The sequence below is a fragment of the Nannobrachium achirus genome, assembly GCF_963921795.1.
Source record: "Nannobrachium achirus genome assembly, chromosome: 17".
Classification (NCBI taxonomy): Eukaryota; Metazoa; Chordata; class Actinopteri; order Myctophiformes; family Myctophidae; genus Nannobrachium; species Nannobrachium achirus.
The window spans coordinates 25,817,123-25,889,211 of NC_137824.1; the positions used below are offsets into that span (position 1 = coordinate 25,817,123).

The following is a 72,089-nucleotide window of genomic DNA, read 5'->3' on the forward strand; positions in this document are numbered from 1 at the left end:
TCACATCAGCCTTTTATAGACTTTTGTAAAACACAATTCTTCCTATTATAACTTGAGATTTTATCCAAAATCATGCAAATCGGTACACAGTATCTCTATAGTCATGTGATCAAGTCTGATCCGTCTGATATTTCATATTCCATCCTAATTGGCTAATATTGGCTTCCAAAGTTTGCAGGATTGCTCCATTTTTGAACAAAATGCCTCAAATCATCAACGCAGCTTGCAATCCACCGTTTGTCAGCCTTCTGATTGGTCCCTGAGACTCCCTGACTGGCCAACCAGAAAAAATCATTCACTTTTTGCTATCGGGGGTGGAGTTTGTGCAGTGGAGAATGTTGCTCTAGGCTTTCAACAACGGTCCGCTCTGCGCGACACGGCGAGCGTGCAGTACGGCCCCGCGAGGTGATAGCGATTTCGCTCATTATAATGAATAAGCTTCAACAAACTAGTTCACATGGACCTTATCAATGTAACTAAGAGTTACGATTGGTGTCAAAAGACTCACAGGGAAATGCCACCAATCACCCCCAATCAGCCCTGATTGGATTGCAGCTTGCCTGTCAGCAGCAGCAGCAGCAGCAGCAGGAAGTTTATTTAAGCAGCCACTCACAGCCACGTCACTCTCTGTCTGAACCCCAAACTGCTCACCTGTGCTCCTCGGATTCCTCTGACCACAAACCCTCCTGAATCCATTCTTCACCAACAATCCATCCAAACCGTGTGCGTCAACGAACAAACGTGAGTTTCATGGCGGCTAACAATGCTAAAGACCTGAAGCTAACAGCATGCATCTTCAATTGTTTGTTCCAGTTGCCAGCCCTAGTCCAGTTGCCAGCCCTAGTCATGGGCCATGGGCACTTTCATTGACTGAATAAATTGAACTGTTTATTTGATTATTTGCATTTATAAGCAATGTATTTAAGTTTTATGATTTATGGTTTATGATTGATTGATTGATTGATGAAATAATGATTTACCCTGCTTATATAATAATGTTGTATTCCCATTTGAGTTCATTAATTGATTGCCAAGTTTATTATTATGAATTACTTAATACTTAATTGAATTATGAATTGATTATATCCTAAAGATGATTTATTATTTTATTAGATGATTGATGATGAATTATTATTGCCATTTAAAGGTGCTTTTGAGTTTAAATACTATTATGATTTATTGAACATTATTATTGATAAAAATACTGTATTTTGTTTCTTGTACAGCACACGCCCACCATTGCCTCACTAAATATGCCATTCAAAGGCTGAAAAAGTAGCTCTCTGTGTCCTGCCTCATTCATTCCTCTCATTACCTGGTCAGCCTGATACGTGACTCTTACCTGCTCACCCCCCTGTCAGTCACTAAACCTGAACTTTACAAAGACAATCTTTCAATGGTCCTTCGAGCCGGAATCAAGAGAGGCGGCTGGTGGTTCAGGAGAGCCAGCGGCCTCTGGCTCCTCTGGCTCCGGACTCTGCAACCTCTGCTCTGGTTGGGGAGGCGTCGTCACGGCGGTCTGGCAGTGGAGAGGTGGCATCACGGACAGCTCTGCAGAGCGCCCGTGGAGAGGTGGCATCACAGACAGCTCTGCAGAGCGCCCGTGGAGAGGTGGCATCACAGAGACCTCTGCGGAGCGCCGGTCGGCAGCAGAGATCCTCACAGAGGCTTGGGGCCACCTGCGGGCGCTGGGGGCGGGGTGCAGTTGGTCGTCTCCTTCGTCGTCTGTCTCTGGGCAGACGCCCGCTTTCAACAGGGACCTTATGGAGGTCCTGGAGGTTATAGAGGTTATGGAGGTCCTCGGACCGGCCAAAGAGGGCCACAGCTTCAGAGGGACGATGTGTCGACTGATCCTTTCCCTTTCCTCCACCGCTGTCTCCGTGTCCGCTGGGGTCGCCGTGTCCGGCGGGGTCTCTGTGGCCGCCGGGGTGTCGGATGGTGCCCCTGTGTCTGTGGTCGCCCGTGTCTCTGTGGTGGCAGCGCGGTCACTCTGACGTGATGACGGCGCGTGCCTGGTGGCCTCGGCGGTGATTTCCACCACCGCTTTGGGCAGCGGTATTATTTCCACCACCGCTTTGGGCAGCGGTATTATTGCCATTTAAAGGTGCTTTTGAGTTTAAATACTATTATGATTTATTGAACATTATTATTGATACAAATACTGTATTTTGTTTCTTGTACAGCACACGCCCACCATTGCCTCACTAAATATGCCATTCAAAGGCTGAAAAAGTAGCTCTCTGTGTCCTGCCTCATTCATTCCTCTCATTACCTGGTCAGCCTGATACGTGACTCTTACCTGCTCACCCCCCTGTCAGTCACTAAACCTGAACTTTACAAAGACAATCTTTCAATTGGGCACATATATTTTAAATGGGCAGAATTACGAAAGCCAGCCTATTATGTGAGTAGAACTATAATCTGGCTGTCATCTTCCTACCCAAGATTCTATTTATCTCCTTTGCCTGATCCAGAGGATTAAACTAATTACAACATATATTTTCGGGGGAAAACTACTGTTTTGCTATGTAACTACTGTACTTTTTTCTTCCCTTTTTATTAATATCACATAGATGTGTTTTTTTTGGTACTTTATATAGCTGTAATGAGGCTATGAAAAATCTTTTTCCCCCATCGACTTCCACTATAAAAGAATCTGCAATGGTGATTCTGTCCCACTGGGATTAAACAATTAAAACATATATTTTCGGGGGAAACCCCCTGTTTTGCAATGTAACTACTGTACCTTTGTCTTCCCTTTTTATTAATATCACCTAGATGTTTTTCCTTTGGTACTTTAAATTGAGGCAATGAAAATACCCTCTCCCCCCATTCACTGCCACTATAAAAACAATCTGCCCAGGGTCATTTGTACCACCATAGTAACAGGGCAGAATGGGGCGGGATTTGCAAATGGGAGAATTACCGTGAAATTTGCCACACATATTCCCACTATGTCAAGGAAAAAATGCTACCCTTTTCACTTTGGCCTGTTATAGCGCCACCAGCAGGTAGACTTTAGCAAAATACATTTTTGGAACACAATGCTTCAAATCATGCATGCAGCGTCCGATTGCCATGAAAGGTCTAAGGTGAAGAACATATGCCACCCTTTTTACATTGGCCCATTATACAGTAGCACCACCAGGACGCAAGGCCTGGTGGAGACCTGTGCTCGGAAGAGCACTGCTTCTAGTTATTATTATTTTTATTACATTTTATTATATTCAGTTGGCTAAAAATGCTCCCTTAAAAAAAAGGAGAAAACAAATCTATATAGCCGATCTACAAGCTCACAACACTTTGCGATGCGACACGTTCTGAGCTTGTAGATCTGATATTTTCTAACATTTTGTACTTTTACTTTTGATGCCAATACTTTTGTACTTTTACTCCACTGGCTGACTTCCAGTTTGGTTTCGGACACATAGCTTCAGGGGACCTTTTTATAAGTCCGGACATGATACAGGTGTGTACCAACTTTCATACAGTACTGAGTTCAAATCGACTTTAGATTAATTGTTAACATCCCTACCCGCAGTGTGGTGTGCCTGCAGCACCGCCTTGCACTTGTGGTGGCTCGTCGTCCCATCCTCAGCCAGTGTATTGAGGCGTACCTTGAGATTGCCGTGTCTGTGGGCGCCCGCGGGCGCCGCCGGAGCGTCCGCGGCACAGCGCCTCTAGTGGACAGAGAGGGGACAGAGAGGTGTCAGCGCCTCTAGTGGACAGGAGAGGGAAAGTAAAGTTAAATAAATATATATTACTTTCAGGTTGCCCGACATCCTAGACCAGGGGTTCCCAAACTGTTTTGGCTCTGGGCACCCCTATAAATATTCTTTTCATCCGAGGCACCCCTACATTATTATATTCCTAATTTTCACTCCCAGCACCTTATATTTATAGCATATTTTAGGGATTACGTTGCAAGGAAAACAAGATAACAGCCATTTTGGTTAGAACTGACTGAAAATAACTTCAAGTTTAAAATGATACTAAATATTACTAAATATGTCCAAAAAATAAATTCAAATATTATCAAATTATCTCGCGGCACCCCTGGACTGCCGTCGCGGCACCCCAGGGTGCCCCGTCACCCACTTTGAAAACCCTGGGCCTGTCCTAGACACACACACACACACACACACACACACACACACACACACACACACACACACACACACAGGGGCGGCCTTAGTAATCTGGAGGCCTGTTTCAAGAGCTATTGATGAGGCCCCCCCACGCCACCGCCAGCACACCCAGGCCACAGTAGCCATGCAACAATTGCACACAGAAGTTGACTTATAGTCAATTACTGCCTGCTATTTATATATTATTATTATATCACTACATAATGTTATAGCATTGACCTAAATGACGTTATATTAACAAGGTTATATGATTATTAAAAAGTGTTATACGTGTGTTGCAAGTTGAACAAGGCTTACACACACACACACACACACACACACACACACACACACACACACACACACACACACACACACACACACACACACACACACACACACACACACACAGCCTTGAAATGAATGGACACCACCGCTCAGTTCACACTTGATAAATAGGTTTCTGTTTAAACAAATGTATGTATTTTGATTTATATTAATATGAACTGTGAAACTATTTTGGACATTCAGTCTGCTAAAAGTAGGGCTACAGCAGCAGCTGTGGCCAGCTGTTCCATCGGGAGGTGTCATAGGCCTATCCTTTGATTCACAATGAATGTTGAGGTGTCATATATGTCTGTCTTGACGTTGATTGTATCTGATCACACCTACAGTATCTTTGCCTAAACTTCTTTGATCTATTGTTGTCCTTTGATCAATGTCTTGCCTCCGGTTCAAACCATCTGTCTGTCTGAGCAGACCATGATTTGTGTATTCCTAATGTATTTAACCTGACACTAAATTGACATGAGGAACTCAGTTGAGCCTGGCCGCCGTGAGGCGAGGTCAGTGCTTTTAGGACCCTGTGTCCTTTTCTACTTGATTCTATGCCGTTATCCTGGACTTTGTTTTTGATGCTTCTTTGAATAAAGCTGCAAGAAACATACTACCTCATCACCTCCTGGATTCCTATTCTTTTCTATTTTTAGTGAAAGTTCTATCTTTCTTTTATGTGTATTTCTTATTTATCAACACTGGTGTGATTTTTCATATTCCATCCTAATTGGCAAATTCCGAACATTGCTGGCTCAGAATAACCTACCTGACCTGGCGGAGATGGAAGACCATGATGTGCTCCAAGGAGCACTTTTTCTAGCTCAGGTAGGCCTATGTGATGCTATATAGCCTAGCCTACAGTAGCCTATAGGCCCTGCACTACACTGAATTAAAAAAAAGTAGCCTACTGCTGTAGAGTGCTTGTTCAGTAGTCTTAACAGTTCTCCCTCTCTTAAGTAAACAAGATATAAACGTGAAATTCTAAGTGATGGGGAAAAACATGGAGACTTAAGGCCCATTCCCACTGGGCTAGATTTATATCATGGAGAAAATAGTCTACGAACAGATTGCAAGATATCTCGATGAGAATAATCTGATTTACGAGTTCCAATCTGGATTCAGAAAATCTCATTCCACCGACACATGCCTTCTCTATTTGACCGACAAAATCAAACGCGAAGCGGATGACGGCAAATATAGCGGGAAAAACGGAGTCCATCCTCTTTGGATCGAATCATAACCTCAAAAAAGTCGAAAACTTCACAATCAAAGTGGGTGACAAGGTCATAACACGAAAAAACAAAATCTCTTACTTAGGATGCATCCTTGAAGCTAATCTTTCTAGTGAAAAGATGACTTCTAAAGTAATAAATAAAATCAACCAACGAACTCGTTTCCTACAGAGGATCGCCCCAATGGTCAATTTCAACACACTGAAGACCATAGCTGGTGCAATAATCCAGCCCCTCTTTGACTACGGAGTCCACGTATGGTATCGCGACGCACCACAAGCCCTGAAAACTAAACTCCAAACAGCCCAAAATAAACTAATTAGGGTCCTGCTTATTCTTCCCTATCAGACTCACCTCACCGCTACTCACCAGTTAAGAGTGGGGTGGCTCAGAGTAGATGACAGAGTACAGCAACTTGCAATGGGCCTGGTGTACAAGATACACTACACCACTATGATACCCAAGTACCTTTCAAAATACTTTATAAACATTAAGGATGTCCATAATTACAACACCAGAGGCAGCGCCACAGATCACTTTCAACCCAGAGTCAAAACCAACAAAGGGTCAAACTCTTTTTTCTGCTATACCACCAAAATGTGGAAAGCCTTACCGAAGGCCATAAAGGAGTGTGGATCACTAGCATCCTTTAAAATTGCCCTGAAAAACCACTTACAGGCAGCAGCCGTTCGCAACTGGTAAAAAATGAACCTAGCCCAACCCTACCCTCCCCTGCCCCTTCTTTGTATACTGTTTGTTTTAGACTTACTGTCTTTTTTTTGTTTTTCTTTACATACACACTAAAAACTCATGGGTCATTTCTTGACCCAAATTATGGGTCATTTGTGTTAGGTCAAATTTCTGGGTCATTTCTCAGAGCCACAACCCTTCCTTGAGTTATTGGGATATTATTTTGACCCAATTCCAGGGTTGTTCGAGTTAGGTAATATTTATCTGGGGGTGACCCGTTTTTGGGGTTAGTGGTAACCCATATACTTGGGTCAGTGGTCTAGCTTTGGGCCAATCAGGGGACAGGCACCATAAACCTGTTTGCAAAGCATGCTGGGAAAAGCATTTGTCTAGGTTTCCAGAGACATTTTCTAAGCTGTTGGGAGCTAAAAATGCGAAATATGTCATATCCATGTGTCTGTCTCGGCAAGCTGACTGTCATATGTCTGAATTTGATTTGTCAGTATTTGAGCCTAAACCCTAACCGTAAGTGCTTGGCTGCTAGCTTAGGGTTGAGCTACCTCCCCCAGCTGGTCTGAAAGAGAAGAACTCATGGTAATTCTGAGATTACTTTGTTTTTAACTTCTCTAAACTATTCTGATTAGTATTATCAACATTGTTGCATATATTTAATTATGCACTTTTATGTTGATATAACTAAACTTTGAACAAATCATCTGTGAAGAAACCCTGAAACATTTCTGATTTTATGTTAATGTCAAATAATATAGGCATTGTCATTCTCCAGACCATGCATTTATGTAGGTTGTATTCATTTAGCCCACTCAACCCAAAACTTGGGTTGTATTGACTACAATCTTGGGTCATTTTAAACAAATAATTTGGTTATTTATTTGACCCAAATTATGGGTCAATATTCATAACCAAATTTCTTGCGTTAAAATAACCAAACTGGGCATCGGTCCCTATTTGACCCGTGAGTTGGATCAAAAATAACCCAAGTTGAGTTGTTTTTGACCCAGCAGTTTTTAGAGTGTATCTACTGCATAGTACTGTGTTCTATTTGTCTGTCATTCAATGTTTTAGTAGACCTTGTACCAGTGAACTGTACCGTCATGAAACTGTACCTTTTCCTATGCAAACTTCTAATAAAGTCTTCAATCAATCAATCAATCAATCAATCAATCAGATAAACAGATATCTGTCTCCTCCATTCAAGTGGATGGTGATTTATCTGTATCTTACCATCCACTTAAATGGAGACAGATTTTATTTTTGTATCTGTTTATCTGGCCCAGTGAATATGTGGGCCTTAATAATTATAAATGTGAAGCTGATCCTTATTGGATGAAATTGGTGACCCACCCCATGAAAATGTATTCAGAAGAGCAGGAGAGATGGGACCCTAGAGCTGAACAAAGAACAAACCATACTTTTTTGTGTAAACCAAATGTATGATCCTTAGTACAACACACTAGGCAGGCATATTACATAACATGTATTTGTATATTTTGAAAATTGACACGTTATACCTGCTCCTACTGTGCAGACAGCCTCCCATGTCATCCAGTACATTAGGCTGCCTGAGGCAATGTTGCGCAACCTGCGCATGCCGACGAGCGTTTCATACGCGTCAGCAGAACAGAGACCCAAAGCGGAGAAGGGGGGGTGAAAACAGACGAAAGGACCTCTCGGTAAGTGATAATAACAGCTTCACAGTTGTCATAGTTTTACTATTATGTTGATTGTACGTTCTGTCGCAAAAAAATAAAAATAAAATAGCGATGCCTGCTATGTCTGGTTCAATACGAATGATATTCTCTCTCTCTCTCTCTCTCTCTCTCTCTCTCTCTCTCTCTCTCTCTCTCTCTCTCTCTCTCTATGCGATTTTATATTTGATAACGTACAGATCAGATCTTGGAAGGCAATCGCGCAGTTCAAAGGCCTGTGATAAGGTGAGGGAAATCCCATGCTAACGTTGCCTTGCTTGGACCCTTTCGCCCACAATGATTAGCCTATTATTCACATGTGTTCGTGCTCCCTCCCCTCCCCTCGATTTCCACGCGTCCCAGTGGTCAATCCTCCACCTGACGACCTCCTCCACGCGCCTCACTTCATCACTCCTTATTTAAACACGGACCACAAGTTGCAGTCAGTGTATCCAAAGAGTGTCTGTTCAAAAGCTAAAGTGAACATAGGCAATGCTGAAGCATTTCTGAACATTTGATTTACTCAAATCAACCAAAGAGAGAGAGAAATGGAGAAAGGTATGAGCAAGCTAATATGGACTGTTACTTCAGGTCTATTAGCGATTTAGCGTTAGATCAGTCATTTACAGTAACAGTAGTAATGTGTAAATGTGTGCCTGATGGATGGTGTCAATGCTTGACACAGAGGTTTGGACATTGTTGAGTCCGGTGGACCTGCCATGTGCTGTTCTATCCAAATGGTTCATTCTGGTGGAAGTAATCCTTTTACTGCTGCTGCATGCTATGCTGTGTAATGTGTCAATGATGTCAAGTTGTCAGCTGTCAAACATAACCCGGGTTGGTTGCTGCTTAGCATCCCTTATTCCCTTGCTGCTTTCACGAGCTGTTAATGTTGACAGCTTAAAGGTTACTGAATGGTTGCATCCCTATGACTGATTGCATCATCTTTTGGTAACAAATCAGTGGATTGCTGGTTTGGTGGCTTGAGTTGTTGATTGACACCTTATTGCTTTTAGAAGTCAAATCCATCTGATTGGTCAATGGTTTTGTTTGATTGTCAAGTTTGTTTTTTGTTTTTGTTTTCTTTCTGCATGGTAGGGCTATCAATATGATATCTATATTTATATTGTGATATGAGGCAATATATAGTATGGGATTTTGGTTTGAAATATTCTCTTATTTCAGCAAGTTGACATATGACATAATCAAAATCATATATTTCAGTATTCGTGCCTGTATGCAGCTGAATCAGAATGCAAAAAGTAAAAACAAAATTAGGAAAGACGTGATCTACAAATTCACAGTGCATTGTGATGCCTTGCACGTTGCGAGTTTGTAGATGGTGCATGTGAGAAATCAGGGGCGGACCACAATTCAAATTCAAAAACTGCTTTATGGAGATAACATCGCTCACAATTTCAATTAATTCACTTGTTGCAGGTTCTTACTTAACCTTGCACAGCAGGCCTTGAGACGAAACATATGGTTGTCGGAGGTTAGCAGCAGGTTCCCGTCTAGCTTTAAATTGACTTTAAGTCAATACTAATGTATTGGGCAATGTCCCGTTATCTATATTTGTGGCCAAGGTTGATCCTTTAGGACAGGGGTATTCAACTAAATTGTTCAGGGGGCCACATTTAGTGTGGGGCCTTTAGGGGAGCAAATGCTAATTTTGTGCAAATTTGTCTTAAAGCGCCAAATTTTGCACAGATGTAGCCCAGGGCATGCTCTAATGATTTAGCCAGGGCGCCCGAGTTTGCGACCTTCGGGGTCGCCACAGCGGACAAATCAAGTTGGACTCCCATCGACTTTCTATGCAGGAGGAAAATACCCAGAAAAACATTTTTTTCTGGGTATTTAAGTAGGATGTGAGAGGTCCAAATAGGGGTTTGTCATGATGCTGAATCCAAAGTGATGAATCATCACTTTTCATCACTAAACCATCGTTTTCCACGAAATTAGCATTTGCTCCCCTTAAGGCCCCACGCTAATTGTCAGAAACAATCACATTTTCATCTAACTACACTGCAAAGCAGAATACTTTTCAAGTAGAATACTTTTCATGTTAATGTGCTTAATTTCTGTGCAACAAGTTGACAACTGTAAACATGCTTTCTTGTTTAGAATCTTGCCTAACTACATCACACTAGTGATGGCCATTGGCCAACCACTTGGCTTTGATGTCGACCTTATTGACGAGGATCCAGGGACGTGCTGGCCATTGGGAAAAGCGGGCCAACTCCCGAACGGCCAGTTCATTCCCGGCCGCCGGTCCAGGCAAAGTAAATTGTCACTGTCGGGCAGAAACCTTGTATCTCCAAGTTTCAAATGTGTACATTTTTTCGCAAAGCCAAGCCCTGCTACATCATACAAGCCGTCGCACAAAAGTAGTGAAAACAGTGTGCTTGTAGATCGGCTGTTTTCACTAGTTTAAATCATTTTCAAAATGATAAATACAAAACAAACAGTTTTGGACATACAAGGTTTCCACCCGACAACGACGAAATATAACTCATGTAATTGGCCCACTGGCTTGTCACTTGTCATGATCTGGCAAATCTTTGAGTAGCAGCAGCAGCGCTATAGAGAGAGATCTCTCTCTATAGCGTGCAATGAGGGCCTCTCCAACTATTTTTCCCGGGCTGAATCAGGGGCCCAGCACGTCCCTGCGAGGATCAACAGGGTCACAGACACACACACACACACACACACACACACACACACACACACACACACACACACACACACACACACACACACACACACACACACAGACACACACTCCACTCTGCTGCAGTGCTCTGACTGGAGTCAATTCACTTGAATATGATGGAATATGATTAAGGATTACTGTGATTATGGTAAACTCACGTTTCGCACAAACCTTCTCCCTAACTTTCATTAGCCCCCACAAAAAACGATTTTTGTTTGATAAACACAAATTCAATCAAATACATTCAGTATTGCATCATATTCTTGCAGTGGTTCTCAGAGTGAGGTCCAGGACCCTCTGGCTTACGTGAGGATATTCTAAATGAATCCTTACAGGTCTGTAACTCTGAGAGTGTAGAAATGGAACCAAATGGACCATACGTTTGAGAACCACTGGTATTGTGATTTTATAGCAGACGTGAAGTCCTCATACCAGCTCTGACAGTGTGATCAAACTGGGTCCGGAGAAACGGTTCCAAATGTGATGGAACCGATTCCGGTTCCTCAATGTTGGATCCGGTTCAAGTATTGGGACAAATGACTTGAGGAGCACAACTGAAGCACCCTATACTTACATGTTTTATTTGAACTCATTCCCCACAGCAGTCCGTAACACCATGACTGAATTCTGGAAGGAGCACTCCAAGCAGGCCACTGTGGAGGAGATGATGTTGGATTCTCACGCCAGAGAGCTGACCGAGCTGGAGCTCCCAGAAATCCTCTCTTTGCTGCCCAGCCTATCCGGACAGAGGGTCCTGGAGTTGGGGGCTGGTATTGGGTTAGTGTGTGTGTGTGTGTGTGTGTGTGTGTGTGTGTGTGTGTGTGTGTGTGTGTGTGTGTGTGTGTGTGTGTGTGTGTGTGTGTGCCTCTGTGTGTTTTTATTAGGCCTGGGACGATTCACTTACCTCCCGATTCGATTCGATTTCGATTCATCGGGTGGCGATTCGATTTATATCATGATTATAGATTTTTCTGCGATTCGCGATTCGAATCGCGTTTATTGCGATTCTTTCCCACAATTTACATTGCTTTTTTATATAATTTGAATGTAAAATGTTTAGGTGGTGGTCATACGTAGGACCACAGCACTTTCTGTGTGTGTGTGTGTGTGTGTGTGTGTGTGTGTGTGTGTGTGTGTGTGTGTGTGTGTCTGTCGCACTGTAAACTACTTCTGAGCAACGTGTATCAAGAGGTCAGGTCACCGATTGACCTCTCAGAGAAGTTCAATAGAAGCTTAACAAGCGTCAATTAAGAGCCGCATTCCATCGGCTGTATTTCTCCTAAAAATATATATATTAAAAAAATAAAATAAAATAAAATAAAATAAAAACGATTCACGATTCACTTACCTCTCGATTCGATTAATTGAATCGTGGCATCAACATCACGATAAATTGGTGAATCGATTTTTTGGCACACCCCTAGTTTTTATGGAGAGTATGTATGAGTTGATTCAATTGTGGTTATGTAATGATAATTTGCACTCATGTCGGTGGTGACATGTGAAGACAGGTTCATGTAGGTTTGTGTATAACTACAGTATGATATATCCTGGAGTTAGGAGCTTCTATTGGGTAGAGAGTGTGTGTGTGTGTGTGTGTGTGTGTGTGTGTGTGTGTGTGTGTGTGTGTGTGTGTGTGTGTGTGTGTGTGTGTGGAGGGTATTGTAGTTGTACAATGCCCTCGATGAACCTCCCAAACAATGTGACAATGTGAAGCCAGGTTTGCATAATGTTTAAGTTTGTCGTGCTGGTTTGCATAATGTGTACGTATGTGTAACCTCGCCTCACCAGGCTTTCTGGGGGAAAGCCTGGTGTTCGTTTACAACGGGCCGTTGATCCGGTCTAGGCGGAAACCACAAGCAGAATAAGCGGCGTCGCTTTGTTTTGTTTCCCACCGTTTGTTTCCCCAATCCCTATTTAAAATGCTCGAGTAGCCTAGTGTAGTCTTGCCAGTCGCTACGAGTTGGACTAAAAGATGCATATACTGTACCAAACAAATTTTCTGAAAGCAAAACTACGCCGCATTAGGTATTAGGTAGGCTCTAAAAGTATGTCCTTGGGTGCAGGGAAATATTTTGGGTTAAACCTGAATCCGGTTTGATAGTTCCGGCCAAAGTGTAGTCCGTCTAGAACTACAACATGGCGTAAAGTGGTTTCTGCTCCCGACTGGATCAAACCCCGAAAAGTTTAGGGACCCTAGGCTAACGTTTGTGTGTGTGTGTGTGTGTGTGTGTGTGTGTGTGTGTGTGTGTGTGTGTGTGTGTGTGTGTGTGTGTGTGTCATATCAGTGCATTACACAAACACACATTAAACGTTGCCCCATGTGTCTCTGCAGTCGCTACACTAGCCACCTCCTGACCAGAGCTGATCATGTGACCGCAGTGGACTTTATGGAAAGCTTTGTGGAAAAGAACAAAGCGTCGAATGGTCACCATAGTAACACAGTCATTATGCAAGCTGACGTCACAAAGCTGGACTTCCCCAAAAACAGGTTTGACTGTTTTTTTTTTCTTTTTTTATCTTATTTTGTTTTTTAACACATACTTTTATCGTGTGGCACAGCTACCAGCTATCATGTAGAACAGCTGTTCTCAAACCTTTTCAAGTCAAGGACCCCCAAATTGATGTGTATTTGGTTGCGTACCCCCATTTGAAAACAGTTTGTCCCAGGGATCACCGTAAGAGATTTATCAACATTTGCCGACGCACAAGCTTGTAGATCTGCTAATTTAGAACAGCCAATAAATAGAATAGTGCTCAAGTATTTAAACTCTCCCACATTGTGCTGGGGTCCCCTGTTATCTCGCAAACAACTACAACAATCAACACCAAATCACTTGTGCTCACTGCCACTAGGCCAAGGAAGTCAATACCTGAATATACCGGTATGTATATTTTTATGTTCATATTTTTACACATTTTGTGAATTCATAATCTCATCCGTTCCTCCCATATTTAGGCAAGACCGTCGTCATCAATATGATGTCAGAGATCCATAGGGAAGCCATGCCATTATTACCCCCGTCTTATTTATACTGGATATTTCAAAAATATTTCAATCCATGTGTTCAAATCTTGCACTATTCACTCACACCCGTGTCCGTGTCCAAAATATCAATTTATATCATGTCTACAACAAGCAGTTAATCAATACAGCTCAAAGTCAGTACTTGCAATCTATACAGTTTATTGAGGAAGAGGACCTTATTCCTTTCACTGTATATTAAGAACATAAAGTATCTGCATCATAAGTATATTCTTTAAGATTGAAAAATGTGTGTTCTAATTGTTTGTTTTTCTTTAACAGACATGTGTTTTTAGTTTTGTTTAGTTTTTTGTCCCTTCACTTTCTGTAAACAAGTCTGTTAGCGTTACACCCAAGCTTGCAATACCATTTGAACAAAAGTCACCATCAAGCTACATTCAAAGCCAACCTCACGTTTCACATAGCGTTAATGTTTTCCACAGATTTGACGTGATCTTCTCCAACTGGCTGCTGATGTATTTATCTGACGAAGAGTTGAAGTCCTTGACAGAGAAGATGCTTGGGTGGCTGGTGCCTGGCGGGTTTCTCTTCTTCAGGGAGTCCTGCAACCACCAGTCTGGTACTGCAACAATAACCCACTTATAACCGAATAATCAAGAAGCACATTGTTTTTTGTTTTTCTTCTTATATATCAATAAATTGTCAACATTTTTATAATAGATTTAAAAATGATGTGCTATTTTTTACTGCCAGTACATATTATTTTTAAATAGTAGTTCATTAATCGTAATCGAGTTTGAAATAATTATGATAATGATTTGAAGTCACACCGCCTTTCCCTAACATGTCATGTCCGGAAGCCTTTCATGGACACAATGTTGGACTATGACAGCAAAAGGGTTCTTCCCCTCTGTTCTGTTGCTTTTACAGTATCATTTGAGCACTCTGCCGTTATGCAGGAGTGGAGGGTTTCTTTGATTTGAAACATACATAATTAGATGAAGAACCACTGCAAATTCAATTGACTTTTCAGGATGCTTAATTAATAGTTCCCTTTTATTCAGGGTAGGAAAACTGTTGCAGATAATGTTAGTCATGATAATGGTGATGATTGTACCACAGAAGTACTGTGCCATTGTACGGCATTCAGTCAGTGTGGGTCAATATGTTGTCATTTATGAGGTGATTACTTTTAGATGAAGCTGTGTGTACCCACTACTGTCTGTGACCAGAACTGTTAACCAATATATTTGTGCTATTTAATTGCGATAAATAACATACATTTTAGACATATGTACACATAACCATTTCTCTCTACCCAGGCGATTGTAAAAGGGACTTCAACCCAACCCATTACCGCAGCCAGGCAGAATACAGTCACCTTATGACATCAGCCTGCTGGGAGGACTCAGAAGCGTCAGAGAAGTTCGGTTTCGACATTGTGCTGACAAAGATGGTCCAGACATACGTTACGGTATGACTGATGTTGTGTTATTTTTTTCAAAAAGTATTTCAAATCAACCACTGTGAATGCAGGAGCACCCTAGTCACTTTAGTGCAGTGCTGAGGTCGCACAGATGTTGCAGGTGTGCGTGCTAGTGTGTAATCGCATAATGCACATTCAGCTGGCAACATGGAAGAGATTTAGAAAAGGCAGAGAGGTTAGCTTTCACGTCGTGTTCATGGAAGTATTCACATTATTTTGGATTTGTTGGTGAAAGGAGTAAGAACATCATGCAAATTATGCCTGGGTGACATGTGTCTCTTGATTTATGTTTACCAAATGTAATGGTAAAGCAGCTCAGAGTTAAAGATTATGGGCCGTAGACTAGACTATGCAATAATGATAGAGTCAACCGACGTACAGTAGGTGCATTGAGCTGCCTACTCTCCCTCTGGACAATATAGCAAATGGTGCATTTATATAGCGCTTTTATCCATGACCTTTTACAAAGATTGTGCATTACATTCACCCATTCACACACACATTCATACACCGGTGGTGGAGGAAACCATGCAAGGCACCAACCTACTCACCGGGAGCAATTAGGGGTTCAGAGTCTTGCTCAAGGACTCTTCGACATTAACTCAGGGGGAGCCCAGATTCGAACTGGGAACCCTTCGTGCTCTAATAACGGTTTCTCTACCCCTGAGCTATGCCGCACCTTGCACAAGAAATCATAAAGGGGTTTAAATTATCGGTAACGCAAAAGTCATAGCGTAAGACACTGACCCCCAACCTCACTTTGGGCTCTGTATTAATAGTGCTCACTGCTCTTAATGGTCAGGATGGGTGTAAATGCAAAAGATGAAGTCCAGATATGTGCAAATTGGCAGTACCCCAGGAACAACACTTGAAGATTCGTCAGATTTCAGGGTGGAAAATTAGCTTATAGTCAACAACATTCAGAACTTGAAGACTTATGAAATTAAGTTACAAAACTTCAAAGTAGGCCTAGCCAGCTACTTTGTTGACTAATAATTTGTTTTACATTGCTAAAATCAAGCAAATGTTTCATTAGGGGCGTTTCTAACTTCAATTGCTGTTAGTCTGTAACTGGCTTCTGTGCTTGTTGCTGTGGTGGCTGTTCGCTCATGTGTAAGAAGCGCCATCTAGTGGACATTTGTCATAAGCACCAGTGCCACAGACACCAGCTTCAGTGTCTTTGCCAAGTGTCTGTTACTGTACTTTAGTACAGTGACTGCGGAGGCATTTAGGGAACGCCTCTCCTCCCTAAGCTAAGGCAACGCCCACTCACCCAGGCTTATATAGGAACACCTTTTTAATAATAATAACATCCATATCAAAACCGAGTGCCCATGCCGAGCAGCTGATGGCCTCACATGTCAACGAGCACGCCACCCGATGGCAATCTGTGCTTTACGGAATAAGTTATCACCCGTTTTGAAAATTCAGGTCTGTCAGACCGTGACAGTACACAGCTCTGCTCTCCATTTCTTACCCTCCCTCTCGCACCATCCTCTCCCATCTCACCCTTTCCAATTCTGTCTCTCTTATGCCCCCGTCCTCTTCCTCCAGATGAAGAACAATCAGAATCAGATCTGCTGGCTGCTACAGAAGGTTCCCCGCTCCTCGCCCACACAAGGCGGCTTCACCACATTCCAACAGTTCCTGGACAACCAGCAGTACACGCGCCGTGGGATCCTACGCTATGAGAAGATGTTCGGATCCGGATACGTTAGCACAGGAGGGCCCAGCACCACTAAGGTTGGCATGGAGGAATAAAATGATAAAACGATCATGAAAATGATCTTCCCGGTCTTACCTTTTCCCATAAAGTAGACTTGTTGGTATGATAATACTTGGTAGTGCAATAGTCATGTCATATCATACCAGTAAGACTCCCTAATCGGGAGATAAGCGACCGTAGGTGGCTTATCTCCACAAATAGGGCAAAAATTTGTTTTTCCAAAATCCTCCTGATCCATGTTGATGACATGAGTGTAGACATGCTGTGTAGTGATATTCGTGATTTTAGGGCAAAAACTGTAGGAGCAGTGTCCAAAAATGTGTTTTAAAAATCGGCCTGAAGGTGGCGCTAGAATAGGGCCATGTGAGAAATGAGGGGTGGGGTCTCCGCGTTGCCTTGGCGGACGAATAGGTACCGGCTCCGGCTCTCCCGGACGCTCCTAGCCCGAGTTACGGCATTTTATGTGCGCTGCAGTGGCAGGGGGTCCTCCACTGGGGGCGCCACCACTTTTGCATCCGTTCTGGAGCACCAGGAGTCGGTGGTCCCCGGGAATTCCCCGTGAGCAGCCCCGTTGGGGTGGTCATTTGGTCATTTTTGCACATTTGGTCATTTTTTACATCTGGGGGTCCCCCAGGGACCTGGGGGTCCCTGGGGCTCCGGGGGTCCTTGGAGGTTGTAGTTTGGCAGGCAAGGAGTGTGTGTGTAAAATCTGGCATGGATCGGGTCAACGGGTGCGGAGATATAAGCAGGGAAAAAGTGTGACGTGTGAGCACATTTGGTCATTTTTTACATCTGGGGGTCCCCCAGGGACCTGGGGGTCCCTGGGGCTCCGGGGGTCCTTGGAGGTTGTAGTTTGGCAGTCAAGGAGTGTGTGTGCAAAATTTGGCATGGATGGGGGCAACGGTTGTGGAGATATGAGCAGGGCAAAAGTGTGACTGACTCACTGACTCACTGACCCACGGACAGCCGGTGGAGGTTTCTACAGTAAGTAGCTCCCTACGGTCGCAATCATATCATATCATATCATATCATATCATATCATCGTTATCATTACTTGTCATTTCAAGCATTTCCTGTGTGTCTTAGCAAAGTGCACCTCTCTCCTTTATGCATATACAGTATATATTTAAAGGGATATTTTGCTTTCAAAAGAATGTTTTGGTCATTTTATCGTCTACTCAGGCTTTTGTGAAAACCTCTCATCTTTTAAGCAGCTTGATTCAGTATTTAAATATTTGATATTCATTTTATCAGACACGCCCCATTCCTATACAAATAATATAATATTCTTTTATTATATTAGATTTATTTATTTTACAAAACAATTATTAAAAATAGATGAAAGAAATGATTGAAACACGGCCCCCTAACGTATCCGTAGGGAAGTATGAGCAGGGGTGAGATGCCGTGGGCTCGGTTGGGCTTGGCAAGCCCACACTTCTTTTTTTCAAGCTGCACGTACGCACGCCCCACATGATGCACGCACACACGACCCGTGCGTGCACGCACGTCGTCTAGTTGTGTGACGCCGTGGTCAGCACGAACATTTCAGTCCCCCTACCTGGCTAGCTGCTTTGCCTTTGCATAATCGGGTAGGCAGTTCTCACCTACGTCCTCATTTACACTTGTACACGGCCAGCAGCACGTTCGCCTTGCATTCTTTGCAGACGTCTCCTTTTGTGAACATCTCATCTGTTTACTTCACAATTAGTGGAAGAAAAACAAAGCAGTGTGTTGTTTTGTCAGAGCTGCATGCATAGCGGAGGGAGAGTTCCGAAAGTGTCTATGATTGTAAAGTAAAGTCTATGTAATATGTAAAGTTATTTTATATTTTATATAAAAGAAAACATTAATTGAAACACATTAATTGAAACTAATTAACAATGTAACTAAATAATAAGAAATATAGAATTGAAACTAATTAACAATGTAACTAAATAATAAGAAATATAGTTAGGCTACATTAAAAATGTTGTGATGTTGAATACAGTATTTCAACTAGCACCAAGCGGCAGGCATGCGTGCACACATGCGCGTGCACGCGCGCGCGTACGTGGCGTGCACGTGACGTCATGCATTTAGAGGGGTACCACTTCTAAAATCCATATCACACCACTGAGTATGAGTCACCAGAACCAAGGACGTGTGTTTTTGATGAATCTATCATGGTTAAAATGGATTTTAAAGTTACAATGGGTTTGCATTTGTAAAAATATAAAATATTTAATACTGAATCAAGCAACTTAAAAAACTTTCCGAGGTGCTCACAAAATCTGAGTGGACTTTGTTTCAATGAAATATCCCTTTAACACTTCGCCAGCCGAAATAGAATGGCTTGTTGGTAGATTAGCCGTGAAATTATTATTAATTAATTATTATTATTAATTATTATATTATGATCTGAACTGCATTCATTTTACAAGACCATCAGCGCTATATCACGTGGTCTTCATCCCCCATAAACATCACGCGATCCCCGTTGTATTCTCACCACAGTCACCAGCCAAATTCCTCCCTCTGCATTGGCTTAGAGTGGCGGTTTCGGCCGATGCATCTCCTCCCCGTGCGTTTCGCGTGCGCGATCCGTTCACGTAAATGTCGGCTCAAATAATCCAAGTGTGACTCTACAGTAGATATGAACAGTTTCGCTAGCTTAGCCCCCAGCACTCCAGCTGTGCTAGCACTAATGTCTAAACAGAAAACGGACGGGAGCAGGGAAGCTATTACAGGGAAAGGACCTGACGTCACTTCTGCTTCATGTCAGAGGAGCCATGCGCTATCGATGGACGAGCGGTGACTAGGGAAGGTTAGACGATCGCCGATTTTCTGATAAAAATCTTTTATTTCGTTTTTAATGACATAGTACGGTAAAAGACGGCGCGGCTGAGACATCCTTGCTCAGATGTCCGGTATATTACGGTTTTAATATTAAGTGGCTCCCCGTGGCTTGGAAAGGGTTAAGGGATTTATAAAATGTTATAAATAAATAATCAAATCAGATCTACCAGCTCACAAAGCATTGCGATGAGCTTGTGGATCAGCTGTTTTTGCCAGACCTAGATAAATATACTCTACAATAGCACCACACCTGTAATATCATAGCCCATATTGTGTTAGCCTACAGCACACTATCTGGTATCTCAATGATTAGCATCTGCAATGCACCTGGAAAATCACAGCCCACATCAGAGCATACGAGCGGAGTGGAGCGCGAGCGGCGCGGGGAGCGGAGCGGGCCGTTTTTGACGTGAGCGTGAGCGAGCGACTTTTCAAATGGGTCTGAGCGTCTTCGGAGCGAGGATTTTCCTCCGCTCCTTGGAGCGCCGACCTCCTCCGCTCCTAGCCGATTCCTGTTGGGGCCGCGCGCCACATGTTGCCAACAAACAGTTGGGGCAGCGCAGCCATCATGTCAGCAGCACCGCGTAGAGGAGACAGAGAATTCCCTTTATCAAGATTTCACAAAATGTATCTATATCATCCACACAAGTAGGCTAGGCTATGTTATAATAAGTAGCCTACCTTGTGTCAGTTAAGCCAGTCAAAGGATACGATTTGAAATGCAAGTGAGACTGGTTTGGCTGAATGAAAAACACACGCCACGAGTTGCCTCCCTCTCTCGGTTGTGGTGATTAGCCTAATCAATAACCAACAGGATTTAATATTGCCCGTCTTAAAATACAATGCCTTAGATTGCCTAGACAGAGATCTCCATCAAGCCGAGGCTCACATTACCGCAGGCGTTTGTGTTGGGAACACACTGGCGAAGGAGAAAGTGTTTCGGAAATGGTAGCAAACTTTTTTTCCCTTTTTTTTTGCTGCTTTTTGACGACCCTGAGCGGAGCGCGGAGTGCGAGCGATACGCAAATCAAGGTGAGCGGCGGAGTGGAGCGGCGGGGGGGGGGGGGGGGCGACATGAGCGAAGAGTGAACGGTACCATAGACCCCTGGAGCGCGGAGCGGCTTTCCGTCCCGCTCCACTCCGCTTGTGTGCTCTGGCCCACATTGGGGCGCACAATGTGTTTCCCCACATTCAACGATGACATTCAACATTCAAACATGAAAGATGTTCAAATAATCTCTAAAAAGTACCAAATCCTGACATTTTATTGTCTCCGCCAGGCCGAAGGCTGGGAAGACTATGTTTAGCACCCTGTCTGTCCGTCCGTGTGTGTGTACGTCCGTCCTTCCTAGGGCTGTCAGGATTAGGACATTTTACATGACGATTAATTGTCACCTAAATAATTGCGATTAACGATTTAATTGTGTTTTGGTCGTTGACAATTACATTTCAGTTTGGCACGGCACATATGCCAAATAACCTAATTATACAAAGACATTTTGGACATATTTGACAACTTTACACTTTAAAACGAACATTGATAGTGGAAATAGCCGATCTACAAGCTCACAACGCGTCTTTGTATAATTAGGTTATTTGGCATATGTGCCGTGCCAAACTGAAATGTAATTGTCAACGACCAAAATTTCCACTGTTGCGAATGCCCTGCTATTTCCACTATTTTTTAAGAATATATAAACATTTTTCAACATGCAAACGATTATGACGATTATGAAAAATAATTGCGATTATGTCAAATGATTGCGATTAGAAGATTATGTAATAATTGTGACAGCCCTAGTCCGTTCCGTCTGTTACCAGCAAATCTTTCACATGGGCCTGTTATAGTGCGACCTTGAGGCAGATTTTAGCAAGACCCATTTTTGGACAGTACTCCAACAGATTTTATCCAGAAATCACGCAAATCGTTATACAGTAATTCTACAGTCATGTAATCGACATCGATCTGTCAGATTCTCCACATTTCATCCTGATTTGGCTAAGATTGGCTTCCAAAGTTTGCAGGATCGGTCAGTTTTAAACAAAATGTCTCAAATCATGAATGCAGCATGTGATTTTGCTGAAATTGTGCACACACACATTACCACTATGCCCAGGAAGAAATGCCACTTCAACATTTTCAAGTCAGCCTCATGGTGGCGCTATAACGGGCCGATTCGTGTTTTTACCTAAACTCCACCGATCAGTGTAAAACTTTGTATGCGCACTTACCAGAAGCCAAGGAAAAACCTTTGCCCTGCGATTTTCACATTTGCCATTTATGGCGCCACCAGGAGGCCGACTTATGTTAAACATATTTTTGCATATAACGCCTTCAGATTTTATCCATCTATAGTGATGTGATCAAGACGGATCTGTCCGATATTTCATATTCCATCCTGATTGTCTAACATTCGCTTCCAAAGGTAGCAGGATTGGTCCGTTTTGAACAAAATGCCTCAAATCATGAACGCAGCATGCGATTTCCACTAGGTCAAGAAATAAATGCCACCCTTTTCACATTGGCCTGTTATAGCGCCACCAGCAGGTCAACTTTAGCAAAACTCATTTTTGGAACAAAATGCCTGAAATCAAGCATGTAGGGTCCGATCGTTGTAAAGCCTGAAGAAGACATGGCACCCATTTTACATTGGCCTATTATAGCGCCAGCAGGAGGAGCACAATAACATACCTGACCTGGCGGAGACCTTTGCTCGGAAGAGCACTGCTTCTAGTTTTGCATATTTTTACTGATCCCAAAGTAGTACAAAGAGCTTCTCATGGCATTGTTTTCTGGTGCTGGTAAAAACCATTTGTCCACCCAGGTGCATGCACTTTCCCAATCAAACAGGCCTACATATGCCATGCCAGAGGTGTGCCCTTAGTGCCCACAAATAATGATATAATAAACCAATAACCCATCAAAACTAATACCAAATAATAATAACAACAACAATCATAATAATGATAATAATAATCAAACCAAAAAAGAAAAAAAAAACAGTGAAATGGCTACAGTTAGTCAAACGCTGTAGATTATTTATATAAGAAAAAGAAGGTGCGCATCAGCAATGGTTTTCTCAGTGGAGTGCTAGACCTAAAGTCAAATTTACATAAAAAATAGGAATTAAATTCCAAAAAGGTAGCACATCCCTAATGTTTAAATCAGGAGGACAAAGTACTCACATTTCCACTTATTTATTGGCACACACCAAAAAGGAACGCTTACGCGTTTCGGCTAAGAGCCTTCGTCAGAGCAGTAGATTATTGTTGATTTCCAATTAATGTTCTTGATAATGACAGACTTGTTTAACGATAGCTATTTGTTGTTTTTGATCGTAGGAGTTTGTGGACCTCCTGAACTTGAAACCTGGCGAGAAGGTCCTGGACGTTGGCTGTGGTATTGGAGGTGGAGACTTCTACATGGCAAAGGTACAGCAACAACAATCAGATAACTGGATTAGTAAAGGGTTGCTTTGATGACAGTTGCAGTGATTATGGAGATGATGCAACTCTGAAGGATGTTATAATTTTCCAGACATTTGGAGTTGAGGTGCTAGGTTTGGACCTATCGGAAAACATGGTGGACATTGCCATAGAGAGGGCAGCTGCTGAAAAGATGCCACTGGTGAGTCTGATTAGTGCCTTGCTCTGGCAGTTGCATTAATACTGATTGGTCACGTGGAACTTCATGGGAGTTACCCGTGTTTGACCTCCCAGCAAAGATGGAAGTGGGACATCATTTATTTTCCTTCTCATATCTCATGTAAATCTTGGTTTTGAGTTACAATGCAAGGTAAATCTTGTGAAATTTATGTTTTCTAATTGTGTCCTTCAAGAATCTGCATTTAGTACTCTCGCTGTCTCAAAAACATAATAATAACTTATTGTAAAAGGATGAAATAAGTTAATTTAAAGAGAATTCCGGACTCGCCGTTTTATTATGTTAATCTGATGTTATGACTTCCCAGAACGATTGGTACAGGGTTTATTACATTTTTTTAATCTCAGTCCACCGCAGCTCCGACTGCGAGCGGTGGGGCATTACGCTCAATTGCTCATTTGCATCGCGAGAGACAGATATGTGGAGATGTCTCCACATATTTTAGTCCGTAATGGGCAAACGACTTATATAAGATACCGCCGGTATATAATATTGACCACATCTCATGAACACAGTCTCATCTGATGAGGTTACATACAGTATGGATGAAATCTAGCTGTGTCCATTACTCCATTTCCAATTCCGATGTAGGACAGTGGAGGAGCTGCTGTGCCCCAGATTTATTTAATTATTTTCGCCTCTACGGCTGATTAATGGATGGAATAACATCAGAACATCATGGTAAGGAAAGCACTAGTGCGGAATTCTCCTTTAACAACCCTCTCCTGGCACAGGTACATTTTGAGGTTGCAGATGCCACTAAGAGGTCATTCCCTGAGGAGACCTTTGATGTCATTTACAGCAGAGACACCATCCTACACATAGACGATAAACTGGCCCTCTTCAAGCGCTTCTATGTGAGTAACAGTGTGTGTCTTTGTTAGTAGATTATATTCAAAAACATTATTAATAGGATTTTAATAGTGCGTTTTGTGTCAAGTCATGGCTGAAACCAGGAGGACGGCTGCTGATTAGCGACTACTGTTGTGGGGAGAAGCCCTGGACAACTCCCTACCAGAATTATGTCCAGCAGAGAGGCTACATCCTTTATACACCACCGCAATATGGCAAGGTACTGTAAAGGTTTTGTCAAATGTGTTAACACTCTTCAAAATGGACAGATCTACAAGCTTACAAATCGGTGGGAGTCGCGGGACGCATCCACTTGACAACTTGTAGATCAGCACAAGCGAGTAATTCACATGATGGATCTGCTGAACATTAATAAAGTAAATTATGACAGTGGCGGGTTTGGAAAAATGTGTCTACTCGATTATTATGGGGAGTTCGTGCCTGGTTTATTCTCCATTTGATGTTATCGATGAACCAAGCTTGTTATTAAGCTTCAGCGATTATGATCCCATACGAATCATATGGATGGACATAACGGTATCCCGTGGAATTATGAAGCAGCAACGGGTGCCTCTTCTTTCTCCCCAGGGCAGACACTAACCAAAAAGCCACTGAGCTGGCTTCTTTCTGAGATTTATGAGATGCCCCATAATGTATTTATTTATTAATCAAAAATGCATGTTTCAATTTCAAAACACTTTTATAATATTCTTATATGATTAGAAAGCTACAGCTGCCATTGCTATGTTACAACTATGGCGTTAAACAAGATGGATGCATTCAGAGTGCTGTTATCAGGAGATATCACAACTCATTAGAATGCCTCTCACAACCAATGCAAGGTTGGAACGAAATTGTATAATTTGTGTATTTCACAACTGTTCATAATAAGAAAATACTTTATATCTGTGTTCATTCTTCTAATATGTCTCATGTGTTTATTTTTCTCCTTCTCACTGTCTGCCTGTGCTTGCCTTCTCCTCTTGTCCCTTTGTTCTCTACTGTATGTACTGTAGTTCATTGAGCAGGCTGGTTTCAGCAATGTGCGTGCAGATGACCGAACTGCCCAGTTCATCCAGGTGATCAAGACAGAGCTACAGAGAGCCGAGGCAATGAAGGCTGAGTTCATCAAGGTACAGTCGGCAATGTGCACATACTGTATGCATGCAGTATGCACCCTTGCACATACGTACACAGACACGCGTGCATTGAGAGACATATTGTTTCGTAAATAGTGTGTAATTAAAGTGACTAAAGGGGCGTGTATTTTCTCTATTAAAGCACAAATTGATGTGCGATTCATGAAAGGGGGTGTAGTGCCCTGATATTTGCGGATCACAGGTGTATATGATTTTTCTTTTAAAGAGGCGCGTTCTCTTGGAGATCCTTCGCATTCTTCCAAACCATTTAAAACCATAAAAGGCACCCGGAAACATCAAATGTCATACGAAAAATGGACAGATCTACCAGCTTACAAATAATTAAAAATCTGTTGAATTTGCATTTGTCTATTAGTCATCCAGGCAATAGATTGCTTGACATCTATTTTTAATATTATTAACAGATGTTGGGCACATAAATATTTTATTTGAGGTTTGGCACTATTTTAATTGATTTTTGCAGGGCATTCTAAAGACATACTTAAAACTTTGCACATGTTTAGTTTACTTATTTGTGTAGTTACAACACAAGTAAGGAGATAAAGTGCTAAAATACAATGAAGAAATAATTAAGAAATATCAACCACCTGTCTTGTCTAGGAATTTTCGGAAGAGGACTACCTCGCCATAGTGAATGGATGGAGTGAGAAATTGCAACGTTGTAACTCTGGAGACCAAAGATGGGGACTCTTCTATGCTAAACGAGACTGAATGAGGAGAAAGGAGAAAAAGAGTTGACAAGAGATGGAATACCACTGTGGAACCAAACATATTTTAGCCTGATTTATACTTCATACAACATTGTCGCTCTCAAAAAATACCTGATTTCCATGGGAAGAAATGTTCAACAAGTGAGACTGACGTTTGACGAAGTATATAAATTGGGCTTTAGTGCCTTGTCCTGTGATGGACTGACTGTTAGTCGACTAATTAATCAAATTATGGCTTAAGTCTAATTTAAGAATACACTTGAATATACAATGTTATTTTTTACACCTGTTGGGTGTAATAACTAGTGCTTCATTTGAAGAGAGGATGTTTCATCGGGCCAGTCTTTCTCAAGGTTTATTTTCCTTGTATCATTGGTATGTACAGTGATTCCAAAATTATTTTCGAACATCATGTCAGAACGATAGTGCTTTTTTTGTGTTTTAAGTTCAACCAAACCGAATTGTATTAAGTTACTTCATAACTTGCTATATTAAAAATGAAGATCAAGAATTTACAAAACCACTTTAACCAGGGATCGACATCCGCTATGTCCCTAATCTCTTTGCCAAAAATTGATGATCTGAAACCTCACACGTTGTAAGCTTGTAGATGCTACCGAATGTTCACCCCAGAATAGCTAAGCTCGGGTTGATGTGGTTAAAAGTTACATATTTCCATTCCCAGCATGGTGTGGTTTGATGTGATTTAACAATAAAATTTAAATTACATGGTTTACATTTTTGGTTTCCAGTGTAATGAATTCAGTACAGTATCAAATACAAGCAAATATACCACAGGTGGGATAGGCTGGGAGTCAGGTCCAGCCCTCGGGGTGTGCATTATTATAACCTGTTTGCATGTTACCTTGGGCCATCATAAGTTGATAACAAGCCCCTCCATATTAGGCCATTTGGTCTTAGTGGGCACATGTTTCTGGCCCATTATGAAATTTGACAGGGAGTATCCTGAAACAACTAGATTCTGCCACTCTATTTCTAAATATCACCCACAACATCTCCCAGAAGAAAATAATCCCCCAAAAGACAGAATGATTATCTTCCACCACTTTATGGTGGATATCACTGTCCCACTTGTATATTGGAAACTTAATATGCTTAATTTCTTCACTGTACCTCAAATCAGCCATCCAGATGGGGGTAAGTATTTCTTACATCTAACAATGTACTGCTGCTGCTATCTGAAGTGACGAAAGCCCTGTTTAATTAATATGTCAACAAGAACAACAGCACACATACACATACTACATGCTGCAAAATGATATGAACACGTAAATGATGTTCTGTCTAACAATGGTGTCAAGCGTTAAAAATGGCTGATCTACAAGCTAGTGCTTTGTGCATGCGACATGTTGGGTGCTTATAGATTTTTCAAGGTGTTATGACACCATCATACTCTTGTAAATCAGGCTTAAGACACACTAAACACTCACGATGATGATGGCTCGTCCATTATGAGAGAAGGAAAGAGAATTTGTATCCATGTAACTATAAGCTGGGACTGGCCATTGTAAGGTGCAGAGGTGTAATTTAAATAACTAAGAACATTTACTCAAGTACTGTACTTTGAGGCACTTTTACTTTACTGGAGTATTTAGAATTTTCAATTCATTAACTTCTACTCCACTACATCTCAGAGGCAATATTGTACTTCTAAAGCCTCTATCAGAGTCGGTACCGCGGTGGTAAGCTATCCACCGCGGTGTAGTGCGGTGTAGTCTTTTTGAGCGTTAACGTAGTTTTATGACTCAGAAAGACTACACCGCACTACACCGCAGTGGATAGCTTACCACCGCGGTACCGACTCTGATAGAGGCTTTACTCCACTACAATAATTTGTAATCTTAAGTTACTTTGTTGATTTGTATTATTACAAAACATACATTAACCACTTCAGCCCTATATTGTCTATATACTAGTAAGACACCTCAGGGTGCCATGCGGCGAGGTCGCGCCTGGCCACTGGCATAAGGGGGTACCCTAACAGGGCATCATCTGGGAATGCCTATACTGTATAAGGACATTTTATTTATTTTATCCTTTATTAATATATACATATCATGCCCATATATGGGTATTACCAAATATGGCCCAGATATGTCCTTAATATTGATGACATTGGGACAGGGATCTCCATATGGGCATAAAACGTATGTTAATTAGTAAAGCCAAGCAGGGCCTTGGCGAGTTAGGGCCTGGGTTTGATGCCTGGGGATCTCCATATATGGGCATAAGGGGTTCTTTATCAATATATATCCATCCATATACATATATGGAGTTAATATTAACAGAAGGTAGGGTGTAAATCAGAGTAAAGCAGGCTTTTGGGCCAGTTAGGGTCTGAGATTGATGACATCAGAAAGTGGAACAGGAGGTGATGTCACAGTGACAGTATGGATATCCAGGGTTTGATCTTTGATGAGGTGATGTAACTTGACATCACTTCCGTTACGGAAGGACAAGCTACGACATTTCTCATGGTATACTGCGACCTTCGGTCGCAATAATGAGCTGATGTGACATCCGCATGCTTCCGCGTCCGAATACGCGGAAGCAGGTCGTTCTGGTTAGCTCAGTCGGTAGAGCATGGTGGCATCAAAACCACAGACCCGGGTTCGATTCCCCGTGACGGCCGTCAGTGAAAAATATTCCAGTAAACAAATGTCGGCGCATGCGTACTAAGACTCCGTTCTCGTTCAAAAATTCTCCGTTCCCGTCGCACCCTTGACGCAATAGACATTCCTAAAGCGTTGCCTGCTGTAACTTCTCTGTCGAGGTTGGGCCGCCAATCGCGGTACCCGTTTCCCTGGAATGTGCTGTAAAACGGACCAGTCAAATCTCCCGCGCGTCTGACAAAACGGCCAATCTGCAGCGGCGCGATCGTTTCCCTGGACTTTGCTGGAAAACGGACCAGCTGCGGGATTATCAGCAATCAAGCCCCCCTCACCTGCAGAATCAACAGACACTCACTCAGACAGCCATTCTTCCGCGTTCCTGGACGCAGAAGCCAGCCAAGGAATAAATACAAAATAACGTTTGATTTTGATAGATTTTGACACTTTGTCAGCTTGTTCTTTTGTCATTTTATGGTCTAGTTACTGTGTTTTTTAACGTGACCCTATTTAGAAATCATTTGGCTCTTCATTGCAACGAGGAAATGTTATTTACAAGCCGTTCTCATTGCGTGGGAATCATTTTAATATCCAATTTGATTGACTGAACATTAATGTTACAGGCTTACAGCCGATCGCTTTGATTATGGACTGCTGCTGCTGCTGCATGTCGCGCATGAACACTTTATTTATAGATTAATAACTCCACATGTCATTCTATGGTCTAGTTACTGTGTTTTTTTAATGCGACCCTATTTGGAAATCATTTGGCTGTTCATTGAGGAAATGCTTTAGCCTACAAGCCTTTCTCATTTGTTGTCATGGCTTGCTAGTGCTACAGTATGTGATGCACCGGACCTCCCAAACACACACTGTGGGCATCATTTTAATATCCAATTTGATTGACTGATCATTAATGTTACAGGCTTACAGCCGATCGCTTTGATTATGGACTGCTGCTGCTGCATGCCGTGTATTGCATCGGAAAACATTGGTTGAAAGTATCACCCCTGGAATTAGTAAATTAATAATTCCTGCTGCAGACCTAAGTGCTCCAGTTATTTTATTTGTGTAGTCTGTTTGAGAAGAAGCTATGAGCACTTTATTTACATTCTAATAACTCCGCAGGCCGGGTTTCGTTATTGTGCGATTTGGAATGGTGCACATTAATTAATGCTTGTTTTTGCCTTCAATTTAATTACAAATAAATCAAACCAACCACTCATTCAGTTAATAATAACAGCCTACCTAGAATACCTATATACTGTAATTAGCAGAAGTGATAGAGTGTCAGTTCCTCCTTGTGTCAATTCTATTCAAAGAAATGATTAGCGAAGCATTGCCATTCACTCTTAGTTTCAGTTTGATTAATTTATTGCACAGCGAATAAAGACCCGATTACAAACGTTTTCTATAACAAGTAATTGTAGATGATAGTTATAATTTATATCATATCAATTATGGTTTTATATAAAGGCAAGCAAAGCTCAGAGCTTTGAGAATCAATGTCGGGGAATATCCATTTGGAGCGCAACACTGCATGGAGAGCTGGTAGATGGCTATTTTCAACCACCTGTTGCTATTTTCAAATGCCAACGTTTCAATATTTACAGATTTAATAGGGACAGACACAATACAGTCATTGGCCATGTTGTGCTTTCCAAGGAATGAGGAGACATTTTTTGTTTTGTTTAAATCGCTTCATAATGACCAACTTGACCAAGCCATGGTTTTTAACATTGTGTTGCTCTATTCTATATGATCTTTTTGTCCTGTTTTTGTTGTTTTTCAAAATTGATTGTTTTGTTGTTGTTGTTTTCACATTTGACTGTTTTTATTTTCCTTGAAATTGTGTGTTGTATTACCCTGTTGTGAAGTGCACAGAGGCCCCTCGGGGTGATTTTGTACTATAAATAAAAATAAACTGAAACTGAATAGACGGTATTGCTCCCTATGCGTAATGCGCGCCCCGCCACACACACACACACACACACACACACACACACCCACACACACACACACACACACACACACACACACACACACACACACACAAAACAGAGTTACAAGATATCAACGCATTGCGTCATGGCGTGTCGACAGCTTATAGACTATACTACATCTGTTATGGAGAGATTTGGAGACGGCAGCGCATCAACCCGACATTTCGGTGACTCCAGAACGCAAGTAGATTGCGGTTAATATAGAATAAGGCTACAAAACACTTCTTAGACTATTTGATTTATTTCTGAGCTAGTAAGACACTAGATGTTTCCTGAATCTTAACAATCAATGACAACGGCTTCTAACAGAAATAGTGTTTTTATTAGGGTATTAGGCAACGCAACAAATGCAAATGATCACGCATGGTTTAACCATATCCTATAAATAGCCAAACATTTCATTATGAAATGTAACAGTAGGTAGGCCTATATAGGCCTATAAAGAAAAATATAGGCTGACAGCCTACCAAGGCGGGTTGGAGGTTAATGTTGATCGCCCGAGCTGCTTCAATTCCCAGACCCATGGTCATTTCTCAAACAATTACTCTTAGTCAAATTTGTTTTCTGTGAACTCTCTATTTATTTTCTTGTATGACATGTGTTAGTAGGCTATAGGACGGGACCTATCTCCCTTTCTATTTATGCTATCAATTAAACATCACGCCTATGTGGCTGTGGCGCTCTGGCGCGCCATGGACATTTTCTTTATAAACTTTTGCAAGAAATATAACCCCGATTGCAATAACAGTGGTCAGTAGGCCTACATGCAGGCTATAGTGTTGTCTGTCAAAATATATTTTATTTCAAGACTATAAAAAGATTAGGCTATATGGTCACCGCATATCCTATAGGCTACATGATTATATGTGCCTAGCCTATTCATATTTTTTTCAAACAAGCAAACACATCTAAGAAATTAGATGTCGAGACATGTTGTGAGCTTGTAGATCTGCTGTTTTCACTAGTTTGGGTCCCGGCCGGGAAAACTTCTAATCAATTTGTGTCGGATAGGCCTATAAATTGCGTCTGCTATCACGGTAATTGGACAATATTTAGGTGGTTGTCAGAAAGAAACGTTCATGCACGCACTGTGGCGCACGCACTGTAAGTCACCCAGATAAATCTCTCGTTCTTTTGATTGAATACTTTAATAGCAGTTTGCATATAAAAATCACAGGGACAGGGCAGTATTACTTCATGTGCACGTTCATGTTAATGTGTTATGGTTACGTATAAAGGCTCCGTCTGGACTCGATCTTGATGTCCGCTGTGTGTGGTTTACTATGATTGGCGGAGCGCGTCTTTTTCTGTTGCCGCAACCTCGACAAACACGCGATGGCCTCCGTCTGGACTCGATCTTGATGTCCGCTGTGTGTGGTTTACTATGATTGGCGGAGCGCGTCTTTTTCTGTTGCCGCAACCTCGACAAACACGCGATGGCCTTGGCGCAGGCGTGAAGCAAAGGAGAGCAAAGACACGGCGTCGGGAGGGTGAAGCAGAGGGGGTGAGAATGGGCTGTAATAAAAATGGTGTCATTATTTAGTGCTGGATTTGTGCTGAATTGTGCCGTAAATTTCATAATTTATGCTGGTATCATTTTTGAGATATTTCAAGGTATAGGTCAAAAGCTTTGCTCAGATTGCACCCCCCAATTTTTTGGGTCCAAATCAAACCAAAATGGTGTCATATTTAGTGCTGGCTGTGCTCTAATTTGTTCCGTTGAAATCAATATTTGTGCCATTATAATTTATTTTATAGAAATATTTTTATGGTTATGAGCTTTGCTAAGCCTTGCACCCCCTATTTTCTGGGTCCAAATTGAACCAAAATGGTCTCATATTTAGTGCTGGACGTGCTCTAATTTGTGCCGTTGAAATCAACAATTGTGCCTTTTTTCTTTTTTTTATAGAAATATTTATATGGTTATGAGCTTTATGAGCATTGCACCCCCTATTTTCTGGGTCCAAATCGAACCAAAATGGTCTCATATTTAGTGCTGGACGTGCTCTAATTTGTGCCGTTGAAATCAACAATTGTGCAATTTTTCTTTTTTTATAGCAATATTTATATGGTATTTATATGCTTTTGAGCTTTATGAGCCTTGCACCCCACATTTTTTGGGTCCAAATTTAAAGTTATACCATGTAACTTTTTTATAAAACAAAACTTAAAATTGTCCTAACTGTTAAATCGCTAAAGTTTTAGAACACCCACTCTGTTATTTTCAGCTTCTGAAGCCTTCTCTTTATATATTTTCTTCTAGCAGTGACGCGTTATTGGAAATGACACCCGAGCTCCAGGCGGAGCCGCTCGATTGTCCACGACACTGCAAGCGGCGCGAAGGCCAGCGGACCTTGGTCTGCGGCGCTCGGGGGCGAAGAGCGGGCCAGGGCCGCCGGCCGCGCGAGTTACGAAGCCGTGGTGAATGCAATCGTTATATTTATGCCCAGGCCGTAAGGCCTGGGCAAGCCCACGATAAACGCCCTGTCCAAGCGACTACAATGGAGCGCTCCCTAGCTCCGCTTCAGCCAATCAAAAGCTTCGGTGGGCGGGGTTTCCCTGGAGCTCGGGTGTCATTTCCAATAAGGCAGCAGTGACAGGGGCGGGATTTCCCGGCAAAATGACGTCATCATACACTACCGGCCAATCACAGCGAGGGTTATACACTGCCGGCCAATCACAGCGCATCTTTAAGTGGGGTCGCTAGCTATCACAATAGGGCGGCCATATTTGTAGGCGCCCGTGTGTCTCTATCTATACTCGGGTGAAACACTCCGTTTCTCCGGAATGCCTGAACGCACAGGAACCAGGGACCCCTCTAGCTCTGGTCCATAGCGTTAGTGGAGTTCTCCCTAACGCTATGTTCCTCTTCCTCCGTATTCCTTGGCAAAACAGGAAAACCCCACCGTCTGGTCCAAAAATAACAAAAACTGTTTCGCCCCTCACCAAACCAAAGGTATCATTGGACAGTTGAAAGCTTACTCTACTTAGTGGACGCGGGCTGAGCCCCCCACCACACGATTAAAATACATTTCTAGGGCAAAATGAAAAATATTCCACCGGATGGAGACGCTCTTCCTCGTTTTTACGAAACAGCGCTTCCAACGTCACAGAGTTGAATAACACCCAGTGAGACTAATGCTCTGTGTAATTCGGTCCTCTGACCTGCGCGGCAGTAGTGAGTTGGCACCTTGATGGCGACGACAAATAGTGAAAGACGAGAAGAAATGGAGTCTCCATCCGGTAGAATATTTTTCATTTTGTCCTAGAAATGTATTTTAATCGTGTGGTGGGGGGCTCAGCCCGCGTCCACTAAGTAGAGTAAGCTTTCAACTGTCCAATGATACCTTTGGTTTGGTGAGGGGCGAAACAGTTTTTGTTATTTTCGGACCAGACGGCAGGGTTTTCCGGTTTTGCCAAGGAATACGGAGGAAGAGGAACATAGCGTTAGGGAGAACTCCACTAACGCTATGCACCAGAGCTAGGACCCCTCCAAAGATAGATCTCGGCGAGGTGGAGGCAGACGCGGGGGTGACACGGGGGTGTGAGGCCCGGTCCGCGGCGAAAAACGTCCGAAAGACGCGGACGCTACTGACCACTAGTTGAGCAACTTACACAGTATAGCTTTAACTAAAATGGTCTCATATTTAGTGCTGGATGTGCTCTAATTTGTGCCGTTGAAATCAACACTTGTACTATTACTATTTTTTAATAAAAAATAATTATTTACATTTAAAGGGAGCTATTTAATGAGTGACGTCATTCTCCACCCACCACGGCCCAAATCGATTCATTGGGCTGCTGTCATCATAGAGTAAGTATATAGGGGCTGTCATTTATTTGATTCCGTGTTCCACTTGATCAACCTGCCTTTTTTTCCAGAGACTCTTGTCTCCTCCCTGTGTGTTGATTCGACAGCGCAGTTCATTAGTGATTTCATTGCAGCTGTTGCTGGTGCGTAGACGGTGACCTGATTATAGTCTACATTACTTGCACCTGTTGAGAGAAAATGTTTGTCCAGTTCATGTCAGCGAACAGCACAGCAGCATTTCTTTCCCCCAGCAAGCGTCCATTAAAAGGTAAATAATATCGTTTCTGGTTGCATATAGCCTACTGTAAGTCATTTGTTTCTGTGTTTTATATGTAAACAATTGTTAGACCTTGTATCTGAAATGTAGGCTAGGCCTACTGTGCTTTTGCAAACTTAATAAAGGCAATCAATCAAACAAACAAACATGTATCAAACATGTAGGCCTACTGTAGCGGTGACGGTCTGCTCTAATAGGTTACTTAGGTAAAAGTATCACTAGCCTACTGCAAATCAGAAATTCTGTTAAGTAGCCCAACAGTCCGGAATTCATAATGTAGCCTTAGCCCCTACTGGGGTAGGATACACAATGACCTATTTCAAACTCTTGAAAATAGCCGATCTACAAGCTCACGCATTGTGAGCTTGTAGATCGGTTATTTTCAATGACCGAAATGTGTATAGGGTTAATGTAGTCTATGTTTTGCAATAAGGCTGGGCAATAGGTCTATATCTCAAATATATCAGATCTTGTCATCTTGATGTATCAACGTGGTATGCATATCGACAAAGATGGCTTGACATGACTGAGGTATTGGTGTATGTCTCAAATTAATTAATAGTCTACACACTATACATGCATGTAGCACATGCAAAAAAGCATCTGTATCCTAACCAGGTGTGGTTATTTCAATAAAATCTACCTACCCTTCTATACTGTGCATTGTGTTGCATGGATAGTTATCTATCTGGGTTTTTACAAAAGGCTGGCCACCTCAGATCCAAACTCAGATCCATAGCCAGCAACATATCCATCCAAACTCCCATAACCCTCCTCACTGATAGTCTTGATGTAGCCAAAAATCTCAACATCTACTTCACCTCCATGGCCAAAAATCTGGTCAATAAACTGCCCGCTCCATCTGGGCTGTTTGGTGTTAGGCACATCTTGAAATTCTACAGGAACCTTGGGGTATGCAAAGACAACTTTAAACTTGCCACGGTGACAACTGATGAAGTGTTTAAACAAGAATTGACGCAGTCAATATATAAGCTGGTCACTGGGTTAAAAAGTAGGGGTGCAGGAAAAAAATCGATTTGAATTCGAATTGGGTTTCTAACAAAAATCGTTTTTTTTAATTTATTTTTTTAATATATTTTATTTATGATTTTTTTTTCTTAAATTTTTCATTAGATATTATGTTTTGTTTGTACAAGTTAAAAGAATGTGTGCAAGCATGAATAAATCAGACATGTTGTCTTGGATTTACCTTTGTGTGTTTACATTATTGCAATAAGTTGATAAAACCTTTACAATAAAAGCCACGTAAATGTACTCTGCTTTTAGGCCAGCAGACTGGAGTAGATCCTGATATCCTATGAATTGAATAGAGAATCGTTTTGAATCGAGAATCGTTTTTAAATCGGAAAATAATCGTTTCTGAATTTGAATCGTTTGGATTTGAAAGAATGTGCAATAAGAGTCAAGCATGTGTACATAGAAATGGAATAGGAAATAGAAAGGAAAAAAGAAGCAGTAGGGCTATTATGAATGGGTGAAGAATGAACATGATTACATACAAAAAATGAGTGCATGCAATCAGAACTTTGTCTAGTTAGCTAAAGTATTGAAAACAATTAAGCGTTATGTCTGATAATACATCTACTGTACAAACAGGCTAGATCTATAGGCTATATGAGATTGGCATTACAGGAAATTCTTGTTTCAACAGCAATTCAGAGTTTTTAACAACATCTATGATCCTGTGAACATTTTGAGAACTAGGACTGAATTTCTGAAACAATAATATTGTGATGCCTACATATTTGTTATACATGTCCTTTAAGCCCCAATGAGCACCAGGCAAGATGCATAACACTTAACCACTTTAACTCTGGTGTCCTGGTTTGGGGGATTTGAGGGGAGCATCATTGCTATAATGGAAGTAAATCTAGACTTTTTGACTTGCTAGCTTTTAGATTATTTTTGCATGACATAATCATATGACTAATTTCCATACTTTAGATAACTAGACACATTGTTGCAACACACCAAACCATTCTTCATATTGATTTGGGAGCCCACACATGACATTCATAAAGTGCTATCATGTGTCACTAGTTTGTGCTTGAAAAGTTACCTATGCTTTAATAATGATGTTGGATAAGAAAGAAGAAAGCCAGGAAGAAGATGTTCTGTTGCTTGCTCACCCACATGGTGCACCTGATCCCCAAGTTATGATACATCACTTTCTTCCTTGAGGGTAACGTTACTATCTCAAATGTAGCGCTGTGTATGTTTTGTTGTTTTTCTCTCTGTCCCTGTCTACGTGTGTCTGTGCCGAAAAAGCTGATCTACAAGCCCATATCGGATCACTGATTTGACACGTTATGAGCTTGTAGATCAGCTGCAAAACCTGTAATATGATTGGGTGGAACCCCTCGAGCCAATCAGATTTCAGCTAAATTTTGGACTATTCCAAGGTAGGGGGGTATCACCAGTCTCCCCCCGTGTCAAACACTCAAGCTCATTAAGTGGACTGACCCATCATCCCAGTTCATTCTCAGGTCAGACAGCCAGGCACCGGGGCAGCGCGCATCCTTTGATATTGGCTGCGTGACACCCGACAAGTAGAAGCATACAGCTGAGACCTGTAGCAGCTAATTAGATCGTGTGTCTCACTCGGCCGTCCTAATTCATACCTAGGCTTTTTGAAAATAGCCGATCTACAAGCTCACAACGTGTCTCATCTGTACTTTTGCTACTTTAAGTACATTTTGATGACAATACTTTCATACTTTTACTCAAGTACATTTAGAATTCTGGACTTTTACTTATAACTGAGTACATCTACAGTGCAGTATTGATACTCTTACGATACTTTTACTTAAGTAAAACATTTGAGTACTTTTTCCAACACTGCTAATTTCCCCCATAGCCTGGAGGAGGGGTACTGTCCTGCGATTGGCCCTTAGCTCTACCATGTGACATGAATAGCCTATCCAGAAGAGGTAATCAATGGTCGTCTAAGAAAATGAGCTGATTACCGAAGCTGGTGGCCCAGCTTAAAAACTGCGCACCCTACCTCAATTCAAGGCCGCTGGCCATGATAAAATCGCCCCCAAATTTCTCATAGACTCAGCTGCCACCATTGCCCCAATCATTACCCATATTATTAATCTATCTATCAAGCAGGGTTATGTCCCCCAGGACTTCAAATTAGCCAAGGTAACCCCCCTGCACAAAAAAGGCAGTAAACTTGACCCTGGCAACTACAGGCCAATCTCAATCCTTAGTTCCATCTCTAAGGTAATGGAAAAAATTGTCTATGAACAGGTGGCTAAATATCTTGAAGAGAATAAACTGATCTACGAGTTCCAGTCTGGCTTCAGAGAGTCCCATTCCACAGATACATGCCTCATCTATTTGAATGATTACATCAAACGTGAAATTCACGATGGCAAATATTGCGGCATGGTCATGCTGGACCTCCAGAAGGCATTTGACACCGTCGATCATTCTATTCTGATTGAAAAACTCAAAGCTATTGGTCTTGATAGCACAGCAGTGAGATGGATGCACTCTTACTTGGTGGGGAGGGAACAGATGGTGGAAGTCAACAGAACCCTGTCCCCCCCCCTCCCAGTAAACTGTGGAGTACCTCAAGGGAGTATACTAGGACCACTGTTGTTCTTAATATACGTAAACGACATGTCATCTGCTTGTGACTGCAATCTGTTTCTGTTCGCGGATGACTCGGCTCTCCTAGTCTCAGGCAGAGACATATTGCAGGTTGAAAAGGCCCTTAACTGTGAACTTAACAAGATCTGCACCTGGCTCAATGACAACAGACTCTCAATTCACCTAGGCAAAACTGAATGTATCCTCTTTGGATCTAGTCAGAAACTTAGCCTAGTTGAGAACTTCACAATTAAAGTAGGTGACACTGTGATAGAAAGAAAAAAACATCTGCTACCTGGGTTGCATCCTGGAGGCTAACCTATCCAGTGAAAAAATGACCACCAAGGTAATCAATAAAGTCAATCAACGAATTCGCTTCTTGCAAAGAGTTGCCCCGCTGATCAATATTAAATCCCGAAAGACACTAGGAGGTGCTCTTATTGGGCCCCTCATTGATTACGGAGTCCTTGTCTGGTATCGCGACGCCCCAGCTGCCTTAAAGCTAAAGCTCCAAACAGCCCAAAACAAACTAATTAGGGTTGTGCTTGGTCTCCCTCCTCTGACCCACCTTACCGAGCATCACCACGAAAGCGTGGGGTGGCTCAAAGTAGCTGACAGAGTACAGCATCTTGCAATGGGCCTGGTGTACAAGATACACTACACCTCCAAGATTCCCATGTACCTGACAAACTACTTCTTAAAGGTCAAGGATGTTCACGATCATAACACCAGAGGCAGCTCCACTAATCATCATCAGCGTAGATTTAACACTAAACAAGGCGCTAACTCGTTCTCCTGCTATACCATCAACATGTGGAACGCCCTTCCACAAGCCCTAAAGGAGAGCAAATCCCTAGCCTCCTTCAAAATTGGTATGAAAAGTCACCTTCAGACAGCAGCTACCCGTGACTTGTAAATAGACTAAGCCCCCATGCTCCCCCCCCCCTTTTCTTTGTATTCTGCCTTTTGTATTTGATGTTATGCTTTTGAAACTGATATTATCCTAGATAAAGTACTATGTTCTATCCGTCTGTCTTTCAATGTTATATGAGATACTTAAAGTGTGGTTCCTGTGGAAATAAGCCTCGGCTTTCTAGGATCTCCTTTTAGTTGACCTTGTACCAGTGATTTGTACTGTCATGAAACTGTACTTTTTTCTATTGCAAACTTCTAATAAATTCTTCAATCAATCAAAAAACCGAGTTGGTGGGGTGCGTGCTCGTGGGCGTGTGCATGGAGCGGCGTGTGCGCGCACACACCTGCAAGAGGTAATCAGTGCGCTTCCTTTTGATCGGCCAGTGCAAGTCTTTCAGACAGTCAGACAGTTAACTTCGGAATCGGATGGGCAGCCCTGAAGTGCGTCGCTGTTAATCACAATTAGAACTCTACTCCTTTATAAGTTTGTGTGCGTCCATGCCGATGTAAGTCCATATTTATAGGTTAAATGCTGTTCATTTCAGCCACAGAATGTGCCTTTTTTGATGTCCGTTTGTAACGCTGTTTCCACGCGGTGGTGAACGAGTAACAGACAGTTGTAGACTATGATGCGGTGATATTTCTAGTGGAATCTAGCTATGTATTACTGTATGTGTGTGTACCTGGCTTAATGCCCTATATTTGTGTTATAGCCTACCTAACTATAAACAGTGGGCACGATTTCATTGATGTGAGCACATATTTCATAAATGTGAATGTCATGGCCAAGTCATCGTTAAGTCATCGTTAAGTTCATTCTGCAGATCTGTATCTGTAATTTTTTTTTTTGTATTCGTTAGATTCCTAAAAAAACAAAATGGTGATTAGGCCTATAGTCAATTTACCCCCATTGAATTGAAGACAAATGTGAGTACAGTACATATCTGTGACATAGGGTCTTTTATTTTCAACAGATCTGTCTGGGAACTCTTCAGGTGTCCTCGACCTCAGTGGCCGCAGACATGTGGATGGATTGAGCAGTAGTTCTCTTTCGACTGCAGCCTGAATATTCTTCACCCCTCCTGAAGGCAGACTGTTGGCCATAACAACTGGGCACTGCTACTTGAGTTGCTCAGAATCAAATATGTTGCACAGCATTTTGTCCCTCTGTGCATATGCACCCTGTTCCACTCCCTTTGTGGCAAAAGCCTCAACTAAATGGACCCAGTTGAGCACTGAGCGCCTTTAGCGTTTTCGAGCTTGGGTATCCGCTATAGATGCGGTGGACGGGCTGGGTTTGGCCGTTTCGGCCGGGGTTTTTCGGGCTGCGAGGGGGTCCGCGGGGGTCCCCGAGCGTGGGGGACCCCTCGGGGACCCCCTGGGAGCCGGCCCGTCCCTGCAGGTGGCTCTGGGGCCGAGCTGTGGTCTTATATGAGATACTTTAATGGTTTCCAGTGGAAATAAGCTTATCCAAAATTCACTGCGCATTAAGTAGTGTAATTACGGTAGCGTTCACTCCGCCCCGCCGCGTTCAATGAGCCGAAGCCCCGATCCAAAATTCACTGCGCATTAAGTAGTGTAATTACGGTAGCGTTCACTCCGCCCCTTGCCGAGTTCACTCCGCCCCTTGCCGTGTTCTGCAATCAGGTATACTTGTAAAATCCTGGCAACGACACGCCTGCCTCGGAAACCCACACTTTTAGGCGGGAGGTTTGAGTCCGCCAAAGCGTCCTCTTCAAGAATCAAGAAGGCTAATTAAACAAGATGGCCACCTGCGTGAGGTTGATCGGTGCTTCTAAAAACATTCATGTCACAGAACTGGACCAGAATATCGTCGTCCGGCTTGAGGGAGACCTCGGCGCTGACGGGGCGCCGGTCGTACAGCACGAACGGGTCAATGACAGGAGGGTGTTTGAGGCTCAATGCGGGGACTCCACACCGCTGGTCCCGGGTGACAGCTGTATGCTGTATGCATACAGCATATATGCTGTATGCTTACACTTCAAAACAATCCGCATTTATAGAATGCGGGGTTCCCAAGGTACGCGGGAACCCCGCCCCCGCCCCCCCCCCCCCCCCCCCCAGCAGCAGCCTCAGCCAGCTGCCCAGCCTGCCCCAGGACCCGGTACCCAAGGCCCCGAAGAGCAGCCTGCCCCAGGACCCGGTAGGTTCCGTATACTCTGCATACATCTAATAGCTGGGTGGGAATCCGTCAAAAAACATCAACTTTGGGCACTCGGTGACAAGTTTTTGATTTTTGGTATGGTATGGTTATAAGGTTTACAAAAACCATCGCAAACAAGTTGGGCTCGCCCCCTAGTGGTCTGTTTGCGATGAATCAAATATTCCATACGTATATGGTTGAAACTCCAAATAATTGATAAAAGAGAATTTTCAATGGATTCTGTTACTATTGGGTATGATAAACAACATACTAAAAAATCTGGAACCACCAGATTCACCAGTGTGTCTCTGTAGTTTACATGTTTTAAAACCTCCACTGGCTGTCTGTCTGTCTGTCCGTCCGTCCGTCACACGTCACACGTCACAATTTTGCCCTGCTCATATCTCCGCAACCGTTGCCCCGATCCATGCCAAATTTTGCACACATACTCCTTACCTGCCAAACTACAACCTCCAAGGACCCCCGGAGCTTCAGGGACCCCCAGGTCCCTGGGGGACCCCCAGGTGTAAAAAATGACCAAATGTGCTAAAATGACCAAATGACCACCCCAACGGGGCTGCTCACGGGGAATTCCCGGGGACCACCGACTCCTGGTACTCCAGAACGGATGCAAAAGTGGTGACGCCCCCAGTGGAGGACCCCCTCCACTGCAGCTCACATAAAATGCCGTAACTCGGGCTAGGAGCGTCCGGGAGAGCCGGGGCCGGTACCTATTCGTCCGCCAAGGCGGCGCGGAGACCCCACCCCTCATTTCTCACATGGCCCTCTTCTAGCGCCACCTTCAGGCCGATTTTTAAAACACATTTTTGGCCACTGCTCCTACAATTTTTGCCCTAAAATCACGCAAATCGCTACACAGTATGTCTACACTCATCTCATCAACATGAATCTGTCCCATATAGCGCCACCTTCAGGCCGATTTTTACAAACACATTTTTGGACACTTCTCTTACACATTTTGGCCTAAAATCACACTGTGACCTGACGGTCGCTTATCTCCCGATTTGGGAGTCTTACTGGTTCTTTCAAAATAGTAATAGCTGATCTACAATTTCACTATGCTTGCTGGAATACAACCTTAAACCATGTATCACCTGTGAACGAAGTATGGAAGTGGCCCCTTCCCACCCCTCCATATGGCTAATACTGTGTGGCTACAGAATATTAATACCAATGATGAGAGAACATAAATAATGTTTTGTATGTGTTGTGCAGGTTATGGGAGGAGGGCTGGAAGCAGCGGTATTATAAGACCAAGTTTGACGTGGACGCCACCGACGAGGAGTTCAAGAAGAAGGTGGTGAAGTCGTACGTGGAGGGTCTCTGCTGGGTGCTGCAGTACTACTACCAGGTCTGTTCACACTAAAAAAAACGGACCTAAAAAGATTAACCCATTTAGGCCTTATTGAATGCTTTAAAAAGTGAAAAATAGCAGATATACAAGCTCACAGCTGCGAGCTTGTAGATCTGCTATTTTTGAAAGTCGTGAAAATGTGTGCAAATCTTTGAAAAAATGTATTTTCAAAGCGAACGTTTGTAACTAAAATTTTGATTTTGGGTGGTCCCTGGAACTAAATATTTTGAGATGGGGGTCTGTGGCCAAATACATATCATTTTGGGGGTCCTTCACATGAAAAGGTTTCAGAACCACTGTCATAATAGTCTCTCAAGAACAGACTAACTGAGCTCCAGTTAAATGAAAAGGACGTAAGCAATTTACCCCGAGTGAGAGGACATTATGCTCTGATAATGTCCTGTGTGAGGGTGTGACACCCTCACACAGGACATTATCAGAGCATAATGTCCGACCCGAGTGGTAAATAGCTTTTCTACCACTTTTTTCCGTATACATGAAAGAAAACACATAGTTGTAACTTGCAAGGATATTAAGTTACAATCATTATTGCCTATAAAACTTCCGCGAAGACAGCAAATAGTTCCACAAACAACATCTTCTACTCACCACCAGATGACGCCAACTCCATGCAGAGAAAGATGTCTAGCATACAGCTAAGCTAACGTCAGTTAGAAGGACCGTTCCGGCCGTAAATAGAGGCTGTTCGCTTCCAGAAAGGCATAGGTTCAGAGAAAAGGGGCTTTAAAGTTGGCGGATTGCATTGGATCCAAATAAATCGGCGACGTCGTACGCACGTTAGTAAACATAGGACCGCTACGACCGTCATATGTTGGTTGGGGGAAAGGTGTTCCGACTACCTCCTGAAGTCCCCGGATGTACACTGAGGCGCATTGATCTCGTCCTCACACAACTGCGGCGGTTGTTCTGCCATAACCTCCGGAATTTAGCCAATCAGAATCCAGTATTTGAACATGTGACTAGAAAAAGTGGTAGAACTTTTCTTTGACGATGGCTAGCCGGATTGCAGACAGTCCGGCTGCCGACTTACCATATGCTAACATAGGTATGATTTTTGGTATATAGTTTTTTTTTGCTGGAATGCATAGATGCATAGACATTTATCAATGTCTATGCAACCACTGAAAACATCTACTATTATTTTAATTCTGGCGAAAACCGGGACAATTTTGTAGTGATTGTTGAAAACCGGTACATATTAGTGTTTTAGAGATATTTGTCGGGACACTGGGACATGTAGCTTGAAAACGGGACTGTCCCGGGTAAAACGGGACGTCTGGTCACCCTAGCTCTTCCAGAAGTAGCTAGAAGTCGCTAGGGGTGGGGTGCACACAAAATCGTGTGCACGTGAACCGATGCGCGTGCACATTTTCGGATAATTCGATTTTTTGTATTTTGCACCACGGCAGTACCAGTAGAGAGAGAAGGAGATGCGGCGTGCACGTTTGTGTGTCACAGAGGAGCAGGCAAGCAGCAAATGGAGGCAGAGAGAGGGAAAAGGAAGGAAAAATAGGGTTTTATCTCTGGCTCCTGTAAACAATGTGTCCCCAAATCAACAGAAAAAGTAGCCAGATTTGTCTCTAGAAGCTTTTCACTAATTAAGTCTCTAGGGGGGTCTGGAAAGTAGCTAAATATAGCGACAAATCCCCTAGGTTGGCAACACTGCGGCAGTCCAGGGGTGCCGCGAGAGGATTTGGAAATATTTGGAATTTATTTGGACAGTTAAAAAAATATTTAGTATCATTTTAATCTTAAAGTACAAAGTTATTTTCTGTCAGTTCTAACCAAAATGGCTGTTATCTCAATGTTTTCCTCGTAACATAATCGATAAAATATGCTATAAGGTGCTGGGAGATGGAAGATTACGAATATAATGTTAGGAGTGCCTCGGATGAAAAAAATATTCATAGGGGTGCCCTGAGCCAAAAAAGTTTGGGAACCCCTGAACTAGAACACATACTGTACACATTTTCCTCTGAATGCAGGTTAAAATACATATATTTATGACCGCTATAAGTATGCTATTACCATGATGAGCTAGGATGTTTTGTTGTTTGTTCATCAGTACTTCTTTCCTTCCTCTTCTTTGATATATTATTCAAATCTCTCCCTGTACACTTTGATGGGCCTGATTTTGTTATTTGCTTTTTATTGCTCTTATTTGTCAGATAACCGCAGAGAACCTCCAGCCCCCACCATCCTCTGGCCTCCTTGAGATAATAAAGGTATCTATCTATCTATCTATCTATCTGGTAGAGGTGGACAACGTCCAACATGAACAGTTTACAGTCACAGAGACCTGTGTTTTGGATGCAAAGGAGTACAGTCAAGTACAGTAGAATGTACATTTGTGTCCCAGCACGCCTGGCGGCTAGTCATTGAATATTTTTTCATTTTTGGAGCTGTGTGAAACACAGGCTCCCTATACGTAGCTTTGTGTGTGTGTCTGTGTGTCTGTATGTAGCATGACTTCGGCACGCTACTAGTCCCACAGTTTTGCCACCACACACTCGCGCCATATGTCAAATCGACCGGCTTACTCGGGAATAGTGGGCTAGTAACTTGCTAAGAGAAAGGTTCGATAGTTTAATTGATATTAATTTATTAGTGAATTAATTTTCCCCATTGACTTATAATGGCAATCGCAAAAACTCACATTCAATTATTTGTCTCTCGCAAACCATAGGGGCTAGAGTTTCAAGACTTGGAGAGGAGGTTCATAATGGTTTCAAGGATTAAATAAAAAATAATTGTGTCATTTGGCCGCATGGTGGCGCCATAACACCCCACTTTACGTTTTGGCCTGTAACTCTTGAACCGTAGGTCGGAAAATTAAAAATATTTTTTCCCTGGATTCCTTGGGTCATGACGCATCTCCCCATATAGGCCACGCCCATTTGCGCCTTGATAGATTTTCCGCCATCTTGAATTTTCTCCAAAACACACTTTTTGCTCCTTTTCCTACATATTTTCTTCAAATGTCACAAAAATCGGTACACATGATCCACACACACACACACACACACACACACACACACACACACACACACACACACACACACACACACACACACAGCTCCACTTCACACGGGTGTGATTTTTTCATTTCATTTGAAAGCTGGGGATCATAGCTACAAAATGATATATTGGTTGTGGAGATTGACCCAACAGTTTTATGAGATGAGATCGGAGATCTGTTTTTCTCTCTCTCTACTCTACTCCCTGTGTTACAAAAACATGTTTGCACATGCAGTGTTCAATCCTGGTAGAGACACTAATATTAATATATGATATGATCAATTAAACGTGCTACAATATAAAACCATTCCAATAGACCAGAGAAGTCATGTCGTCATTTCCACTAGATGGCGCCATTTCGCCTGAAATAAATGGTTCGTTCCGTTTTCATTGCATTGACATCGCCATTGTGGAATCTTAGATCGCCTAATATAAGATCTGTGTTCAAAATATAAACACAAAACTCTTGCTTTTCTGTCAAGGGGGTGGTTCTGCATAGTTTATGATATTCATTCATATTTGATATAGTCTGTTGTTAGAGAAAATCGAATCTACACTGTCTGAACAGTTGGAAACTACACAGAGACACTGTCAGACTGTCGCTGCTAATATACGTCACGCAGCCCCGGCTCCTTCAAAACATTCCAGAAATTCTTTCACTACATCAGCTGTCAGCGTCAGTGACACATACTAGTGTATCATCATTATATTTCAAACGTTATTAGAATATTACAAAAGTATAAAAAAATGGCAGTTTCAGTTTTTGACATCATGTCATTTTTTAAAGATGAAGAGAAAAGCGTGAAGAGAGGGGAGAATCATTTCAAATCTGGACATGTTGAACAATGCATGTATGCAGATGGTCATTTAACTGGGCTGGTCAGAGCCAGCATGCGTGATCGATTATATCGTGTTTCTGTGAGTATTTAACTAAAAAAGATAAAATAAAATAAACATTAATTGATCCCAAGTGGTAAATTCACCTGCATCTTTCCTCAAAGCACAATTTAATTGATGTTATCCTATGCAAAGTAGGCCTACTCTGTTCTCTATCCGTCTGTCTTTCAATGTTATATGAGACACATAAAGTGGTAAAGTGTAAATAAGCTGTAAAGCTTACTTATTTGACTGTGTACCAGTGATTTGTGCTGTCATGAAACTGTACCTTTTCCCATTGCAAACTTCTAATTCAATTCTTTAATCAATCATGTCATTAGTTGAAGCGATAAAAATAAAAATAAAGTATCTGGGGATGACATAACAGTCTATCAATGCATATAGGCTACCATATGATTTAACATTACATACATCAGCCTCATTTATTGATATGTGATATACTAATACACTACTTTATGTATTAGCAATCAATACTGCATGTTACTAAGTCCAAGTGGAGGTGACTGTCACATTTCAAGGCTGATTTATTTGTCTTTTCATTTATTTTACTTATTTCTTTAATCTCAGCAATATTTAATTCCTTTACTGATAGGCCTACCTATATACTGACCTGTTTCACACACTTAAACTGTTGTTGCTGGTACAACTGCACACAACAGCTTTGATATGATGCGCTGAACATCTTGTCACTTGGCAGGTCTCTATGGGGAATGCAGGGATTGCATCCACAAGTTGTGAATGCCCACGGGGGTCGTTTAAGTGCAGCCATGCAGCAGCACTGGCAATCTTTGCCACCCACAACGTTGGTGCCACTGACATTCAGTGTCGGTGGAAAAAGCCAGCTTCTACTCAAGAAGTCAACACTGCCCATAACCTGTACCACAGAGATACAGCGTACACATCACTGCAGCCTGGGGCACTTACAGAAGACAAGCGCCAGATGTTGCGTGACCGATTCAGGGGAAGATGTGTACCTTTGGGATTCAACTCTTCCCCAGAGCCAGAAAAGGTTTCCCCAGAGACAGAAAATGATTTTTCCCCAATCACCTGCTTGACTGTTGCAGAAATTGTGGCTCAGTGTGGACATCTGGGACCGGCTGACATCCTCTCCAGGATGAAACTGACAGATGAACAGCAGCAGATCATCCAGTCCATGACTGTTGGCCAGCGGGACAAGCAGGAGTGGCATGCTCACAGACAAGGACGTCTCACAGCCAGCAATTTCGGATGTGTACTCAGAGCCAAACGCATCACCCCAAGCCTCCTGAAAAGGCTACGAGGGGAATACGACCTTGGCAGAGTGAAGGCAGTGCAGCACGGTGTCTGCAACGAGCGGGAGGGGGTCAATGCCTTTGAAAAGGAAACAGGTAAAACGGTTGAGCAGTGTGGGCTCTTCCTCACAAGCAGTGGAATCCTTGGTGCCTCTCCTGATGGCCTTGTAGGCACAAACGGCCTCCTGGAAGTGAAATGCCCCTATCGGGAGAGGAACATGACACTTGAAGAGGCAGTTCTCAACAAGGACTTCTGTCTCCAGAGGGAAGGTGGGACCTACAGCCTCAAACAGGACCATGTCTACTGGCACCAGGTCCAGGGCCAGCTCCACATAACTGGACGAACCACTTGCTATTTTGTTGTGTGGACAACCAAAGATGTGGTCATCATTCCCATCCCCTACGATGACTTTTGGAAGGATAACATCCAAGCTTTGGAGGCCTTCTACCTAGCCCACATGCTCCCAAATCTTGTCAGCAAGTGATTTGACAGGCCATGTCATATTGCCCTTCAACCCCTCATAACATTTAGACCAGTGGTAGTCAATGTTTTCAGGCCAAGAGAGATGAAGCAGGGACCCCTCACTATATTTTGAATAAAATTGTGTTGTAGAACCTTTTCATAGATAGGTTCATAGACTTTTGTTTTGCCATTGTTACAATTGGGCACAACATGCGTTGGATTCATATTAATGTGTATTTTCTGACAGTTATCAATTTTACCTTTGGCTCTGTACTCTGTCTGCCGTTTTACACCAACTGTCTGAAAATAACGAATCTACAAACTCACATCATCTTGCAGCAGGCGTTGTGAGCAGGCCTAGAATTTAATCGTTTAGGGGCACGGCCAATTGGCCTTTGGTGTTGTAAATCTTTTGAGGGCACAAAGACCAAATGCTAGGACAGGAATGCCATCAAATAAAACAATGTTTAGTCCATTGAAAGAATTAATTGAATAATATAAGGCAGGGCTTGACACTAAGGCCTCAGAGGCACTTGCCCGTCGGGCAAGTACAGTTCATTTTCTACTTGCCCAAAGGTCATGCCCACTTGCCCAAAAAGTAAATTGTCCATTATAAAAATAAGTACTGTAAGCTTTTAATTACCGCTCAATTTATTTCTTTACATTCTGGGGCTGTGCGATAAAAATGTCATACTGTACCTACATAGCTAATTAGCTATTATTGAATATGTCTATGGTTTCACACTTATTTTAGATTTTTAAGTGTAGCAGCAGTAAATTATAGTTAAACAGTGCTCTTATTTTACATTCCACAGACCAGAAGACAGAAAGCGCTGGCCACGATCAGGTGTTTAGGCAGATATCTGGTGTTGTGTTTATAGACAGTTCATGTGTCCCCTCTCAAATGAGCACTTGCCTGGTCGGGCAACCAGAAAGCAAACTTCACCTGCCCGAAGGTTTAATTTACCTGCCGGGGGCAGGTGGGCAAGCCTTACTGTCAACGCCTGTAAGGGTTATGGATGATTTAGAATTTTAGACTATCTGCAGTGAAAAAAATCTCAGCCCTACACAAATCAAACTTACTGCAGTGGTCAGGGGTCATCAACCCCTGGTCTTGTGATGGATATTTTCCTCAAAGTAAGTAGGAAAGCTGAGAGAGAAGGTGTAGATGGAGCAATTTAACACATTTTCAAAAATTGCTTTACTTGTGGATCTGTTTTTTTTTTTTTCTTTTTTCAGGTAATGTTCCCCAACACACAAAGATTTGGCTGGCCCCCTGTGGTTAGAGGACCCCCCTGTTGAACCCATGATTCTGACACTGACCAATCAGTTTTAAAATGTCATTATTCATTAGCTAAAAATAATTCATTTGTGCACAGCTGTTGACATTTTGCATGTTTAGTTTTCTGAAATTTCTGAAAAGTTCATTTAATGGAGAATAAAGTTATTATAACAATTCAGGAAAACTGAATGAAGGCTTCCATGATTTATATATATGTATATGTGAGGGGATTTTAGCTATGAGTATGAATACAGGTTTGTCTTGACATTTTTACCTACCCACTGATGTGCCTTGGGCAAGGCACTACCATAGAATATTTGAAATGTGAAACAGGCATTGTGCTAAAATTATTTAAAAAAAGAAAAAGCAAAAACCGGTCCTTGATGTCCACTCTGAGCCACTATTACTGGAATGGTTAAGCCGGTGATTGGAGAATAATCCTTTTCTGGCTCTGGAGAAAAGGGAAATCCTAAGGTACACATCTAACCCTCCATTGGTCACTCAACTGCTGACCTGTGTCTTCTCTAAGTCACCCAGAGTGATTTGTACTACATTCTATGGGCAGAGTTGTCTTCTTTCGCACAAGCTGGCTTTTTCCACTGACATTGTAGGTTAGTGGGACCAATAGGTTAGTGGGACCAATAACTTGTCTGTGACAAATATGTCTGCACAACATTAAGGGAAAGTCATAATTATACAGTTCATATCATAATTATATCCATTCATAATGGCACAGACACTTATTCCCAGGCATCTTTAATAAATCAAACAAGTCAATGACACACCAGAGAATCCTTCATTTTGCCTATAAGAGGGTCCTGCAGGTTCACCAAGGCAACGCAAACCTGAACTAGCACATCAGCATAGCATCGCATACAGGGTGGAATGAAGCTGAGGATCTTAAAGTCTTTTATACGTGCGTTAGCTCGCTCAACGTGGATCCTATTACTAGCAATGCTCTTTGTTAGCAGGACCTCGCTCTCTGTGAACTTTCCATTGTTGAGGAATGGTGGGATGTTGACCGATACTCCCTCTGGCAGGATGTCAGAAATTAAAAAGCCTTTGTCAGCTAAAATTAAATCTCCAGGTTTAAAATGATTAAGGATGCCAGACTCCTGCACTATGGCTTTATCAGAAACTGAACCAGGAAACAGATTGCTACAGTAGGTAAGGACACCATTTGGTGCAACTCCCAACAAGAACTTGAAGGAGTGCATCCCTCTATATGCAGAATAGGTCTGCTTCTGTTCATCCATTGGATGAGGAGCGGCTATTTTTATGTCAGTGCAGTCAATTATCATCCTGCAGTTTTTGTACTTCTCATTCTGGAAAGAGGCAGGGAGGCTTAATTGATTCTTTTCTTTACTTGGCACTACACTCATGAGGTCTTTAAAGAAAATTTCATGTAGCACATGGATGAAAGTGGTTACTATATTGCTGACTGTGGCAGTGCTGCAGTGGAACAACTGGCCAAGATGCTTATTCGGGTAGTTCTTTCTCAATTTCATGAGGGTCATGAGAACTTGATCCTCCAGAGAGAGAACCTCCACTTTCCATCCACTGAAATAGATTATTGAGTCCTTGAACAGTCCCACATAAAAAACTACATCTTGGAATATTGCTCTGTCTGGCAGACCCGTTTCCATGCGCAGAACATCATCTGGAAGTTCAGAGGCAGAGTACCTCACCCTACAGTACTCTTTCTTATTCCTTAAAGTTTGCAGCTCCCTCATGCACTCTTCAAGATGAGCATTGTCAATAATTTTCTGGATTCTTGGCCAATCCGCAGAGGTGGATGCAACAGGTGGTAGTGTGGCAGAGGCAGAGGTGCATGGACTTGCTGGTGGTTGCATGAGAAGGACAGGGACAGAAAAAGACAGAGAGAAGAACAGTGTTAGTCATGAAATGATTACAGTGGGAGTATATTTACAGGCAGATGATGTATATGTGGCTAAAGGTCAACATTAGAAACAACATACATGATGGAACTGGAGCTGGTATTTCCAGTGGAGTTTCCAGTAGGCCTGGGTCTGTTGCAGAGCTGCATGGATTTGCTGGAGTTGAATGAGAGAGAGGAGAGAGAGAGAGAGAGAGAGAGAGAGAGAGAGAAAAGAGAGAGCAAGAGTGTTAGTCATGAAAAAATGTATGTGAAAGTATATTTATTTACAGGCAGATGTAGATGTGCATGAAGGTCAACATTAAACAACATACATGAAATGGATGGAGCTGGTATTTCCAGTGGAGGTTCCACTATGCCTTCATCTGGAGCCGTTTCAGAGCTGCATGGATATGCTGTAGTTGAATGAGAGAGGAGACAGAAAAGACAGAGAGAAGAGAGAGAGGGACAGACAGTGTTAGTCATGACAAAATGTAGGTGAAAGTATATTTATTTACAGGCAGATGTAGAAGTGGATGAAGGTCAACATTAAACAACATACAACAACAAAAGCATGGAACTGGAGCTGGTATTTCCAGTGGAGGCTCCACTATGCCTTCATCTGGAGCCGTTTCAGAGCTGCATGGATATGCTGTAGTTGAATGAGAGAGGAGAGACAGAAAAGACAGAGAAGAGAGAGAGGGACAGGGACAGACAGTGTTAGTCATGAAAAAATGTATGTTAAAGTATGTTTATTTACAGGCAGATGTAGATGTGCATGAAGGTCAACATTAAACAACATACATGAAATGGATGGAGCTGGTATTTCCAGTGGAGTTTCCACTATGCCTTCATCTGGAGCTGTTGCAGAGCTGCATGGATATGCTGTAGTTGAATGAGAGAGATAGGAGTGAGAGAGAGAGAGAGAGAGAGACAGACAGACAGACAGACAGACAGACAGACAGACAGACAGACAGACAGAAAGACAGACAGACACAACTTAGTCATGAAAAGATTGAGGTAGAAGCACATTTATGAGCAGATGATGTAGAAGTGGATGACGGTGAAAATTAAACACATAAGATGTACAGTATGGAAGTGGAGGTGACTTGCTTGAGGTTGCATACCTGCAGAAGTGGGCATAACCCTAACCCTAGGGCCTTTTCTACCCTCGAACCATATAGGCCCTTTGGAGAAGCCGGCAGTAAAATGACAGCTGCAGACTCTCGAATCTTTACTGGGCCTCCGGTCTTTCCGTCTAAAAAAGAAAATGATAACAGAAGAGGTTAGACATTGTTATTTAGAGAGTAGGGCAGTCACAAGCATGACATTTTAATTTACAATTAAGTGTCACATTACAATTAAATAAAATAATACCCAAGAATGTGCAATAATTGAGATGTTCAGACAAATCAGTAGGGACCAACCAAGAACATTTCTTGCAGGCAGGGCTGGCACTTTCACTCACTCACTCAGCCATTTTATCATGCTGGCTATGAAGAAATATCTCCCCTTGCTTTCACTGGGTGAGCCAATTAGATACACGTTTATAACCTCCAACTGTAACAGGGGGAGGCCGTAGGATAGGAGCCAGCTTGCCAACAGGTGCCCTGATAACCCAGCTAGAACAGACACATATGTAGACCTGCTTCACCCTAAAGCACACCCTACCACAGGACAGCATCCAGTCAGTGATGGAAAAAGTACTCAAATAGTTTACTGAAGTAAAATCACCAAAACAGCAATATAACACTCTGTTACATGTAAATGTCCAGAATTCCAATGTACTTAAATAAAAGTACAAAAGTAAAAGTACTCATTATGCAGAATGTCCCATTTCAAGTTCTCACAATTTTGACATTTTGAAAATAGATCTACAAGCTCACAATGTCTGTTACCCTTATGGGATTTATTCTAGGAATTAGGAATAAAACAGCCTTGTTTATAGTTCAGTAGCTTGGTACTGTATATACATTGTCAACACATGAGCATATTGACACAAATGTACAGTAAAAACAAAGGTAACATATCTTCTGTTGTCATGAATACACACCATTGTATTAACAATGCTTGCTGTAATTAAATAACTCAGCATTTATAACAACACACAGATTTCAAATCCCAAATGCACTTCTGCTGTAATAAAATAAATCGGCCTACTGTATATTTCAAGTGTACAGATGTAAGTGCACAGATCTACCAAACCTCTACTTTAAACAGTAGCCTATAACACCAGATGCTTGCTGAGCTAACCAATAATGGCAATAACTGGATGTCAGCAATTTCGCTAGCATCATGCTAACGTTAGCATTCCTTGTTTGAGTTTAACAAATGATTCATTAAATGAAATGCACAAGCAACCAAAATAAGTTTCCTCAGTAACAAAACGGACAGCATTGTTCAGCACTCATTAACCAGTGTTCTATGTGTGTTTCATCCTACCTAGGAATTGGGAATAAAACACCAGACATAGAATCAGGGCTTGTTTAGAGTTCAGTAGCTTGGTACTGTATGAACTAGTCAAGACCCCAGCATGCAGTAACAACACAACCAGGCTGCCCTAGCTGATGTCACAAATGAAATAAACAAATGGGGCTAAATGGGGGTATAAAATGTACCCATTACGATAACATGCTCTAGTGTACCACATGTCTCAAGCGTGTAGATAGACTATTTTCAAATGGCCAAAATGTCGAGTGTAAATGTTGAGGCATTTAATGTATGTTTTGTAATAATAATAAATCCACAAAGTAACTAGTAACTTATGTTTTCAAATACATTTAGTGGAGTAAAAGTACAATATTAGGGCTTGAGATGTAGTGGAGTAGAAGTAAAAGTATTGGAAATAGGACATACTCAAGTAAAGTACAGATGTGTACAAAGGTACAGTACTTTTAACATTTTATCTCAAAGTTTCCATGAATAGAACTTACCGTATCCTTTCAATCCAAGTGCGTCTTGTCCTCTCATGGGTTGGAAAACGGTGAAAAGAACAGCCATGGCCACTTGGTCCGCTATAATGATTGCAATCTGGCACAAAACACAATACCATTTCTGCAATTTTGTAAAGGTTTTCTCCAACAACTGTATCGCGGTCCTGATCAGAAACAATACTATGTCTTCTCTATGGTACTAGTCTAGAGCTGTGTTGTTTTGGCTCCAGCCGCTCCACGTTGCTGAAAACAGCTGAAAACACACTGCGCGTGACGTATGTTGTGTGCGCCAGGCAGCAGCGGCGTTCATGGGAAATGTAGTTGTTGTGTTTTGTTAAAATCGTTTCTAGCGGTTTATTGTGTTAATCTGTGGGTAGATATGTACATTTACACCTCAGTCAATGCTTTATATCCATTTGAGTCAAAAAGCAAGAGTTTTGTGTTTATATTTTGAACACAGGTCTTATATTAGGCGATCTAAGATTCCACAAAGGCGATGTCAATGCAATGAAAACGGAACGAACCATTTATTTCAGGCGAAATAGCGCCATCTAGTGGAAATGACGTCACACTTCTCTGTTCTATTGCCTAATACACTTACAATGGCATCCTCCTCCTGTGTCCTTCCCGTGTTCCATGAACATCTTTGCTGAATTAATGGCCTTTGTTTTTTGATATAGGTTAAGTGTAATTGATCATGTTCATGAAAATGTGAAAGTGTGTCTCTTACCAGGTGATTAAATCAGTCAGATAACCATGACATTGATCCGACCAGTCCAATAAGGACAGTAATTAATCCCGATGCTACTGCAGATAGCTTTTTGCCCATTTGCAGTAAGGAATCAATGTAATTAAGTGGTTTATAATCAGACTCAGATTATCCCCCGTGCATGCGTCAAAGTTGCACAATATAAGCACCCGTGGGTCCCCCTCTTCCCTCTAGTCTATGCTACAAAACCTGTTTACATTATGTCTTTAACCTGGTAGAGACACAATTAAAATATATGATCAATTAAACTTACTATAATATAAAAAAATAACAGTCGTTAAGTCGTCCATGATGTTTATAGAACACGTAGTGAGTTCAAGTAGGATAGAGAACTGATCTTTGAATATATGGCAGGATCGACACCAGTTTAAAAGTATTTTCTCGGGTTTGAAACTAGGATAGGATTTTGTTGTGTTGCGTCGTGTCAGTGTGTAAATCCTCGCATGATAACAGGCTGTTAATGGCTGTAGACAACTGTTATTCATTTAATCTGCTCTATAACCATCATTGATTAATTATGCTTTTCGTTTTTTGATATAAGTTTAATTTATCATAAGAAAATGTAACAGTGTCTAATACCAGACGGATAGTCTAGATAATCCATGGTCTTTGATGATGCGACCAGTCCTTAATAATATCAGACAATATTTAATGCATCATTTTTTGTCCATTGGCAACCACGGAATCAATATAAGACATTGCAATTAATTAAAACATCGCTATACTATTAAAAATCGGATTCGAAAAACACGGAAAACCCCATTCTACTAATGGGGGTTGGTGTTATGTTTCCCCCACGCTCGACTCCGCCCCCAGCTATGACGCGCTGATGACAGAATGCCGTGTTGGTGTATAATAAATAAATAAATAATAGATTAAATCATTATAACAACGTAACGTGGTTCATTTGGAACATACGTGGCACTACATTAACGGGATAAATACTGTGGTTTGCAACGCTAGGTAATGGAGTCCCGATTTTACCGCATTTGACTACAAAGGGCTGACAAACTGAGGCTTGATTAAAAATAAACAATGCATTGTAGCTACATGGCTGGGAGGACCAACAGAATTGTCCCGATCTCTCACATTAATTAAAAAAAGTCTTATTTACATGCAGAGTTAAGCTCTGGCGTTTAAGTGAAATGTAGCCTGATATTTATGAAATACTTTTGTGGCTTTATCACATTTTAAAGAAAACAAAAAAAAGTTATTTCAGCTGTGGTCTAAAGTGGTACCATGCGAGATGACTGCCCCTGGGTGAGATTCAGACACATTTATGATGTTGTGTTATGCTTGTCCTCCATCCTCCTCAGCTACTGGCTGCTGAGATAGTGAAGCCCCTTCTTTATTTTCATAACTTCATCGCCCTCAACCTGCAACCTGTCAGGCAGCCAGTTGCACAACCACCAGGTGTCGTCATGGCACTGAGTGCAGGTGAGATGCTCATATATGCATTGGCCAGACAAATTCACACATACTGTATGCCAGGGGTTCTCAAACTTTTTTAGGCTGTGACCCAAAAAACAAACATATGAACTGGGGACTCGGTTCCACAGATAAATATTGTGAAGCCTCGCACTGCGAGGCGTTGTGAGCATGTAGATCTGCTATTTTCACAATTTTCACAATGTTCTTAATATTTGACAGTTTCTTCAAACGGTCTTGGAAGTCCTTAAATTGTCACTTTATAAATGTGCAGATACCCTGTATACGCTTATGTAGGTTTGTTTACCGTTGAGTTAGATTTTTTTTTAACATGAAGCTAATCATCTGGGGACCTTACAAAATAATTTGGGGACCCCACTTGGGGTCCTGACCACAAGTTTGAGAACCACTGCTGTATGCATTTGTACATGTACCTACTAAAGGGCCGTTTATAGTTACGTATGCTTGATTTTGTGTACGTTTGGGGGCGAGAGAGAACGTGCGGTAATTGCGTCGATATGCATAGTTCATGTATGGTCTCTGTGTTACATACGGTTCAATAAAGCCCATGTACATACTGTATCCACTAGATGGCACCCAAATGCATCTATATAGGCATCGGCGATGTCACTATGCTGTCTCTGGGTATAATATAAAAAAGACTGGACTGGAGAATGGATGAGCGTGGACACGACGCATCCCCTCAGTGCCGTCGCCTAGAGCGCAATCTCACGGGGGAGCCGCCGTGAGATTGCGAAAAAAAAGACGAAACATTTCTCCCTCTGCCCCCACGGTTGACAAAAGTTCGCCACGGGTAGTTCATGTGTACGTACGTTTTTATCGGTTTTAATCCGTCGGGTTGAGTGTTGCCCGTAAGGTTACGGAGAAAGACAATTACGTACGGACCTACGGAGCAACCGGATTAAATCACTCTCCCCCTCCGTTTCTTGTGTATTCCTGCGGTCCTTATGTACTACTATGCATGGTACTTAACTCAACCTGTAACAAACTACAACCATCTCTCCCTCTATGCATTAGGTGGCCTCAGAATGGCAGGTGGTATTCAATTCATAGAGGTATCATTAGGCGGCTATTTTGACGAACTACCAGAAGGCCCTGACTTACCATTCCTGCAGATCACCGGTCAGTCATAATATCAGACCTACTTCTAGACACTAGACCTGAACATAAGAGATGCATACAGCCTTCAGTGTTTGTATTCTTCTCTGAAACCAATATGTAATGGAACAATGTCTGCTCCAACCTTGCAGGTCGTCAGACTAATGAAGAATTTCAGGAAAGTGCCAAAACTGCCCTATTGGTTGCCACAACTTTCCTCATGAAAAAAGAACCCGCTAACACCTTCCTCTACAACGCCCACCTGCTCATGCGTGTTAAGGTATATTCAGTGATTGTACTTCATTCAAATAAAAATATAATTGGTATATTTTCCATGCATTCTCCTCACTAGAATGTGTGCTGACCATATAAGGACTTCCTCCAAGGCCCATGTTACGTGCATAGCTAGATTCGGTTTTCAGAGGTGGCCAGCCAGTCCTCGACCAATCAGTGTAGAGTATGGCCGTAGTTATGTTATGATGTTTAGTTATGATGGTCAAAATAGAGTCAAAATAAAAGTTTTGAGAACCACAGTCTCTTTTTGTCGCTTTTTGCTGGGAGGGACGGTGAGGAGCCCCAGGTCAGCAGATCCCCAGGTCAGCAGATCTCAGGTTCCGCTCAGGAGAGTAGTCCTTGAGGAGGTCTGACAGGTACTGTGGGGCTAGGGCATGGAGGGCTTTATAGGTGAGGAGGAGCAGTTTGTAAGTGATGCAGAACTTGACCGGAAGCCAGTGGAGGTGTTTGAGGGTGGGGGTGATGTGCTGCCAGCGTCTGGTACGAGTGAGCACTCTGGCAGCTGAGTTCTGGACATACTGCAGTCTGTCCAAGACTGAGTTGGGGAGACCGAACAAGACACCGTTGCAGTAGTCCAGACGGGAGGAGATGAATGAGTGTTTCAGCAACGGAGTCAGTGAGTGATGGCCGGAGTCTGGAGATGTTTTTCAGGTGGAAGAAGGCGGATCTGGTGACGGATTTGATGTGGGATTGAAAGGAGAGGGTAGAGTCCAGGATGCAGGGGTTAAAGTTCTCAGTCCTGGGGACTGATTTCAGTCTTGAGGATTCCATAGGGGCTATTTCTGAGATCAGTGCAGATCTGCAAAACAATAAACTAACTAAAAAGCAGTTATAATTTCAAGATATTAGTATTTGCATTGGCCAGACTAGCATAGAATACAACAGACTTCAGAAGATACTTATATAAAATGAAGCATGGCTTGGCACACACATTCAGTGAAGGCAGTTCAGAACTTCAGGGAAACACCCCAAATATTGGTGTTGGTGTGTAACCCAAAAATCACATATTGGGACATGGTCTGAAAATACATTTCAGTCTTGGGATTTATTTTGTTTTTAACCCCTGCCAGGATGACACCCAGGTTGCGAACCTCGGTGGATCCGCTGATGAAGACGCCCACTGGGAGGAGCGCCTCAAAAACATTCTGCTACTTCTGGAGCGCAAGCGCATTCCGGTGCAAAAAAAATCTATTATGAGCTATTCTCTTGTGCATCACCCACTAGAAAAAAGTATTGTCTTACACTTTAGTGCCTCTTGCAATGAAATTACTCATTTGGGGTGACTAGCTGGTTTAATAAAGCTGCATTTTAATTTCCAGCGTTTTGGAGGGGCAAGCGCTGGCTGCGTCATTGTCACTGCTATCCTGTCCCTGGCAACCAACCGGCCAGTGCGCCAGGATGTAGCAATGACAGGAGGGGTTAGTTCTGACGGGTTAGGCTCTATATATCCAGTGGGGGGAATCAGAGCGAAGACAGTGGCTGTAAGTATGACACCCACACTAACCTGCTGGCACACGTACAAACACACTGACCCTTGTTTATCAATTTAGCGTAGGTAGAGCCCAGCACAGATCTGAATGCAGAAATCATACAATAGGGTTCACATGTGATTTATGGAACGGTCATGTTTGGCCAATCAGTGTTGGGCGCCCAAATGGTTGGGCGTTGATAAATGTGGCTGAAAATGATCCTCTCGATCTCAATTATCAGTTTAGAGTTCTTGCCCCTAGAATAGAGGCTATGCGCGTGACATCATTATACCCGGAAGTTATGCGGAACGCCTACTGAGGGACAAAAAAGTACTTTCTGTCCTTGACAGCCCATACATCCAAACAGAAAAGTCCTATCTAATTGCGTTAAACAACATTAAACTCACGCCATTCAGTTTATGCATGCACAAATTGTGCATACCCTCTATAGGCAAGCGGAATATGGCCAAGAAGAGAAACTTCTGACGTGGAAGTAGTTATGTTAATATCACAATTCAAAACAAATAGAGTAAAACGTGGCATTAAAAGAAGTCATAAGAATGCAGTCTGGAAATGAATCACTGATGCGGTCAACAGTGGCAGAGATTTTAAAAAAAGCTCACGTATATCCATCAACAACACTTTAAATTAGATAAATGAAAACCTGACACTTTTAATCACATTAATAGAAATATTTTACAAAACTTTTTCCATGTTGACTAGCTGCACTGGAACATCCAATAGCAGCAAATTGAATTATTTATCCTGTGCACAGGCCAGAATAATGTCTCACTTTTTGTTTACAGCAGTGACATGAGATTTGATCGTAAGCTCACTCATGTCAAATTGTGAGCACAATAAATGCATACCATATAATTTACCATACGCCCAGTTTTCTCAACTTTACTGTCATATGTTGGTTATTATGAGGACCAGTGATCAGTAAAATGCTACTGATGGGTGTAAAGCAGGGTATACAGGACATACAGTCAGACAGACACAATTCTCAACATCGTCTCTGTCTCATAATGTTGTCTTCTGTCTCCCAGGCTCGTCGTGCAGGAGCGACCTGTCTAATCCTACCTGCTGGAAACGAGGAGGATTTCCGAGATCTGCCGACCTTTTATAGGAAGGGATTGGAGGTCCGTTTTGTTGAACACTACGAAATGATATACCCCATTGTCTTCCCAGATTTTTTATTTATTACGGGAGACTTGGGTTCAGCCTGGGGACTCAAGCCTCCTCACAGCACTTTGTCCCACAGACTGTACATATTTTAGCTCCCCCAGAATTTCGAATAAGAAAAAAACGCGCGGCGGCATAGCAATTATTTTTAAAACCTCCTTTAACTGCCGCAAAATACCCACCGTTTCCACCACCAGTTTTGAACTACTAATGTTCGAAGTCAGACTACCAAACCCAGTGCTTTTTGTCCTAATTTATAGACCCCCTAAATCAATCAATTTCATTCAAGATTTTTCAGACCTGCTATCCTCAATCCTGCCCAAATGGGATAGCATCGTCCTACTGGGTGATGTTACTGGTCTTTTTGGTGTTATTATTACGATTATCGAAAGTAGCAGAGAAAGAAATGCTGCTGCAGCATACATTTGCTATTTTGTACTTTTAGTTATGTGTATGCTTACACTTCAAAACAATCCGCATTTATAGAATGCGGGGTTCCCAAGGTACACGGTGCAGCCAGCAGCAGCAGCCACCAGCACCCAGTACCACCCCTCCCCCCCCCCAGCAGCAGCCTCAGCCAGCTGCCCAGCCTGCCCCAGGACCCGGTACCCAAGGCCCCGAAGAGCAGCCTGAAGAGCAGCAGCCTCTCCCCCCCCCCCCCCCCCCGAAGAGCAGCCTGCCCCAGGACCCGGTACCCAAGGCCCCGAAGAGCAGCCTGCCCCAGGACCCGGTAGGTTCCGTATACTCTGCATACATCTAATAGCTGGGAGGTCTTGGAAGTCCTTAAATTGTCACTTTATAAATGTGCAGATACCCTGTATACGTTATGTAGGTTTGTTTACCGTTGAGTTAGATTTTTTTTTAACATGAAGCTAATCATCTGGGGACCTTACAAAATAATTTGGGGACCCCACTTGGGGTCCCGACCACAAGTTTGAGAACCACTGCTGTACGCATTTGTACATGTACCTACTAAAGGGCCGTTTATAGTTACGTATGCTTGATTTTGTGTACGTTTGGGGGTGAGAGAGAACGTGCGGTAATTGCGTCGATATGCATAGTTCATGTATGGTCTCTGTGTTACATACGGTTCAATAAAGCCCATGTACATACTGTATCCACTAGATGGCACCCAAATGCATCTATATAGGCATCGGCGATGTCACTATGCTGTCTCTGGGTATAATATAAAAAAGACTGGACTGGAGAATGGATGAGCGTGGACACGACGCATCCCCTCAGTGCCGTCGCCTAGAGCGCAATCTCACGGGGGAGCCGCCGTGAGATTGCGAAAAAAAAGACGAAACATTTCTCCCTCTGCCCCCACGGTTGACAAAAGTTCGCCACGGGTAGTTCATGTGTACGTACGTTTTTATCGGTTTTAATCCGTCGGGTTGAGTGTTGCCCGTAAGGTTACGGAGAAAGACAATTACGTACGGACCTACGGAGCAACCGGATTAAATCACTCTCCCCCTCCGTTTCTTGTGTATTCCTGCGGTCCTTATGTACTACTATGCATGGTACTTAACTCAACCTGTAACAAACTACAACCATCTCTCCCTCTATGCATTAGGTGGCCTCAGAATGGCAGGTGGTATTCAATTCATAGAGGTATCATTAGGCGGCTATTTTGACGAACTACCAGAAGGCCCTGACTTACCATTCCTGCAGATCACCGGTCAGTCATAATATCAGACCTACTTCTAGACACTAGACCTGAACATAAGAGATGCATACAGCCTTCAGTGTTTGTATTCTTCTCTGAAACCAATATGTAATGGAACAATGTCTGCTCCAACCTTGCAGGTCGTCAGACTAATGAAGAATTTCAGGAAAGTGCCAAAACTGCCCTATTGGTTGCCACAACTTTCCTCATGAAAAAAGAACCCGCTAACACCTTCCTCTACAACGCCCACCTGCTCATGCGTGTTAAGGTATATTCAGTGATTGTACTTCATTCAAATAAAAATATAATTGGTATATTTTCCATGCATTCTCCTCACTAGAATGTGTGCTGACCATATAAGGACTTCCTCCAAGGCCCATGTTACGTGCATAGCTAGATTCGGTTTTCAGAGGTGGCCAGCCAGTCCTCGACCAATCAGTGTAGAGTATGGCCGTAGTTATGTTATGATGTTTAGTTATGATGGTCAAAATAGAGTCAAAATAAAAGTTTTGAGAACCACAGTCTCTTTTTGTCGCTTTTTGCTGGGAGGGACGGTGAGGAGCCCCAGGTCAGCAGATCCCCAGGTCAGCAGATCTCAGGTTCCGCTCAGGAGAGTAGTCCTTGAGGAGGTCTGACAGGTACTGTGGGGCTAGGGCATGGAGGGCTTTATAGGTGAGGAGGAGCAGTTTGTAAGTGATGCAGAACTTGACCGGAAGCCAGTGGAGGTGTTTGAGGGTGGGGGTGATGTGCTGCCAGCGTCTGGTACGAGTGAGCACTCTGGCAGCTGAGTTCTGGACATACTGCAGTCTGTCCAAGACTGAGTTGGGGAGACCGAACAAGACACCGTTGCAGTAGTCCAGACGGGAGGAGATGAATGAGTGTTTCAGCAACGGAGTCAGTGAGTGATGGCCGGAGTCTGGAGATATTTTTCAGGTGGAAGAAGGCGGATCTGGTGACGGATTTGATGTGGGATTGAAAGGAGAGGGTAGAGTCCAGGATGCAGGGGTTAAAGTTCTCAGTCCTGGGGACTGATTTCAGTCTTGAGGATTCCATAGGGGCTATTTCTGAGATCAGTGCAGATCTGCAAAACAATAAACTAACTAAAAAGCAGTTATAATTTCAAGATATTAGTATTTGCATTGGCCAGACTAGCATAGAATACAACAGACTTCAGAAGATACTTCTATAAAATGAAGCATGGCTTGGCACACACATTCAGTGAAGGCAGTTCAGAACTTCAGGGAAACACCCCAAATATTGGTGTTGGTGTGTAACCCAAAAATCACATATTGGGACATGGTCTGAAAATACATTTCAGTCTTGGGATTTATTTTGTTTTTAACCCCTGCCAGGATGACACCCAGGTTGCGAACCTCGGTGGATCCGCTGATGAAGACGCCCACTGGGAGGAGCGCCTCAAAAACATTCTGCTACTTCTGGAGCGCAAGCGCATTCCGGTGCAAAAAAAATCTATTATGAGCTATTCTCTTGTGCATCACCCACTAGAAAAAAGTATTGTCTTACACTTTAGTGCCTCTTGCAATGAAATTACTCATTTGGGGTGACTAGCTGGTTTAATAAAGCTGCATTTTAATTTCCAGCGTTTTGGAGGGGCAAGCGCTGGCTGCGTCATTGTCACTGCTATCCTGTCCCTGGCAACCAACCGGCCAGTGCGCCAGGATGTAGCAATGACAGGAGGGGTTAGTTCTGACGGGTTAGGCTCTATATATCCAGTGGGGGGAATCAGAGCGAAGACAGTGGCTGTAAGTATGACACCCACACTAACCTGCTGGCACACGTACAAACACACTGACCCTTGTTTATCAATTTAGCGTAGGTAGAGCCCAGCACAGATCTGAATGCAGAAATCATACAATAGGGTTCACATGTGATTTATGGAACGGTCATGTTTGGCCAATCAGTGTTGGGCGCCCAAATGGTTGGGCGTTGATAAATGTGGCTGAAAATGATCCTCTCGATCTCAATTATCAGTTTAGAGTTCTTGCCCCTAGAATAGAGGCTATGCGCGTGACATCATTATACCCGGAAGTTATGCGGAACGCCTACTGAGGGACAAAAAAGTACTTTCTGGCCTTGACAGCCCATACATCCAAACAGAAAAGTCCTATCTAATTGCGTTAAACAACATTAAACTCACGCCATTCAGTTTATGCATGCACAAATTGTGCATACCCTCTATAGGCAAGCGGAATATGGCCAAGAAGAGAAACTTCTGACATGGAAGTAGTTATGTTAATATCACAATTCAAAACAAATAGAGTAAAAAGTGGCATTAAAAGAAGTCATAAGAATGCAGTCTGGAAATGAATCACTGATGCGGTCAACAGTGGCAGAGATTTAAAAAAAAATCACGTATATCCATCAACAACACTTTAAATTAGATAAATGAAAACCTGACACTTTTAATCACATTAATAGAAATATTTTACAAAACTTTTTCCATGTTGACTAGCTGCACTGGAACATCCAATAGCAGCAAATTGAATTATTTATCCTGTGCACAGGCCAGAATAATGTCTCACTTTTTGTTTACAGCAGTGACATGAGATTTGATCGTAAGCTCACTCATGTCAAATTGTGAGCACAATAAATGCATACCATATAATTTACCATACGCCCAGTTTTCTCAACTTAACTGTCATATGTTGGTTATTATGAGGACCAGTGATCAGTAAAATGCTACTGATGGGTGTAAAGCAGGGTATACAGGACATACAGTCAGACAGACACAATTCTCAACATCGTCTCTGTCTCATAATGTTGTCTTCTGTCTCCCAGGCTCGTTGTGCAGGAGCAACCATTCTGATCCTACCTGCTGGAAACGAGGAGGATTTCCGAGATCTGCCGACCTTTTATAGGAAGGGATTGGAGGTCCGTTTTGTTGAACACTACGAAATGATATACCCCATTGTCTTCCCAGATTTTTTATTTATTACGGGAGACTTGGGTTCAGCCTGGGGACTCAAGCCTCCTCACAGCACTTTGTCCCACAGACTGTACATATTTTAGCTCCCCCAGAATTTCGAATAAGAAAAAAACGGGCGGCGGCATAGCAATTATTTTTAAAACCTCCTTTAACTGCCGCAAAATACCCACCGTTTCCACCACCAGTTTTGAACTACTAATGTTCGAAGTCAGACTACCAAACCCAGTGCTTTTTGTCCTAATTTATAGACCCCCTAAATCAATCAATTTCATTCAAGATTTTTCAGACCTGCTATCCTCAATCCTGCCCAAATGGGATAGCATCGTCCTACTGGGTGATGTTACTGGTCTTTTTGGTGTTATTATTACGATTATCGAAAGTAGCAGAGAAAGAAATGCTGCTGCAGCATACATTTGCTATTTTGTACTTTTAGTTATGTGTATGCTTACACTTCAAAACAATCCGCATTTATAGAATGCGGGGTTCCCAAGGTACACGGTGCAGCCAGCAGCAGCAGCCACCAGCACCCAGTACCACCCCTCCCCCCCCAGCAGCAGCCTCAGCCAGCTGCCCAGCCTGCCCCAGGACCCGGTACCCAAGGCCCCGAAGAGCAGCCTGAAGAGCAGCAGCCTCTCCCCCCCCCCCCCCCCCCCCGAAGAGCAGCCTGCCCCAGGACCCGGTACCCAAGGCCCCGAAGAGCAGCCTGCCCCAGGACCCGGTAGGTTCCGTATACTCTGCATACATCTAATAGCTGGGAGGTCTTGGAAGTCCTTAAATTGTCACTTTATAAATGTGCAGATACCCTGTATACGTTATGTAGGTTTGTTTACCGTTGAGTTAGATTTTTTTTTAACATGAAGCTAATCATCTGGGGACCTTACAAAATAATTTGGGGACCCCACTTGGGGTCCCGACCACAAGTTTGAGAACCACTGCTGTACGCATTTGTACATGTACCTACTAAAGGGCCGTTTATAGTTACGTATGCTTGATTTTGTGTACGTTTGGGGGTGAGAGAGAACGTGCGGTAATTGCGTCGATATGCATAGTTCATGTATGGTCTCTGTGTTACATACGGTTCAATAAAGCCCATGTACATACTGTATCCACTAGATGGCACCCAAATGCATCTATATAGGCATCGGCGATGTCACTATGCTGTCTCTGGGTATAATATAAAAAAGACTGGACTGGAGAATGGATGAGCGTGGACACGACGCATCCCCTCAGTGCCGTCGCCTAGAGCGCAATCTCACGGGGGAGCCGCCGTGAGATTGCGAAAAAAAAGACGAAACATTTCTCCCTCTGCCCCCACGGTTGACAAAAGTTCGCCACGGGTAGTTCATGTGTACGTACGTTTTTATCGGTTTTAATCCGTCGGGTTGAGTGTTGCCCGTAAGGTTACGGAGAAAGACAATTACGTACGGACCTACGGAGCAACCGGATTAAATCACTCTCCCCCTCCGTTTCTTGTGTATTCCTGCGGTCCTTATGTACTACTATGCATGGTACTTAACTCAACCTGTAACAAACTACAACCATCTCTCCCTCTATGCATTAGGTGGCCTCAGAATGGCAGGTGGTATTCAATTCATAGAGGTATCATTAGGCGGCTATTTTGACGAACTACCAGAAGGCCCTGACTTACCATTCCTGCAGATCACCGGTCAGTCATAATATCAGACCTACTTCTAGACACTAGACCTGAACATAAGAGATGCATACAGCCTTCAGTGTTTGTATTCTTCTCTGAAACCAATATGTAATGGAACAATGTCTGCTCCAACCTTGCAGGTCGTCAGACTAATGAAGAATTTCAGGAAAGTGCCAAAACTGCCCTATTGGTTGCCACAACTTTCCTCATGAAAAAAGAACCCGCTAACACCTTCCTCTACAACGCCCACCTGCTCATGCGTGTTAAGGTATATTCAGTGATTGTACTTCATTCAAATAAAAATATAATTGGTATATTTTCCATGCATTCTCCTCACTAGAATGTGTGCTGACCATATAAGGACTTCCTCCAAGGCCCATGTTACGTGCATAGCTAGATTCGGTTTTCAGAGGTGGCCAGCCAGTCCTCGACCAATCAGTGTAGAGTATGGCCGTAGTTATGTTATGATGTTTAGTTATGATGGTCAAAATAGAGTCAAAATAAAAGTTTTGAGAACCACAGTCTCTTTTTGTCGCTTTTTGCTGGGAGGGACGGTGAGGAGCCCCAGGTCAGCAGATCTCAGGTTCCGCTCAGGAGAGTACAGTATTTTCTGGATTATAAGGCGCACCTGACTATAAGGCGCACTGTCAATGAATGGTCTATTTTCAAACTGTTTTCATATATAAGGCGCACCTGACTATAAGGCGCACATAATAGACGCTACCGTTGCGTTATGCATCCAGCAGATGGAGCTGTGCTAAAGGGAATGTCAATGTCAATGAATGATCCATATATAAGGCGCACTGGACTATAAGGCGCACTGTAGTTTTTTGAGAAAATTAAAGGCTTTTAAGTGCGCCTTATAGTCCGGAAAATACGGTAGTCCTTGAGGAGGTCTGACAGGTACTGTGGGGCTAGGGCATGGAGGGCTTTATAGGTGAGGAGGAGCAGTTTGTAAGTGATGCAGAACTTGACCGGAAGCCAGTGGAGGTGTTTGAGGGTGGGGGTGATGTGCTGCCAGCGTCTGGTACGAGTGAGCACTCTGGCAGCTGAGTTCTGGACATACTGCAGTCTGTCCAAGACTGAGTTGGGGAGACCGAACAAGACACCGTTGCAGTAGTCCAGACGGGAGGAGATGAATGAGTGTTTCAGCAACGGAGTCAGTGAGTGATGGCCGGAGTCTGGAGATATTTTTCAGGTGGAAGAAGGCGGATCTGGTGACGGATTTGATGTGGGATTGAAAGGAGAGGGTAGAGTCCAGGATGCAGGGGTTAAAGTTCTCAGTCCTGGGGACTGATTTCAGTCTTGAGGATTCCATAGGGGCTATTTCTGAGATCAGTGCAGATCTGCAAAACAATAAACTAACTAAAAAGCAGTTATAATTTCAAGATATTAGTATTTGCATTGGCCAGACTAGCATAGAATACAACAGACTTCAGAAGATACTTCTATAAAATGAAGCATGGCTTGGCACACACATTCAGTGAAGGCAGTTCAGAACTTCAGGGAAACACCCCAAATATTGGTGTTGGTGTGTAACCCAAAAATCACATATTGGGACATGGTCTGAAAATACATTTCAGTCTTGGGATTTATTTTGTTTTTAACCCCTGCCAGGATGACACCCAGGTTGCGAACCTCGGTGGATCCGCTGATGAAGACGCCCACTGGGAGGAGCGCCTCAAAAACATTCTGCTACTTCTGGAGCGCAAGCGCATTCCGGTGCAAAAAAAATCTATTATGAGCTATTCTCTTGTGCATCACCCACTAGAAAAAAGTATTGTCTTACACTTTAGTGCCTCTTGCAATGAAATTACTCATTTGGGGTGACTAGCTGGTTTAATAAAGCTGCATTTTAATTTCCAGCGTTTTGGAGGGGCAAGCGCTGGCTGCGTCATTGTCACTGCTATCCTGTCCCTGGCAACCAACCGGCCAGTGCGCCAGGATGTAGCAATGACAGGAGGGGTTAGTTCTGACGGGTTAGGCTCTATATATCCAGTGGGGGGAATCAGAGCGAAGACAGTGGCTGTAAGTATGACACCCACACTAACCTGCTGGCACACGTACAAACACACTGACCCTTGTTTATCAATTTAGCGTAGGTAGAGCCCAGCACAGATCTGAATGCAGAAATCATACAATAGGGTTCACATGTGATTTATGGAACGGTCATGTTTGGCCAATCAGTGTTGGGCGCCCAAATGGTTGGGCGTTGATAAATGTGGCTGAAAATGATCCTCTCGATCTCAATTATCAGTTTAGAGTTCTTGCCCCTAGAATAGAGGCTATGCGCGTGACATCATTATACCCGGAAGTTATGCGGAACGCCTACTGAGGGACAAAAAAGTACTTTCTGGCCTTGACAGCCCATACATCCAAACAGAAAAGTCCTATCTAATTGCGTTAAACAACATTAAACTCACGCCATTCAGTTTATGCATGCACAAATTGTGCATACCCTCTATAGGCAAGCGGAATATGGCCAAGAAGAGAAACTTCTGACATGGAAGTAGTTATGTTAATATCACAATTCAAAACAAATAGAGTAAAAAGTGGCATTAAAAGAAGTCATAAGAATGCAGTCTGGAAATGAATCACTGATGCGGTCAACAGTGGCAGAGATTAAAAAAAAAATCACGTATATCCATCAACAACACTTTAAATTAGATAAATGAAAACCTGACACTTTTAATCACATTAATAGAAATATTTTACAAAACTTTTTCCATGTTGACTAGCTGCACTGGAACATCCAATAGCAGCAAATTGAATTATTTATCCTGTGCACAGGCCAGAATAATGTCTCACTTTTTGTTTACAGCAGTGACATGAGATTTGATCGTAAGCTCACGTCAAATTGTGAGCACAATAAATGCATACCATATAATTTACCATACGCCCAGTTTTCTCAACTTAACTGTCATATGTTGGTTATTATGAGGACCAGTGATCAGTAAAATGCTACTGATGGGTGTAAAGCAGGGTATACAGGACATACAGTCAGACAGACACAATTCTCAACATCGTCTCTGTCTCATAATGTTGTCTTCTGTCTCCCAGGCTCGTTGTGCAGGAGCAACCATTCTGATCCTACCTGCTGGAAACGAGGAGGATTTCCGAGATCTGCCGACCTTTTATAGGAAGGGATTGGAGGTCCGTTTTGTTGAACACTACGAAATGATATACCCCATTGTCTTCCCAGATTTTTTATTTATTACGGGAGACTTGGGTTCAGCCTGGGGACTCAAGCCTCCTCACAGCACTTTGTCCCACAGACTGTACATATTTTAGCTCCCCCAGAATTTCGAATAAGAAAAAAACGGGCGGCGGCATAGCAATTATTTTTAAAACCTCCTTTAACTGCCGCAAAATACCCACCGTTTCCACCACCAGTTTTGAACTACTGATGTTCGAAGTCAGACTACCAAACCCAGTGCTTTTTGTCCTAATTTATAGACCCCCTAAATCAATCAATTTCATTCAAGATTTTTCAGACCTGCTATCCTCAATCCTGCCCAAATGGGATAGCATCGTCCTACTGGGTGATGTTACTGGTCTTTTTGGTGTTATTATTACGATTATCGAAAGTAGCAGAGAAAGAAATGCTGCTGCAGCATACATTTGCTATTTTGTACTTTTAGTTATGTGTATGCTTACACTTCAAAACAATCCGCATTTATAGAATGCGGGGTTCCCAAGGTACACGGTGCAGCCACCAGCACCCAGTACCCCCCCCCCCCCAGCAGCAGCCTCAGCCAGCTGCCCAGCCTGCCCCAGGACCCGGTACCCAAGGCCCCGAAGAGCAGCCTGCCCCAGGACCCGGTAGGTTCCGTATACTCTGCATACATCTAATAGCTGGGAGGTCTTGGAAGTCCTTAAATTGTCACTTTATAAATGTGCAGATACCCTGTATACGCTTATGTAGGTTTGTTTACCGTTGAGTTAGATTTTTTTTTAACATGAAGCTAATCATCTGGGGACCTTACAAAATAATTTGGGGACCCCACTTGGGGTCCCGACCACAAGTTTGAGAACCACTGCTGTATGCATTTGTACATGTACCTACTAAAGGGCCGTTTATAGTTACGTATGCTTGATTTTGTGTACGTTTGAGGGTGAGAGAACGTGCGGTAATTGCGTCGATATGCAGAGAGAGGCGCATTCGAGAGAGCTGGCAGAGAGCGCCGATTAGGCTGGCATGCGGGTCTGCGTCCTGGCCTGTTCACTGTTCAGCGTGTTGGTTAATAACTTTTTTTTTTTTTTACCTCCTAAGAAATGGATACCAGAAAAAAAGACGAAACATTTCTCCCTCTGCCCCCACGGTTGACAAAAGTTCGCCACGGGTAGTTCATGTGTACGTACGTTTTTATCGGTTTTAATCCGTCGGGTTGAGTGTTGCCCTTAAGGTTACGGAGAAAGACAATTACGTACGGACCTACGGAGCAACCGGATTAAATCACTCTCCCCCTCCGTTTCTTGTGTATTCCTGCAGTCCTTATGTACTACTATGCATGGTACTTAACTCAACCTGTAACAAACTACAACCATCTCTCCCTCTATGCATTAGGTGGCCTCAGAGGTGGTATTCTCTTCATAGAGATAGCATTACATGGCCATCGTGACGAACCACCAAAAGGCCCTGCAATGCCAACCCTGCTGATCACCGGTCAGTCATAATATCAGACCTACTTCTAGACACTAGACCTGATAGTAGAGGAGCCTATCAATTTCCGTAATTTTGGAATGTTAATTTTTGGAGACATGTATATCTT

At 42.7% G+C, this 72,089-nt stretch overlaps 2 protein-coding genes and 1 long non-coding RNA gene across 9 annotated transcripts in view; all 3 read left to right on the top strand.

The window, feature by feature from the left end:
* The first annotated feature begins 7,983 nt into the window (after positions 1-7,983).
* pmt (phosphoethanolamine methyltransferase) lies at positions 7,984-26,972 on the top strand. 7 transcript variants are annotated; one of them, XM_080746418.1, is made up of 13 exons: positions 7,984-8,079; positions 8,295-8,340; positions 11,410-11,584; positions 13,143-13,298; positions 14,276-14,412; positions 15,116-15,267; positions 16,834-17,022; positions 23,186-23,275; positions 23,382-23,471; positions 24,242-24,364; positions 24,448-24,579; positions 25,376-25,492; positions 26,120-26,972. In XM_080746418.1, exons 3-13 carry the CDS (start codon positions 11,424-11,426, stop codon positions 26,228-26,230), a joined length of 1,458 nt encoding a protein of 485 aa, XP_080602544.1. In that variant the 5' UTR covers positions 7,984-8,079; positions 8,295-8,340; positions 11,410-11,423; the 3' UTR covers positions 26,231-26,972. The 7 variants fall into 7 exon arrangements, with proteins under 7 accessions (XP_080602544.1, XP_080602546.1, XP_080602547.1 ...); XM_080746419.1 differs by having other exon boundaries at positions 8,031-8,079; positions 11,413-11,584; XM_080746420.1 differs by lacking the exon at positions 8,295-8,340 and having other exon boundaries at positions 7,996-8,079.
* Positions 26,973-61,664: 34,692 nt separating this feature from the next.
* On the top strand, positions 61,665-62,971 carry LOC308301606. The gene is made up of 3 exons (XR_013962898.1): positions 61,665-61,780; positions 62,624-62,728; positions 62,857-62,971. It is a non-coding gene; the product is annotated as an uncharacterized lncRNA (long non-coding RNA).
* A 1,433-nt stretch (positions 62,972-64,404) lies between these two features.
* LOC308302385 (uncharacterized protein) overlaps positions 64,405-72,089 on the top strand; it is a gene marked incomplete at both ends in the record, with an annotated part of 11,791 nt that continues 4,106 nt past the window's right edge. The window contains 9 exons of the mRNA XM_080746638.1: positions 64,405-64,416; positions 65,516-65,608; positions 66,138-66,381; positions 67,225-67,329; positions 67,458-67,585; positions 68,935-69,039; positions 69,184-69,345; positions 70,378-70,470; positions 71,017-71,100. Coding sequence (XP_080602764.1) covers positions 64,405-64,416; positions 65,516-65,608; positions 66,138-66,381; positions 67,225-67,329; positions 67,458-67,585; positions 68,935-69,039; positions 69,184-69,345; positions 70,378-70,470; positions 71,017-71,100 — 1,026 coding nt within the window. The remainder of the gene's footprint in view (positions 64,417-65,515; positions 65,609-66,137; positions 66,382-67,224; positions 67,330-67,457; positions 67,586-68,934; positions 69,040-69,183; positions 69,346-70,377; positions 70,471-71,016; positions 71,101-72,089) is intronic.

Bases quoted from the DNA above. Each gene is read 5' to 3' on its own strand.
- pmt (XM_080746416.1), top strand. The intron at 15,268-16,833 runs GTATGACTGATG...CTCTTCCTCCAG, and splicing joins TGGTCCAGACATACGTTACG to ATGAAGAACAATCAGAATCA. The intron at 24,365-24,447 runs GTGAGTAACAGT...TTTTGTGTCAAG, and splicing joins CCCTCTTCAAGCGCTTCTAT to TCATGGCTGAAACCAGGAGG.